General features: G+C 40.4%; 5 protein-coding genes and 1 long non-coding RNA gene across 7 annotated transcripts; 4 read left to right on the top strand and 2 right to left on the bottom strand.

Annotated features, from left to right (window-relative positions):
- Positions 1–17364: 17364 nt before the first annotated feature.
- Positions 17365–23305, top strand: tas1r3 (taste receptor, type 1, member 3). The gene is made up of 8 exons (XM_069152027.1): positions 17365–17567; positions 17699–17999; positions 19411–19767; positions 19843–20259; positions 20353–20559; positions 20675–20795; positions 21506–21876; positions 22706–23305. The coding sequence occupies exons 1-8, from the start codon at positions 17365–17367 to the stop codon at positions 23303–23305; spliced, it is 2577 nt and encodes an 858-aa protein (XP_069008128.1).
- Positions 23306–25713: 2408 nt separating this feature from the next.
- Positions 25714–31770, top strand: odad1 (outer dynein arm docking complex subunit 1). The gene is made up of 15 exons (XM_069152016.1): positions 25714–25750; positions 26282–26381; positions 26491–26587; positions 26674–26863; positions 26978–27103; positions 27260–27373; positions 27528–27595; positions 27668–27855; positions 28889–29023; positions 29380–29462; positions 29724–29892; positions 30252–30415; positions 30536–30639; positions 30745–30835; positions 30944–31770. The coding sequence occupies exons 2-15, from the start codon at positions 26315–26317 to the stop codon at positions 31046–31048; spliced, it is 1701 nt and encodes a 566-aa protein (XP_069008117.1). The 5' UTR covers positions 25714–25750; positions 26282–26314; the 3' UTR covers positions 31049–31770.
- Positions 31771–40718: 8948 nt separating this feature from the next.
- On the top strand, positions 40719–43626 carry LOC138196143 (parathymosin). Its single transcript, XM_069145922.1, has 5 exons — positions 40719–40909; positions 41697–41771; positions 42255–42315; positions 42552–42625; positions 42743–43626. Exons 1-5 carry the CDS (start codon positions 40859–40861, stop codon positions 42812–42814), a joined length of 333 nt encoding a protein of 110 aa, XP_069002023.1. The 5' UTR covers positions 40719–40858; the 3' UTR covers positions 42815–43626.
- A 2460-nt stretch (positions 43627–46086) lies between these two features.
- On the top strand, positions 46087–50636 carry LOC138196150 (uncharacterized). Its single transcript, XR_011178112.1, has 2 exons — positions 46087–46241; positions 46383–50636. It is a non-coding gene; the product is annotated as an uncharacterized lncRNA (long non-coding RNA).
- Positions 49079–50366, bottom strand: LOC138196136 (proton-associated sugar transporter A-like). Its single transcript, XM_069145910.1, has 3 exons — positions 49918–50366; positions 49692–49784; positions 49079–49546 (listed from the first exon to the last, which is right to left on the bottom strand). Exons 1-3 carry the CDS (start codon positions 50201–50203, stop codon positions 49323–49325), a joined length of 603 nt encoding a protein of 200 aa, XP_069002011.1. The 5' UTR covers positions 50204–50366; the 3' UTR covers positions 49079–49322.
- A 314-nt stretch (positions 50637–50950) lies between the features above and the next one.
- Positions 50951–57782, bottom strand: slc45a1 (solute carrier family 45 member 1). Of its 2 annotated transcripts, XM_069145896.1 has the most exons (10): positions 57601–57782; positions 56529–56969; positions 56298–56390; positions 55709–55933; positions 54648–55546; positions 54395–54548; positions 54112–54288; positions 53805–54010; positions 52954–53179; positions 50951–51702 (listed from the first exon to the last, which is right to left on the bottom strand). In XM_069145896.1, the coding sequence occupies exons 2-10, from the start codon at positions 56947–56949 to the stop codon at positions 51674–51676; spliced, it is 2430 nt and encodes an 809-aa protein (XP_069001997.1). In that variant the 5' UTR covers positions 56950–56969; positions 57601–57782; the 3' UTR covers positions 50951–51673. The 2 variants fall into 2 exon arrangements, with proteins under 2 accessions (XP_069001997.1, XP_069001988.1); XM_069145887.1 differs by having other exon boundaries at positions 50951–53179.
- Positions 57783–59232: the final 1450 nt, after the last annotated feature.

The following is a 59232-nucleotide window of genomic DNA, read 5'->3' as shown; positions in this document are numbered from 1 at the left end:
AAATGATAACTCAACAGCCAAAGTAACAAGCTGTGCCTCTGACCACTGTCTTGAATTAAGAGCAGGTACAAGCTCTAGTAAGAAACAGCCAGGCCAGATGTAAGAAATGAATGAACAAATGGGAAAAAACTGTGAAGTAGTGTTACCGATTCTGAATTTAAATTGTGCAATACACTTTTAAAGGCCTGTAAGTTAATCGTAGTATATTATCGTCCTAAAAGGATTGTGCCACGTCATTGTTTCGTGCTACAGTGTTACCAAAAGCCTGGGAAAAGTTAAACAGTTCAGAGCCAGCTCATTCCAGAGTCAAATCAGCTCCTCATTTGGAAAGAGCTCAGTGAACTATGGATCCAAGCATGTTGGCTTGTTGGAATAATGTTGTGGCAAACCCATGTGTTTACAGAGCTTCCCACTGTGGTAAACATGGCTTAAAAAAAAAAAGGTTTGACAGCTTTTAAACTCCCACCACCCACACTGTCTGTGGTTGAAAATATGTTTGAACTGGGCGCAGACCTTCTGTTCCCATTGACTCCATTTTGTGTGGCTGACTGATTTGAGTGAAGTGTTTCATACACATAAAAAACCCACACATTGTTTGTTTTACTTGTTGCCCCAGTGATAGTTGCATCTCTCAATAGTTGACCTGAATAGATCCCGTGGGGGTACAGCGGGGCACAGCTTGTTTTGCTTTGCTTCTACTAAACTTAGGAGAATACAAATGGATCAGACATATTTGTGGTTTAATATACTGCTGATATCCTGGCAAATAAACTATGCTGGATTTGTTCGCTCCTGGTAGCCTTGCAGTGTTCTTAAGATTTACTGTCAGCTGCACAATAAGCTTCAATAAGACCTTTCTCATAATTAAGGTCAGAATTAGGTCACTCCTAGTGCTGACTGTTTGACTGGTAACTACACAGTGAGGAGGAAGGCTTGAGCATCTGTATGCGGCACTGGGAGTCTGTTTCTGGAATGACAGTGATGGAGAGAGACCAAAACAGCTCATCCAGATGGAGAGGGGTTGGGGCTGAATCTTGTTTGTTTTTGGATCAACAGGCTGCTCCTTTCTCGCTCTGTTAGCTATTTCATAGGTAGAGAGATATATTACTGCTGTCAGATTGCTTTACGACTCCCTGGCACCAGACCGTCTGCCTCAGGTAGGATCTGCACCTGTGTGTGGGACAACCCTGATAGGGCACAAACACGAACAACACACAGGTTTGGAGACACCCTCCTGAAGCTTCAAAGCTGACTGTCTCCTGTGTCAGAGTCATCAGGCACTTTATGAGTAAGTGTAGTGTAGTGAATGAGATGAGCCTCGACACTTCAGTCCAACCTTTAAAGCAACTTGCTACTGTTTGGACATGATGAACATAAATAATCTTGGTGAAGTTAAGTATGAAATTACAGATATTACTATTAATGTCTAAATCTATGACTCATGACTTTTGCAAGGAATCATCTTTAAGACAAACTAATGCAAGAAATTCAAGTAAGACAAAACTTTTTAGACTTTTAAACTGGCAAAATATTAGTTTTCTTTTCGAGAAATTAAAAGGCTTCAAAGACTGTCTGTTGCAGAGGGCTCAAACATTTGTCAGATAATCGTGGGGCAACACTGAGGGTTTGTCATCCGTGACTGGTTGGACCTGATCTGTCACTTGTATCTGTGTCCTTTCGTCGAGCACAGAGGGTGGGGTTTACCCCTGCCCTGTCTGTAGAGAGGAGTAAAAAAAAAAAGAGTTGAACATTTTCTTTGTTTTTCCAAAAGTAAACTGGTTAAATATAAGAACTGAAGAAAGTGAATCAGATTTAGTGAAATGTACACACTGTGCAACTTGTAAAAGTGTATCGCGATGTGTTCTCTTACTTATTATATCAACGGGGTTTCAAGGAAGACCGATTGTTACTCTGATGCTCTGATAATACCCAGTATATAATATATAAAAACTGTGAGTTATATTTCTAGCAGCTGTGATACACTTTATCTTCACCATCTTTTATGCATGACTTGGATCTCCACTGCATGCCCTCACTGAAGGAAGAAAAAAACAGGTCAGCATATTGTGCAACCATTTGGCCCAGAGACTACCATGTGTGTCAGGTCATGTAAGTAATTGTGTGCAGAAGCACATGTAAAAATTGCATTGTGTAATCTGAGTGTGCATGCAAGTGCATGACTGATTTTGTGTCTACCTACGTGTAAGATGTTTTTAAGTAGAGATTTTGGTTGATTGAAGTGCATCTCAGAAAGATTCAAACTTGGCCTCTCTGTATGTATTTAAAGAAAAACAAAAAAACTTGAAACGTCAAACAGGAAAGTCAGGATTTATGAGAGCAGAAAAATGTGTGGCTGCAAGGTTAACCCAGTGTTGTACAGGAGAAAACATACATACTGATCTCAAACTAAGCAAATCCCTTTCATGTTGCCCAACATTTCCCAGCCCCTAACCTCTGAACATAAGTGTTTCTATCACTTGTGAGCGTATACTGCGGGCCTTGTGTGTGTGTCATATGGCTACGGTTTACAAACACAGTCTGCCTCCCGTTACCGGACACCGGAGCTATTCTGGCCTCTTCTTCCGATGCACACCATCCAAGTGTCCGGTCTCCATGTGGAAGTCTGCAAGCCAAGGTCAGCGGGTCACATTCCTCCAGCTCTTTGGCATTCTGCCCCAGGGTTCAAGTAGTGTGGAAGTGTGTGTGTCTGCGCGAGTGTGTTTTTGTGGTGTGTGTGTGTGTGTGTGTGTGTGTGTGTGTGTGTGTGTGTGTGTGTGTGTGTGTGTGTGTGTGTGTGTGTGTGTGTGTGTGTGTGTGTGTGTGCATGAGTTGTTTGTCTTTCATGCCACAAACTGCATTCTACCAGAGGAGAGGCATTGCCACAGGGTTCTGCACTGGCAATGGATAGAGGTGCACACACACATACACAGAGAGGTTGTATTTGAAATATAGAGCTTTAAAAAGAATGTGTTATACAGGAGTCTGATTAATGTTGCTGTCTCATGGTCTCCGCACACATACTATCAACAGTCCCGGTTGGCTGGGAGGTGAGCGCTATGAGAAACTGCTGTTTGCTCGAGGGTGGACACTGATCCCTTGGGATCAATTGCATATAGACATATTTTAACCCTATCTGGTTGATTTAGTCTCTGTGTACCTGACACTTGAGCACACCAGCGGAAGAGAAGGCAGTCAGTGTAGCTCTACAGTGTGAGAAATTCAACACAGTTTGCCAGGTCAAAAAAGTCCAGTTGAAATCCAACAGAGGCAGAGACTACAGGAATAAACAGGGTTTTTTTTTTTACTTAGAGTGCAGGGAAGTTAACAACTTCCGAGATGATTGGAGATTTTTTTACAAACAATTCACAAAATGGTTAATCATCCTTATCTTCAGGTCCAGATCTTTTATGATACTAAAATATGTATCAAACTATCCTGTAAAATTAGCCCTGTATTACCAGACACAGCGTGAACATATGAGTCTGACCGTGAACATATGAGTCTGACCGCACTACATTGGGAATTATTTCCATTTGTTGCATCCTAATGAGCGGCGACCTCGGGTTAATTTTGAAACAAAAGCGCAGCCTTAAACCAATCAGCATTGGCCACCATAAACTAAATGATGCACGCTGAAACTCACCACAGCTGCCAACACTGGAACTACTTCAACATCATCACACTAAGCCACCCCCACTGGTCGCTGATTGGTCCACTTTTTAGAGTGGCTGAGCAAACCCTAACATCAACAGGGTCTCCAGACAATAATTATGGCGAAGTCTGAAGCTGTGACCAATAAGGCGGGTGGAGCCAGGCCACAATGAAATGCCCCATTCAAACATACGAGCAATATCCACGGAATTGAAAGTAAAAGAACTTCTAATGCAGCAGACCGGTCTCTGTCAGGGTTATATTCTATCTATTACTTCGAGTTGAATTTTTGTTACTGATGCTCATAAGATGCAATACATTAGCATAAATACACTCATAAATACATGTAAATACTAGATTAAAGTACTTCAAAAGTGCACTTCAACAAAGTACTATTAGAGTGAGTGTATTTTATTATATACAATAACTGTTTAATAACTGTTCAAAAACTAATGAAGCACAATTACATACATTTGTCATTAAACATCTTTGAAAGCAACAGTGGATACACGCACAGTATCAGAAATAAGTTTTTCCTCTGAACTGACTTTGTTTGTTTTAATAGCCCAGTGAGAGCAGAGAGGCCCAGGAGAATCCAGGATGAAAGCTCTCTGACCTGTCCTGGTCTTGTGTTCCTCCATGTCTAGCGTCTGGAAAGGGCAGATCCATCTGACCAGCCCACAGAGGAAGACACACACATCAGACCTCTGTCTGTCTGGAGAGGGTAAGATGAGGGGCGTGGGAGTACAAGACAAAGCTTTTTCTCCTGCAGCAACTGTTATTACATGACAACACCAGTCAATCACAAACATGAAATATGTCTGATTGCCACAGACAGCCTAAATACAAACACGACTGTGAGGCTTCTTGTTGGACGACCCACTGATTTCAGTGGAACAAACACGTGCAGATTTTCAACTTGTGACCCTTAAATTTCATATTGAAATTGTGATTTTTGTGTTTAAACTTTTATCATTAAACATACTAAAATACGATCTCTGATATTTCTTAAACCTGATGAAAACAGTGCTAGCAGCCCAATGAGCCCATGACCTGAAAACAAAAGTGTAGAATGGATGAAAACTAGAGACAATCTCAGTTAGCATTCTAGCATATTGACCAGTGGTTGGTATGCAAATTTTCCAGCATATATTATTTAGCATTTTGTTGTGTTTGTTTAATAGCATTTATTTTGTATTATAACTGAGAATATTGACATGCAAATGTTTAGTGGGTAACATTTAGCATTTTGTCTTTTGAAAATCATGGCTACCATACATTAACATGAAGCATGTAGACTAATGTTTTTTGCGATGGCAGCATCGTCGGTGAAGTGCTACATTAAAATATTATATAATAAATGTAAATAAAATGCAAACATTAGCGTATTACTGTGCTCTCTGTAAGCAAAGGACAGCTGAATCTGAGAGAAATATTTTTTGTTTGAGTCATGTTGGATGAAAAGTCACTACAAGTCACAGTTACCAAAATTGTTAGAATTAATTAGAAATAAAAGTCACATGTGCTTTCATGAGTCTACTCCACTACATAGAAAGTGTTGGATTGCCAACCCACTAAAACGTGATTTGGTTCCTCTGGTTTAACTGCCTAATCTTTACATCAGGATTTGTATTATATTTGTAGGTCATCTTAAAGTAACGCCACCCATGTATTAAGTAGCCGATTTGATTTAAGAAGCTTGAGATATGTAACTATTAAGTTTGAGAATCAAGTGAAAAGATAAGCACCCTTCCATTTATAAAGGCATGAATAGCATTTTTTTTTTTAAAAAACAGCAACACTTAAATGATGTCAGTATTTCATTTACTTTCTGCTTGTTCTGAATTTATATGATAAAGTATTAAACTTCTGTAGACCAGTTCAGCTCATTGCATTGATCTTTTTAAACTGAATGCCGACTGCAATTTTTATTCTAAAATTAAAAAGCATCAACAAGGCTCATCACACCAACATTCATGTATTGTACCCAACATTACAGGCCAGTTGAGGAAACCTGATATGTTAAATAATAAAGTCAAATGTGTTGTATTTACAACAGGACAGTGAAACCTGAACCCAAACTTCCTGGAGTTCTGTTCCCTGGAATTCCAAGAGTCCTGCCGGAAATCCAACATGAGGCAACAGGCTGCCCCCCTGAAAGGGTCGCAGAGTGTGAATAAGACCACAGAGCGAACATGGCCGTGGCTGACAGACGGACTGAGTCAGCGCCGCATTCCAGTGGAGTCAACTATCCACTTTACCCTCAACACACACACACACACACATACACAGACATCAGCTCAATAGTTTTTTCTTGCTCAAACACACATACTGCACACTATGCAGGTGTACTTTACACTATTCACTTAACCCTGACAAAACATCTCTTCTTTACACAAATTTAAACCACAAATCTTAGAGTCTGTCTCACTCATAAAGGCACATACACACTCTGCCCATTGCACAGCACTCCTTTTTTTTCTGTTATTGCTATCATCTACTGTAAATGTGAACATCTGGTGTTTGAGATCTTTCAGATAGGAAGAGTAGTTCCTCCCTCCTTTGTGTTACTGTATAGTCTTCTGGTTTGTCTGCTTCGCACACAAACACGTACACACTCTCTCTCTCTCTCTCTCTCTCTCTCTCTCTCTCTGCTCAACCAACAATGTACAAGGCCACATGATAAGGCCTGGTGGTGAGAAGATGGGTAGTTCACACTGTTTTGCCTCTCTCTCCCTCACACTGTGACCAACACCAGTCACACAACAGAGACTCAGCACGGATATAGATGCATCTCTCTGTGGACCTGACTGTGCAGTAAACATTATGCAGCTGCTAATGGATGTCTGAATTTTGGTCTGCCCACTCAAGGTGTTTAAGACTGACAAAAAGCTAAGTAATGTCAGCAAATCACATGCACAAAGTTATGTATTTAAGTTTTGTTAATTATGTAACATTTAAAAAAATATTTTAAAAAAAATGTACATTAAAAATAATTACATTTACCCAAATCATGATCTGTTCTGGACCGCCAACTGTCTTGCCCTGATTCATCCACTCTCAGGCTGAAGCTGCCAGTATGTTTCTTAATAACAGCTTGTTCTCTCAGTCTGGTGTTTTTAAAAAAAAAAAAAAAACAGTAATGCTAAGGATTGCCAAAAGTATGAACATTACCTGAACATGACATCTATATGGGATTTTTGAACTTCTTGTTTCAGTTTCCTCGTTCTCTTCTCAGTGTGGAGCAGTCCTCTGCTGTTCCGTTAAGGTGTGTGATTAACTCTGAGTCAGATACAGGTGTTTTGCAATTTGAGGAAGGCCTCTGACACCACCCCCCTTATTTTTGTACTTCATCGTTGTGAGACATCTTCACACGCAAGCCTGCTGTCAGTCAGGAGGATCCGCAGTGTACAGGTTATCATTCATCACACTGGAGACAGTCGGAGGGTCTGCAGCTAGGGTGTCTGTGTTTACACGTTGACAGATTTAGACCAGGCTTAGATATGACTGGTCTCTCTCGTGAGCCGACGCAGGTCGAGTTTGCACTGCTGCGGATAACAGCCACAGATAAAAGTTTAATTAAGCACGATAACAGAGAGACAGAGAGGTAAATCAGGTTATACAGATAAGAGATACAGGTGCTGAAGATATAAAGGTCTCTGTGGAAACTAACAGAACATTCTTCCTAATTTAGGCTGAGGGAGTTTGAAGAGTTCAGGGTCCTCAGTTTAATCTAGAGCCCATCCCTGTATCACAGTACTGGGTTGTCATCACGAAGGCTATTACCACTGTATGATAATAGTGATGACTGGTATTGTCACTTGCCTGGAGTAATGCAATGTGGATTTTCCTGTAAGGTCACCAGAGTGACGCAAAACCCGTGGCTCAAGAGCACCAACTGAGTCATCTATCCAAATAAAATAGAATATACCTGGTGTGAGTACAGCGGCGTCTTTCACTTTGTATTTGAAACAGAGTTTCCGTTTTCACAGTTACAGTAAGCATGATGTAACAGCACTCTTCTCAAATATTTCAAACTGCCGAGTTTTAGGTCATGCTGTTTTTGTAATATCATGGCTGCTCGGTGGCTGATACTGCTGCAACAAGAAGGCCCTTCAAACCCAGTTTGATATTCTTGAGTGAGGTTTGCATGATCTCCTCATAGGTTTCCAATTTTACCTTCACAGGTCAGATGTGCTGATACTGATTCTTCAACAACATGATGGCCTGATAACTAAATGACAAACCTCAACAGGCTCCGGAAAACGTTTAGAGCAGTAAGCAACTCTATGCTTCGAGAGCGAAGTGTTCTGTTTGGATGGTAGAGTACTTACTGATAGATCTTTAATGAGCTGGAAGTTGAATTTTAACAGCTTTATATGCTAAGAACATCATTTTAGGGATCTGTTACAGTGTAAAAAAAAATCGGCTAAAAAGTTTGAACATACCCCTGCCATTACCTTCTTTGACCCCAAAGGTCATAGAAGGTAATTGATATGGAGTTTCAAACACATAAATGGCTCATCTGATGTGATTTATACCACCTGAACCGCAAAAAGTCTTTTTTTTTTTCTATTTCTACCTATTTCCCTTTCTCATCCTTTTCAGTCTTTCATTTCTCTCCCCTTCCTCCCACCTACGCGGCTGCCCTTAGGCTGGCCACACTAAAAATAATTGAAATAGTGATACACTGTCAAGCAGCCTCAATTAGCAGATGGAAACTGCAGAGTTGCTGCCTTCATCTGCAACTCATCAGTGATCTCAAGAGAATTTGGGCCAGCAACAGAGTGATAAAAGTAATCTCGTGGCTGCTGCTAAATTATGTGGCTTTGCTTGCTGATGAACAGGTAACTCGCAGCCGGAGTTTTATGTCATAGCATGGAAAGATGCAATTTTTCCACATCCTCTAAAGACAAAAACATAAATTACCTTTTTTAAATCAGGAGAGAAATATCAAACATATCTGAAAGTCTTGCTACCTTTTCTCAGCAACTAATGAAATCAAATGCTGAATTTGTCCATTTTAATTCCTCCAGGTGCACTGTAGGATACGGTGATGATAGTGTCTTTAATTTTCCCCGCTATAGAAGCGATGGAAAGAGAGTCGTTGACAAAGAAACTGCAACCGATAGCTCAAGCTCGGTTCCTGGAAATGACTGGGCATGTGGCTGCATGGGGCAGGTTCTAACCTGTGTGGAGGAGGATAGACACCCAGAGGGTCAGACTGTGGCAGCTGGTATGTTTCTAAAAACAGGCAAACCCCCTCTTCCCAACCATTCCTCCTCCTTCTCCTCCTCCTCCTCCTCTGTTCTTCATAGCAGATGCTGATCTCTGTCTGTCTTCAGAACGAAGCAATTATTGAGTCAGAGGGAAAGACGCACCTCCTTTTAATAAAACCACATCAAATCATCCGATGACTGACAGTCTCACTGTGTGACTCATACGGTGGACGGAAGCGCAGTGAAAAGGTTCAAACAATGACAAAGAGAAAGCTGAATTAGAAGACAGAGGAGAGACAGAGTCATGCAGTCAGGACAGGGCTTCCAGACATCCCCAGACAACCCCAAGCTTTCATTCCCCTTCACTTATCTCCTCATAAACAGCATTTTCCTCCTGCACTCGACCACTAGAGGAGAGAGAAAGGAGAGCAGCTTGAAAGACACGAAAGGCAATTATAGGAGATAATGTAACATTATCTCCTATAATTGCCTTTCGTGTCTTTCCTTTTCAAGCATTCTCTCTCCTCTCCCCCTGTCTGTCTGACTATGACTCGTATCCTCTGTCCTATATAAGCTCAGCCTCTTACATAAGTTTGCCCTGGTAAAATTCCACAGTGCTTCTCTAACTTCCAAATGTTTCAGCCCGCAGTGACAACAATTTCTTACTGTTCTGATTCAGGCGCCCACGCATAGGATGTTTTTCCAGCTGCTCACAAACAGGCTACCTCACATCAATGGAGCAGAGGCTTTACCTTTAAGAGAGTCAATCATCTGAAAACACAGTGTGTCATTGTTGTGAGTGGTCTTGCCTTCTACTCGGGAGCGTCTCCTGATGCTACTCGTGAACCAGCAGGGAAGCTTTAGCTGCCACTGATCTGAAGGAAAGTGTACTTTTTTTTTTCAGGGAATATATTAATGATGTTGGGCTAAACATCCACACAATGAACACCAGAGGCTGTATTTCTTATGGTAGAAACACTCTTTGACCTTTTTTACAATATTCAGTTAAACTTTCATTTTTTTAAGCTCATTTTTTACTGTGTAGCTGTAAAACACAAAAACTATAATATATACTATAAATACTAACTATAAATGCAACCCATATTCAATCATGTTTCTACACACCTGATGGATTTAAGATCAATATTCATTCTTTAATAGAACTGCTTTTGGTTTCTCTTAAATATGTCAATTAAGTTACTGAACTCTTCATTCTGTTTTCTAGCTATCAATTAATTCTGCCTGTCTGCCATATGTGGCCCAGCAGAGACTGGTTTTTATGTCTTTATGTGGTGATCTCTGCAGCCTAAGGCATTGTGTTTTTGGGTTGTCCATCCATATGTTCTTGTCCGTCTGTGCCATTTTCATGAACGTGATTTCTAAAGAATACCTTCGAGGGAATTTCTTCAAACTTGACAAAAACATCCACTTGGTCCCAGGGATGAAAGGTTGAAGGTCACAGTCACTATGACCCCACATTGTCCCTTTCTTGAGAACGATATCTTATGAACACCTTGAAGGAATTTCTTAAAATTTGCTACAAACATTTACTTGGACTCAAGGATGAACTGATTACATCTTGATGGCCATAAGTTAAAGGTCACTGTGACCTCACAAAAACCAAATCAAAAATCCATCCATCCATTGTAAAAGCGCTTTACCTGGCACATCAAGGGGGTGGGCTGGAGCCTATCCCAGTTAACTTTAGACAAAGGCAGGGTACACCCTGGACAGGTTGCCAGTCCAGCATAGGGCCCAAAAAGAAAAAGAGGCAGTCACTCAAGGTTAATTACCAACGGTTCTGTCTGTATTGTGTTTCATCTCAAACAAAGCCACCAAAGTTGATCGTCACTGTTCAGATCAATGCTTCATATTCCGCGGGTTGCGCCACAGCGCATGTTAGCAAGATCCCAGAAATGGGTCGGGGCTCCTCTGCGCTAAAGATAGGCCCTGACTCTATTTTTGACCGCGATCGTGACAAGCTGATATATTTGACATATTTGGAGGTGCTGGGAGGTGCTGGGGAGGATCCAGCAGTGGATCTGACTCAAACTGATTGAGAACCCACGGACACTATGCCCTGCCCACCTATAGCGGAAACCTGATTACCTACCTAATATGTAATTAATGATGGGATTATTTTCAGATGGACCACCAGAAAACTAATCAGAAGGAAAAACTTTAGCAATTGACACCATAATGTCTCATGGAAAAAAATATTTAGTATTTTGTCACTGAAGTTAAATGGGAGAGCATGGAGCCAACCCCTAGTGGCACTCAGTGGTATTGCAGTTTAAGGCACTTCCGGAAAGGCCTCATTTTTTCAGATCATGAAGCTACGTCCACTTTTATATACAGTCAATGCTTAACACTGAAAAACTTGCGATAAAGCTCCATAAAGTTGAGGGGATTTAGATTCATGCGATAGTTCTCTTTAGGTTCGTCTTTTCACATGGTCATATTGTTTTTGAATAATAAATGTTAAACATGGTTATCATAACACAAGAGCCACTTTAATATGTATAAACATGTATTCATGTATTTTCAATATTTACAAGTACTTGCCATAACTTGCCACAATTTTTTTTTTTTTTTTTTTTTTACAGCAGGAAATGGCTCACCTCAACACTTTCAGTTGGTAAAAACTGCAGGAGGAGGCTGGATGAACTCAAAGATGACAGATATCTCATCATCTCAGTTGAGGGGATTTAGATTCATGCGATAGTTCTCTTTAGGTTCATCTTTTCACATGGTCATATTGTTTTTGAATAATAAATGTTAAACATGGTTATCATAACACAAGAGCCACTTTAATATGTTTAAACATGTATTCATGTATTTTCAATATTTACAAGTACTTGCCATAACTTGCCACAATTTTTTTTTTTTTTTACAGCAGGAAATGGCTCACCTCAACACTTTCAGTTGGTAAAAACCGCAGGAGGAGGCTGGATGAACTCAAAGATGACAGATATCTCATCATCTCAGTTGAGGGGATTTAGATTCATGCGATAGTTCTCTTTAGGTTCATCTTTTCACATGGTCATATTGTTTTTGAATAATAAATGTTAAACATGGTTATCATAACACAAGAGCCACTTTAATATGTTTAAACATGTATTCATGTATTTTCAATATTTACAAGTACTTGCCATAACTTGCCACAATTTTTTTTTTTTTTTACAGCAGGAAATGGCTCACCTCAACACTTTCAGTTGGTAAAAACCGCAGGAGGAGGCTGGATGAACTCAAAGATGACAGATATCTCATCAGATGAGTCACAGATTTAAGGATGACAGATGAGACCTATCAGTTAGCTTTTCGATGTAATAAGACACCACCATAAAGGCGCACACATACAGTGACACACATACATGCACACCCACACACTTAAAGGCACACTCACTTAAATATGACTGACCTGAGATCAGAATAAATGCTCCAAGCAATTTAAATGTTAATTTGAAACCCACAGTGAGGCATTCAAAAAAATGGATCAGTCAAATACATCTCAGATAATGCAGTGCGCAACTAAAATGAAAGAAAGCACTGTAGGTACAGTGACATCTCCTGAGCTGATGGTGTGCATGTCATGTGCAAGATAACAACTGAGCACATAAAATTACATTTTGCCTCTACTTAATATCTCTATATCTGGCATTGCATGTACAACACAGGCTGCCCAAACTGTACTTCCTTTCATTTGTCCATAATGTCACCAGAAATTACACAGCTGTGTCAACAACATGCATTTGCACAAACTTATACATAACTGAATCAGTTGTTGGGTTGATGTCATTCCTCATCTCATTCCTTAATCTTTCAACTTTCTCCCTCCCACCATCTGAAGAAATCATGCAGTATTTTCAGCACTTAAAATTGGAACTCTACTTTTTGCGTGAGAACAGTGCAAGTCAGCTGTCTGCCAATCCCTTTTCATTTCATAACACAGTACACGCTTCCAGCACAAGGTACAGCACATTTCTCCTTTTCACTCAGACTAATAAAGTTGCTACTGCTTTAACCTTGCCATCGGCTGCCGAGTCAGTCAGCTACCACTGTATAGCACTGGTAGAGATAATTCCAAACACTCTTGTCCCTGATTTGAACCGTAAATGGTTTTCAGAGTCGAGCACCAGAGGCTTTTTGGTCCTGACCTGAGGGTTAGTCAATCAAGAGTGCAAACATCGTTGTTCCAGTCCTTGGGCAGTGCTAACATAGTTCTACGAGTAAGGTTGATTTTTGTGTACTTTTTGTTGAATTTAGGTTAAACCTCTGCAGAAAATGTACACAAGTTTAAATAATGGCACTGACTCTTGTGATAGGCCAAATAATTGATCTCTTTGTTTATTTACAGTATCTCTGCACATGTGGATGTATGTATACATACAAGTTGCAACACTTGTGAACAGCACACAGACACAGACACACAGGTTGAAGACAAGAAGAAGAACAAGTTTTACTGCTGGAATGGGGGAGGATGGATCTTTTTTTTTTAACTCTTCAATGCAAGGGAAAAACAGTTCCATAAGCATTTGTTTAGACTGCGATAACACATTTGGTAAACTCTTAAAACACCACATGGGATCTTGTCGTTCCCACATTTCCTACAGCATCACCGCCACGAAGCTCATCAAGCGGACAGTTTTATGTCCAGAAGCACAGTTTAGTATTCTGCTGCTTAGCTGCAAAGGCTCGCTGGCTGGCTGGTTGTCCTCACTCTCCACAGAGAGGCTGGCTAATAATTTGTCAGCCCCTGTGGGGTATGAGGCCAGCATGTCAACAACGGGCCCAGTGTTTCTCAGGCCAGCAATAGAGATTAGAGAGAGGCTGATCCGGCCACTCTGCGGGCAAAGGGGGGAGCAGTGGGAGGGAAGGAGAGAGAGGAAGCAAGGCAGAACGGGTGGTATTCCTGGGTCTCTCTGAGGGAGGGAGTGCAGCTCAGACTGTGTTTTGCAACAGTCACAGTCATTTGGGACGGACAGAAGGGGCACTAGTGGCATATTATGTTTGCCAGCCACAGTAAATTAACACTAGTACAAAGACACAAAAGCAAAGAAAAACATGGAGTATCTATTTCTTCACATCAAGATGTGCACGGTGTTCCCCTGATGCAAAGAACACTTATGTTTTCTTCATATGAGAAGTGTTATGCAACAGCGTTTCCTCCAATGGCAATCTAAAGACAAACACAGGAAAAACGGTTGCAGACTTGCAAGACAAAACACATTTCTTCAGATTCTTAGAACTTAGAAACATTAAGATCGAGGATATCATTGCACCATTTACGCAGGTTGACTCCCTTGTTATCAGTATCTACACAATGTACCTGCCCACACAGCAGCAGGGAGCTCCTCCTTCACTCCATTACCAGCAACACAATACATCTAGTTCTCAGTTGTCTCACCTCAGGCCTCCAGCTCCTCATAACATAAATATGCTGTATCTACAAGTAAAGTGCCAGATTTCAGCAGCCCCAGAGGCAAGTCAGTCTGTGCGACCCTGTAGGTGAAGCCAATAAAATACACACATCTGACATCTAGTGGCTAAGCTACAGAAATGCCCACACTCACGGTAAAGGCAAAATACAGTAAATACATGGCACATTTTCCAGAATAACCAAGCAAATTGGTTCTGGAGACAGGTTGCTGCTTGCTATTTTAATTATATATATTTTTTTAGTACTACAGTTATTAAGCACTGTACATGACTGATGATTATGCAATAATGATTCCAACGAGCGTGTCTGGGTACTGAGAGTCTGAGCATATGTGTGACGTTGACGCAAATCATTAATGAAAGTTTTCCAGAGCAATAACACACAACAGTTCAGCTGGTGAATTCATGCTTGAGAAAGGTAGCTGCTCAAACATAAACAAGATGCTAATCTGAATCCACTGTCTGCACACAAGGACAGAAACACTGAGCCTGCACTAATCGCACGTGGAAAAAGTCAGAGACATGTAAGCAAATTTATATATTATTGCAAATAAAGTAATCCAGACAATTCATAGAGACAAGAAAACTTTGAATGTTGACTGGCGGTAAAATGAGCTGTCAGTGGAACAAGCAGACAGGGTGTACTAAAGAAAAACATTGAGTTTCATCACCGGTCTTCTGACGTCAAGATGACTGACAAGATAGAATACCTCCTTTATGTCCCTGAACAAACCCTTCCTGTAACTGATATGTCCTCAAATCATGCTCGTTCACATCAAAAGATAAGATGAACAGGAGGGCAAGGATGATGGCAGTACACAAAACATACAATTACAAGAACCTGCAGCAGTACGCTCCCAAAGTTTAAGATTGTAATGCAGAACAGAAGTAAGCATTTTATATTACCTTCTATATTATTCTATCAGTAATCAAATCGCAAACTATGCTTCGACCAAACTCTTATCATTAATGTTGTTGTGAGGTGTTCATGGTAATTGCTTTGCTTTGCCCTGTTCAGTGACTATTTCTTAATCAAATGAGAAACTTGTGTTCATTTATGATACAGAAGAATACTTTTATTCAAATAAGTAGCCACTCCCTCCACTGATTCTGTTCGGGCCTTTTCATGAAAGTGAATATGCAGACATCAACAAGATTAGCATGTTCAGAATCTGCACAAACAAAGTCAAGCATGTAGTCAATTCAGTATATTTATATAGCACATAACCAACAAAGCCCAACTCTTAAGTATAATGACTCTGCTTTGCTTTCTTTCCTGGTTTCACCTTCTTCCTCTTGTTCGTCAGTTAAATTGTGCTGCAAATGAATGATTTTATAATATTTGTATCATCCGAGAAATGATTTACCTCGTTTTCCATAGTTTTGCTGAGCTCTTAAAGTCATATTTTTCCAGGTCAAATTAAGCTTCTATTGTATTGCTAAAAACTGTTTTAACTAATTAAGTCTCCAATTTATCCCTTCATGCAAGTCTGCCTTGTTTATATGCCAATTCCACAGGAATGTATGAAGATTATGTTTGATATTCTTAAAAGTGGATTTACATTACAGAAAGGCAATATATCTCATGCCACTGCAGACATATTTGCCCAGTATAAATATTTTAGGACTTCTTTTTTTAGAGCTTTTGTCACTTTTTTTCAGTGCAATGAAGCAGATGTGTTGTTATGTTAACTAAGTAATTTGAAAGGGCAGTTTACTAATACAAATTTTAGCTTGAAATATGGAAGAGAAAAAATAACAGGGCATACAGTGGAAACACTTGAGAATAGTTCAAAGCCTGAAGATTTTCCAAAACAGCAGGTTTTTTGTTTTTTTTTCATTTATGCATCGTTATCCATTGAACAGACAACTGGGTAAAAAAAGCTGTGTTCTAATAAAATACATATGAGGCATAACTGTGGTTTGATTGTTTGGTCACTGTCACTCTATGAATTCCTACTGGGTTTGTCTGGGAGCTCAAGTTTTCACAGATGTTCATATCAGGAAGTTTTTACACTGTCCATTGTGAATATCAGAAAACTGAAAAAATAAAAAGCTGTGTGGCTTTCTAAGTTCTGCAATCAAAGACCTTGGGAAACAGGCAACATGGACTAGCAAGAAAAGACTAAGACCAAACACCAGTTAAAGCAAGTTTAAAATTGCTATCAAAAGACTATCTAAAAGAGCATAGAGCATGTCCAATGTAGGTTTATGCAAATACCTTGGGAGGAAATATGTCAATTTGCTTTTATGGATGAACAACATTGTATGCAAATGTGCATGCAAAACAAACACTGAGGTGAATACAAGACATGATTTAAAAAAAATTAAGAATATGCAATAAAACAGAGCTTAATATATGGGATATTATTACCATAAGCCAACTGCCTTTAAGTTGAACTGTTTGTGGTTTTCATAAACTTAGTAGAAGGAAAAAAGCATGAATATTCACTAAAACAACATTTACAAGTGAGGTTTTGCTGTAATAAGAACTCGGGGTAAGTAGGCAAAGAGACATTTACTGTATGTGCTCATCTCCTGACAGATAGTTGAAATAATGAGATTCAAAGTTCAAACCACAAGCAAATGTCAGGAAAATACTCCGGAAAGATGAACACCACCTGCACCAGGACACACAGAAACCCACACACACTCACACAAGGTGCAAAGTAGTCCCTCTTTCTCACATCAACTGCCTTAAAGTTATTAAATAGGATGCCACCATCAAGAATTAAGGCTTTATCAATTCAAACAAAATCACATAAAACACTACAGTGCAAATAATACTACAAATATTATTCTCTTTTAATAGTAAGAAAACATTTTTCATCATAATAAAAGGTAAGAGGTTGTCCATTCATACCACAAATGTAAATGTTGGTCAATATTGCAAGGATCATTTCATAGGATTTCCTGTTGCTTTAGTGAACCTTCAGGTGGCCAGATAAGGGAGGGCTTTGGCCCTTGAGTTTGCATACACGTCATTTGATGATGTAGTGACACATATTCACCCTGTTCTCGTTACTCCGGCTTCAGTCTCCAGCGTATCTGCATCATGACTTCACGTTTGACTGTGCTTCTTGTGTGCAGCCTGTTTAGACTGAGCTGCAGTGTGAGTTCACCTGAATGGTTCCACAACATTTCTACCAGCATCCTCAGTTTGTCTGGGGACATTATGCTTGGAGGGCTGTTCAATCTTAACCAGCTCACCAGCAACCTCAGCCTGAGGTATGAGCCCAACAGCATCAAATGTGAAAGGTAATGGATTATGTATAATTATACTTTTTGGCAATATTTACCTTAATATCTGAGATTCTGCACCAATGTGTATGCTTAACCTGACTAACCAGCCTTCTGCTTTGTTTTTTTTTCTGCCGGGATCCATACAGATTAAATGAATATGAACTGGGTCTTGCTTTAGTGATGAAATATGCAGTGGATGAGATTAACGGAAACCAAGTTATGCTACCTGGCATAAAGTTAGGTTATGAAATCTATGACACGTGCAGACAATCTTCCATTGTCGTGAAGCCTACCATCTCCTTCCTCACTGCGAAATCAAACAGAGCGCTATCTGTGAGGTGTAATTACACCGATTATGAGACCAGCATATCAGTCGTGATTGGCCCCTACAGCTCGGAGATGGTGTCAGTCATTGGGAAACTCCTGGGATTCTTTATGATGCCGCAGGTGTGGTTACAAATACATCTAGCAATGCAGCATATCTTCTCTTGCTTAGCAGATCTGACATTATAAGGGTGCATCGAAAAGTTCAAAGACTGCTCTTTTTGCATGCAAAATGACATGCACGAAGCAGTTGGAGGCTATAACCCTCGTAAGTAAGCATTCTTAGTTTTGTTGCTTGATCAACAGCAGCACCTGAGTTTGGTAAGTTTTTGTGAGTAGTAGTTCGGGCACATCGGCGATTTCTCTATATTGAAAGTTGAGCAGAGAGCACAGATCCAGCTTTGTCTAAAATTTCTTGGGAAGAGAAGGAAGTCACAGGAAGCCAAATTTGGCTGGAAGGGCTGGTGGGGAACAACGATTGTTTCGTTGCTGGCCAGAAACTTGAGCGTTTTCAACTCAAATGCCATTGTACCACAGTTCAGGTCGGTCGCACAGAATATCTTTTCTCAGAGGCCTCAGATTATCACAGTAAACTCAGTGTTGACATTCTGACCCTGCATGGGGGAAGAATTTGCGATAGACAACCCCATGAATGTCAAAGAAAACCTGTTGCGTTTCTTTCCTGATGCATGAACAGTATGGTTCTCCTCCTGTGAAACCCAAATCTAACTCAGAACACATCGCCCGTCTCGTTGCTTCCTTGCTGTAGACTGTCTGAAGCACTTCAAGGGTCTCTGTGGCAGATTTCCTGAGTTTTAAATAAAACGATTTGCCCTCTGCTCATGTCTATGGGGAAATCGTAGACATACCTGTTTACAAAAATGTAGGTTCTGCTTTTAATCAAGCCATAAAATTTGGGAAACTTACTCACAAAGTCCATAGCTTCCCCTGCTTCATGCTTAGAATGATGTTGCACACCGTTTGTGCATAAATGGAGCAGTCTCTGAAGATTTTGATCCACACTTGATCCCTTTCTATTCAGGGGATGCTGTGGCTCAGATGGTAGAGGGGGTTGTCCCCTAATATTGTCCACATGCCTAAGTGTCCTTGAGCAAGACACTGAACCCCAAATGTCTCCCGATTGCGTACCATTGGTGTGTGAATGTGTGTGAATGTACTCCTGATGGCGAGCACCTTGCATGGCAGCTCAGTCTCATTAGTAGTTGAGACCGATAAGGTGATGAAGCGCTAATACAAGTGCAGACCATTTACCATATTTACAAAAAATAGTTATGTAAAAGTAAATCTTGAAAGTAAACATTTGTGAACAGAATATTATTGCATTCCTTCATTATTGTCAGTTGTTCAATTATTTTATCTTATTAAATTTCTCATAATTATACAGAAGACCACTTGCAATGCAACTTCTACTAAATTCATATTAGGTGTAGTGTATCAGTAATCGCTGAGGCTGAGTTGAGTCAGTGTTCTGTTTTAATTCAGATGTGACATGATGTGACTTTTCTTACTTCAGATCAGCTTTGGTGCCACCAGTGACAAATTCAGTGACAATGTTCTCTACCCATCATTCTTCCGTACGGTGCCCAGCGACAAATGGCAAGTGGATGCCATAGCACTTCTAATGAAGGAGTTTGAATGGAACTGGGTGGCGGTGGTGGGTAGTGAAGAGGAGTATGGACAACAAGGTGTGCACCAGTTCTCCAAAAGAGCAGAAAATATGTCTATATGTGTGGCCTATCAGGGCTTGATTCCAGTATACACTGACCCCGGACCAGCAATACAAACCATTATTAAGAATATCAAAGCAGCCAATGTCCGAGTGGTCGTGGTGTTTTCTCTCTCAGAGCCTGCTGAGACCTTTTTTAAAGAGGTTAGTGAATCACAGAATTAATGCAATCTGTGGGGAGATTAGTTCAGTACAGTCATCCAATATAATCTTTTCCAGGTTATCAGGCAGAATTTAACTGGTGTGTGGATTGGCAGCACAAGTTGGGCCATCAACAATCGAGTGACTTCTCTTCCCAACATCGCAACAGTCGGTACAATCATTGGATTCACTGACAACATACAGAACTTGGATCTGCTCACTGCCTATGTGCAGGAACTCTTCAGCAAACTGAGTGAGGAGAGGGCAAACACATCCCCTCAAGTACAACCGCCTGGCAATCCAAATAATCCCTGCCCGCAATGTTGGAACTTGTCACCTGCTAATTTGAGCTTGGTTGAGGACCCCGCAGTGCAGCGAACTGCTTTCAGTGTGTATGCTGCCGTCTACTGTGCAGCGCAGGCACTGCATAACCTGCTGGAGTGCAGTACAACATCCTGTAACTGGGGACCAGAAACCAAAATCTATCCCTGGAAGGTGATTTTCTTTTGTTTTGTGTCAGCTATGTAGGAGACTAAATTCAGTTTGGAATGAAGTTCATGAAATAATAAATAAAATCTTCTTCTGCAGCTATTGAAGGTTTTAAAGAATACTTCTGTTGACATAAATGGCATACATTTGGAGTTTGACAGTAATGGCGACCCAAACATAGGATACAATGTGATTAAGTGGGAATGGAAAGAACCATCAGGTGTAGATTTCACAAAGGTTGGAACCTTTTTTAGACAACTGTCTCTCAACAAGTCCCTCTTCACATGGCACACCGCAAACTCAGAGGTAATTTGAGTATTTCAATAGAGAATTGATATCAACATGCTGTATGATCAAATTCAGTCTAATCAGTATTCAGTTTGGGTTTCTGGAATAATATTTTTAACAACAACTTTTGCAGGTCCCTCAGTCCACCTGCTCAGCAGCCTGTGGGACAGGCCAGGTCCGCAGAGTCAAAGGCTTCCATTCCTGCTGTTTTGATTGTATCAACTGTTTGCCAGGGACCTACCAGGCAAAAGAAGGTAATGTGGTTGTTCACTCATCTCCCTGTGCAACCCTGTAAACCTTAACTCAATGGATAGTGCAATATTTTGAGATATATTAGCTTTCATTCCAAGATATTTTTTTTTATGTATAAGGCTACAGCCAACAGTTAATGCATTAAGACTGGAAACAGAGAGGAACAGTGAGCCTGTCTCTGTCCTAATGTGACAAAATCTACCTGCCAGGCAACCTCACCGATCGACACATTGTTCAATCTGTGAAATAAACGAAGTGTGAAAACAACCTGTAGTTGTACAATGATATTTGTGGAACTCTATTGGCAGGATGCAATAACTTCCCAGAGTCTTATAATCATCATGAGGTTGGCAGGCAATCAACAAAGACTCCAGGAAGTCACTGCATGCAACCAAGAAGTAATCCACACAAAGCCCCTGTTAAAACCTAAAGCAGTGGTTTTCTAGAGGTCCTGGTAGGCGCTGTGTTACTTTCAGAGGGAGCCAGGCCAGCTGTGTCCTGCTTCCAGTCTTTATGCTAAGATAGGATAACCAACTGGTGGCTGTAGCTCCAGATTTAATACATGGACAAGAGGATGGTATTCATCTTCTCATCTAACTCTTTGCAACACAGCAACAAATCCTACTTCCCCGATGCAACATACAGCCCCAATTTGATTTATAAATGCCATACTTGCTAATCCATATGCCCTCTTTTGCTTTCTGACTTTTAGAGGACATCCAGTGTACTGAGTGTCCTGAACGTCAGTGGTCCTCGATCCGCAGCACTAATTGCACTGATCCCACCTTTGACGTGTTGTCCCAGGATATATCTGTGGCCCTGCAAATGATACTGGTAGGGGTGCTGCTGCTGGTATGCCAGGGCTCAATGGGTGTTGTGTTCCTGATGCACCGAGGGACCCCACTAGTAACGGCCTCGGGGGGACCCCTGAGTTTTGTGGCTTTACTCAGCCTGATGGGAGCCTGTTTCAGTCTATTTCTCTTCCTGGGGGAGCCAGGGGATGTGGTGTGTCGTCTTCAGCTGCCTCTCACATCCATTTTCCAAACTGCTGCCCTCTCCATTATCATGTCTATATCACTACAGGTGAGAAATGGAAGCTAAAATACTTTCCTACAGTGTAGTAACTGCAGAAGCAGTTACGTTGGGAGAGATGGACTTTACATTTTCAGGCTAATTGAGTTGCTGTAAAACAGATGGAAAGGTTGCAATTCTCTAATTTTATGACTGTAAGTTCATCTGAATAAATTCATTTATTTTCTATTATTACTTACAGTCCACACTTTTGTGTGCATTGTGCTGCAAAAACTTGCAAACCCTTGCAGAATGGGCCAGATGATTGGCATGAGATAGGAATTCAAACTAAAAAGTTTATATCTATCTGAGTACTACTGTTTTTGAATTGAAACATTAAACATTAATTCACAGTTTAATACATTTAATTGTGTGATTTAAAGAAAGTTACCCACCAAAATTACATTAGACTGAAGTCTAAAGATGCCAGCTACTGAAACATGCTCAGCATTAGAAGGAGTTTAACTCATTCGTCTTCATTTGTCTGCTACCTTTTTTTTGTTTGTTATTTATGTGGATTAACAAACCAAGCAACCAAAATGTCATTCACCAAAAATTATTTTTACTTATAGATAATAGAAGTAGCCTAAGTCAATAGCTCAACTTAGCTTTATTTTTTAGCTAAAGCTAGCTGTGACTATGTTCGAAGTAAGTTGTCACTTGATATTCTCTGAGTTTAGCAGGGTTGTTTTTAGAGAAACTGTAGAATAATAATTTGATATAATAAACAAAGATATCCAAAAGCCACATACAAGTTATTACTCAATTTAGACCAAATATGTTTCAGACAAAATAAAAAGAGCTCATTGTAATCAGGCTGCAAACTCTTTTGTTCAAACAGATTTTCTACGTGACAGAGTTCCCAGAGATGGCTGCCACTCAACTGCATGTATTAAGAGGCCCTGGAAGCTGTCTGTTTATGCTGGTCTGCTGTGCTGTGCAAGCTGGTCTCTGTGGCTGGTTTGTTCAAAATGGACCCTCGCTGTCTGAATATAAGGCAAATATGAAAATAAACTTTTTGAGGGCATTCCTGGCATGTCCAGTGATACCTTTGGAGGGATTTTCCTTAATGCAAGGTCTCAATGGTGCAATGGCCCTTGTATCATTCATGTGCACCTTCATGGCCGTGAAGCCTCTCCATCAGTATAACCTTGCCAGGGACATCACCTTTTCTACCTTGATCTACTGTGTGATTTGGGTGATCTTTATTCCAATCTTCATCGGCTTGAACACCAAGAATAGATCCATTGTCTACATTTTTTTCACCCTGGCAAGCAACTTGGGACTGGTGACAGCCTACTACCTTCCAAAATGCTACTTCCTGATAAGGAGACCTGACTTCAATACACCAGAGCACTTCTGTACCTTCTTAGAGGGCGTCCCACCAACACCAGCTCAGGAAGAGCCACAGTCACAGTCACAGTCACAGTCAGAGCAATAAACAGGGACTCCTACAATGTAACTTTGTGGACACAGTGTAATGATCATAAAGTAAAAAAATGCACCCATGTGCATCTTTGCATAATAACAAGGAATGTTTGTGTGTAATAGTCTACAATATACTGTAAAATTGTCTTTCTTGTATTAGTTGTATTAGTATTGTTAACTACATTAACTAATTGACAAATGATGCAATTAAAAATACTGTAAGATTTATTTATTTTTTTCTTGTATTTGCTCCTAGCGTCTGTGGAAGCAAGTCACAGATTTTTTTATTTATCTTTAGAAATTCCATTAGTGGGGGAAAGAAATACTGTAAAATAAGGATATTAAAAGCAATATTAAAGCATAGAACTTCAAAAATTTCAAGCAAAGGAAAGTTTACCGCAAAAAAAGGATGCTTAAAGTATGACATATAAAGATACTCTTTATACAAGTAAAATGGACCATGTAACATAATTGTTGATTATTGATCATTATGATGTCTAAATATGTAAACAGATTTTTTTTTTAATTTTTTTTTTTGCTCTAAGTGAAGCTATATACTGAGGAGCAGTGGTGGAGGAAGTACTCCGATTTTTGACTCGAGTATAAATTGTGTAGAAATACTAAAACATACAAGACATACATTCAATATGCTACTTCAGTTAAGGTGCATAGGCATCATAACACCCTCAAAGTAACCAAAAACAAACTTACTGGTCATACATAAGGGTCTCCTTCACAATAATGTATGCATATTTGTGTCACAAGCCCCCACCATTAAGTCACCTGACTGCTTTCCAGGTGGAGGAGAAATCAAACACACCTGAAAGGAACATCCCATCTCAGCTGCAATCAATCAATCAATCAATCAATCCATCAATCAATCAAGCAATCAAGCCAACAATCAATCTACTGAAGAGGCTATATATTCTGCCCTCTTGCCTTTTTTTTGTTTTTTTTCATTCTTTCTGACTCCTGCATTATGTGCGTTGCATTGGATATTAATTCACTATCTGATTAAATTCAGTTATTGCATAGTTTATAATGACATGTTTGATTCTGTTTTTAGTGCTTAAATGAAATATTTTTTTCTTCCACAGACACCAAAAACCCTAAAGCATTGTGTCCCTTGAGTTTGATTCCTTGTTTTCCCCTGGATCTCTCACAACCCTCCCAGAAGTGTTAAAACTTGTATTTACTCTGGTTGCATCACTTAGCTGGTAAAGATGGGGCTAATTTCAACTGCTGGTGTAGGAGTCAAATGCGTTGCTAGAACAACCAGAATTTAATTGTTATTCACTGTGTGTACACTTGGTGCCGCTGTACTAATATCTAAACCTCAGGTATAGGAAGACCACAAATGTCATGTTTTTGACCCGGAAAGACAAGGTTTTTGACACTGTGGGTTGGTATGTGTGTTATAATTGTTTTGATTTTTTTTTGCTGGAAACTGGACACTGGACATGTAAGCACTGTGGCAACTATGAAAAGGTGATTGAAACTTTGTAATGTGTAGAAACAGCCTCCAGACTCTTCACTAAACACAACGCAGCACTAACAAACACGCGCTTTAACAAGGTCCAGGTCACTGTGGATAGACATTTCAGGATCTTGAAGTAATGATTCCTACAGCTGGTTGCCTAATCTCACCACAATATAGGGTACAACAGGTATGTTTATTTTGGTATTATTAATACCAAGCCACTAGCTGTCAAAAGAATGTAGATATGAACTACTATGCTTACAATGTAGGCTATCACCTACAGTTGCTTATGTGAAAAATACCTTTGAGTTAAATTAAATTAGTTAATTAATAGCTATAGTAGCGTATATGTGTAAATGTAAATCGTAAATTGTGTTCCTCCCATTGTGATTGCCTGCTTCACCTTGATTTGTTCCACCTTTATTCATCTCCTCCACAGTGTCTTTAATTTGTTTGTTCTTCCTTATGAGTTCCCATTGAGTTGCCTACTTTCTTATGATTGCCTTCTTTTTTGTTTTTAAATTTATTTATTTAGGCTTTTAGGCGGCCACTTGAGTTTTCATTTGTTACTTAGAGTCTGTTATGCCTGGCTCGTCTTCTGTTTCCACCTGTTATATTATGCCTTCGGGTCCTCCTCCTTGTTAAACCTATGAAGGGGATTCGCTACTTTTTCAACATTTTCCCATTTAAAGTGGTACCTATCGAACTCAGAATAGTTGGTATAAGAAAGTTTAAATAACATTCATTGAATTAAATTATTTCCACATTGATTTTATTTTTGTCCATAATTTGCTTGCATTATTACGTCCTATTTGATATTGGATACAATGGAGTCCCGCAGCCTGCTGCCTGAAAGGCCACGCGCAGGGACTACTTGTCCCCTTACTTAGCAACGGTTACTAACAACTCAGGAGGCTGCTGGCTGCTCTCTGTCCTGAAAGAGGTTATTGTTTTTTTACTCTTCAAACTTAACAGCTGGTGAGATCATTTCCTTGTTCTAAATGGAAAAAGACTATTTTTGACATACCCTTCATAGGTTAGCTAACCAATAACCAAACTAAATATTTCAAGTTTTTCATAACAGATGTCATGAAATATGGGTGAATTTGTGTTTTAGCATATGGTAATGCTGGTAGGATTTTTTTTATTTTTTGTATTTGTGACATGATCTTAAAGCTAGATTTATAATATCAAAGTTTGAGTAATAACATACACAGGTTTAAAAACAAATGGGGGCATACTTTGCTGTTTTATAGGATGTATTATAAAACAAATGCAACAATCTCAAATCAAAACTGTATTTTTGTATATTTTTCAAGTAAATTTTAAGGATGAAAAGACAAATCTATGTAGCTTTTTGTCACGTGAACCAATGTAATTTTAAATTGTTTGGTTGAATTTTGGGTTTTCACTCTAGTTTCAAAAATGTAATATGAAACTAGCTGTTTTAATTAACTTAATGGTCAGCGGAATGATATTTGATAAAAGTCCACTATTTTCTGTACACAGAAACACTTTGATCCTGTGAAACCCGTTGTAACCATGCCTCAAGGAAGAACGTCCACGAGTGCACGCACAGACAATAGTGAGATAGACATTGATGGTACTGGTAGGTAATGTTTCTCTGTTAACTATTTGATGTCGATGCTCTCTCAGTACAGTTATTTTGCCAGTTACATGATTGAAACAGCTATAACATACATATATTGTTTAAGCAGAATCTGAGATGGCCAAACTTCAGAGACAGTTCAGGATCATGGAAGGAGATCAGCAGGCCTACAAAATCCAGGCCCGGGAGCAGATCCGCAAACAACAGTGAAAAAGCGCTGCACCTATAACACATTCAACAGTGTGTGTGTTCAATTAATCTGATTAACTCTGTGTGTGTGATGTGGATGAAGGGAGGAGATAGAGAAGCTGCTGAAAGAGCAGGAGGAGCTCCATCGAAACCTCAGTGCATGTAAGAGCTTGTCCCGCCAGCTTCAGGACAGTGAGGACACTCAGAGTCTTCAGGTTCTACTCGAGCAGAGAGACATACTGGAGGAGGAGCTGCAAAGTGAGAAGCAATGTCAACGAGAGCTACAGAATAAGGTTCAATAAGTCCTTTTAAGCCTATATAATACATTCTCGTTTCATTTCACATTTAAAGTTGGTCACACAAACCATTTTCTATGTTTTTATGTTACGCATCTGTGATGTGGGCAGATCTCCAGCATGGAAGCAAAGCTGGCAGAGCTGAGAAAAGGATTTGTCAGTATTAATGACACACAAAAGTCTGAGGTGTGGCAGACTCAGAAGGCAATACGCACTTTGGAATACAAACTGGACAAAGTGAGTCATGAAAGTCATTACAACAAAATACCCAGACAACAGAGGATCTCTAAATATTTTGTTACTGTCATATTGTTTGTCAATCAATAGTACATTATTTTAAAAGTACCTGTCTTCTCTTTATATTACATTTTATTATCATTGTTTCATGTTTAGGCCTCGACTCGCTTCAACGAGCAGTTGACTAAAAACAGCCACCTGAGAGAGGAGTTACAGACTCTTCAAATTGAGCGTGTTTGTTTTCAGCAACTACACAACAGGCTGAACAAGGTCAGAGGTCACATCATAGATGATTAAGAGACAAAGTTTAGCTTTTCTGATTCGCTTTCTTATTATGTAGCCCGCCTGTTATTTATTCAGATTTTACACTTGAATAGCACTTGTCATTTAAAAAGAAGTGTCTGCACCAACACCTGTGTTGCAGGAACTACAGGAAGGCCGTAAGAAGATAGGGGAAGTTATCAGCATTTCCACTGCTGCTTACGATGCAAGGTGAGGTTTGAAAGAGTTGTGTAACGTGGAACATGTGTGATATGCATCTTATATTTGTAATCTGTTCATTAGGGTGGAGGCTCAGTCTAAGATGATGATGATGAGGGAGAAGGCAGTGAAGGACCTGGCCCAGTACAACGCGGAGATGAAGGAACTGGAAAGGGTTATTGCACATGAGTGTATCCTCAAAGAGTTCATGAACACTAAGTGCAACGAGAGGAGCGGGCAGGACAACGTCCACGAGATGGAACCCAGACAACGTAAGAGGCAGCCATTGTATAGGAGCTGATATTACTGTTTTGGAGTATGAATAATCACATAATGACAAAGATGTTTTCAGTACTATCAGTGATGATGATTTAATCATTATTTACATGTTATGCTTTACAAGTGCTCAGGCGCTGACTCCAACAGCACTGAACATGTGTGTCTCTTGAGCACTTCCTATCCAGTCTACATGTAGCTCATATGTCTCAAGAAAATGAATTGGACAAAGTTTGGCATCCTGCCGTTTTGAGTTAAGGGGGTATTTCCTTCTTCCTAACTGGACACCGAGCAAAAACAAAAGTACAGATGTCATTCCATTGTGAATATTTAGAAAAACATCTTCTGAATATATTGTCCTTGGTGAACTGTATATTGGCAAACATACAATTCTCGCAGTGTCTGTTCTAGGATTAGGTTTACCCTTAGAAAAACTCGGATGAACACTAATTACACCAACTGGTATATATTCTTCAATTTCTGCCTTACAGCACATTAATGACCTGATAATTAAAAAGTGCACAATGCTGCAGCAACTAAAGGCAAAAAGATAGTCAAATCATAGCTGACCTAACACAGCACAACTTCACAACTGACCAGGCCAGCTAACAATTATTTAGGATTTTACAGAAGAAAACAGTCAGACAGAAGCTTAAGGCAATGTTGTATAACTACTAATTAAATCAATAAAACCATCACAGAAAATTGTTAACATTGTCATTGGCTTAGAAACCAACCTAAGTGTGAAAGTACAGTCAGTGCTGCCAGTGTGTCCTTCAACGCTGTAATAGAAACTACAAATTTGCAGTACTGCAAAAGGAAAAATCTACGTAAAAAGACTCTTATACAGATTTGTTGTTATGGATTTAAGTTTGTGAGCAGTCAGACTAAAAAGGAACATGCAAATGACACACATGAAAACGATAACAGCAGTTGGAGCAGCAGCTTTCAATGACCTGACGATGGAGGTGACTGTTATACAGTTTTGTTCATACTGACACGATTGTGATGGGTTTTGTTTCTGCCCAGTGTCCGAGCTGAAGGAGCAGAAGAAGCTGGATTCAGGAGAAGCGTCGCTGGACGCTCTAGAAGAGGTGTTTGAGAGGATTCAGACTGTGACAGGGGATCACAACCTGGACCTGCTGGTCACCAGGTTCATCCAGGGTAATTCCTCCCAACACAACCTGACTTCTTTTATCTGGAACTTTTTTTTCATTTCTCAGTTTATGACAGGATTGGTTTTAGTATGTGTTAACACAATAACTCTTATTTATATATATTTTTTTATTTTATTTTTAGACAATTACAGCCATTTCTTTTATTTGATATGTTCAAAAAACTCATAGCAGTCATTTTACTTTTGTTTATATTTGTCTACATTAAGAAGCACTAAAACTGAATACATTCAGGGTTCTATTATGATAATAATGAGGAGAATCAGTTCCAGTTAAGAAGATAAGGTGTTGAAGATTTAAATATATCTCACTGCTTCTTTTTTTTTTTGCTGTTTCATTCTGTAGCTGAAGACCGGAACTTTGCACTCTTTAATTTTGTTAATGAGCAAAACAATGAGGCTGAGGCACTAAGGGATCAAATTACCCAGGTGAGTTTGTTTTTACTTCACTTTAACTTTTTTTTTTTTTTTTATCATACTCCTACCCAGTGTAATCATCTGATTGCCTTGGTCACACTAGTCACAATTCACTAACAGGCCAGGCTTCCTTTAATGAATTAAATTAAAGGAAAGAAGGCATTTTGGGAGCAGTTGGCAGAGGGAAAGCAAAGTGAGGAGAAGGATTGTCAGTTTATGTCCTTTTTTGTATGTTTATCTGTTTATTTATTATCTTTATGTGTAATTCTGTAGATCCAAGAAGAGATGGAGCAGTTTCGACTTAAAGGTGTGCAACTGGAGCAAGATCATCGCTCTTTGCTGAGAGACATTGAAGAGCAGCAAAAGGAAACTGAATCTCAAGGAGAGGATTATGAAAACCAAGCCAACATCATAAACAAAATCCTGGATGAGATTAAAAAAGGTTTAGCAATTATTTATTTTAAAGATCTACAATTTCCAATTACTGTTCAATCAAGTGTGCGATTAGTATAGTTCAAAAAAAATAATTCCGTTACATTGATAGCATAACCTGTAGTCTTTCAGCACAGAAGGTAAAAATGTGAAGTCTACAGGCTGGGTTGAATTGTATACATATTCAACCCATATGAAGAATGAGCAGTAGTATATAATGAAGGCATATTTACATGGGTATAATTTGAAATACATTAGTAACAAGAAAGACATTTTTTTTTCGAAGAGAAGAAAATGACAGATCCGCAAACAACAGTTTGAAAACACGGACAATAGGTAATCCGACTCTTGGTTTTCTTCATTTCACAGGAGTAAACAGTATCTTCTCTATAACGGAGTGTGACCGGTCAGTGATAGAGGACATGCTGGGCTCCTCTACAGGGATCACCGAGAACAACATAATGTCCTACCTGGGTCTGGTGGAACAGAAGACCAATGAGCTGCTCACTATACAGGCTTTCCTCAATTCTAAAGTAATCTATCAACTTGTGATTCATCGGACTTTTGCTTTCCAAATATTCCTGATATGTGTTTTCTTCCATTTGTGCCCTTTAGTAGGCTATTATGTGTTTATATACTTTTAACTCTTACAGGATCTGGAAAGGGACTACAATCCAAAAGACTTGGCCAAATTCCTTTTGGGTCAGAATCCGGAGCTACTTCAGCAGAATATCAATATCCAACCTGCAGTCAACAGGTCAGGTTTTTATCTGTCAATTCTGAAATCTACTTGTTTGTAATAAAAGCTGTGCATGCCTTTAAGCGCACAAGGTTGATGTCTGTGTTGGGTTGGACTCATCAGTTTGGAGTATGATGCTGAGGAGTCTCCAGTTACGGATGAGGAACAACGGCCACTTTCACAGGGGGAACTTCGCAAAAGAATCATGAAGGGGGTCAGTGCAATAAACAGATTCAGTTCTCCCCTAAAGTGATTTTTCATTGTTTATGTGCTGATCATTTTTTTCTATTTTGTTGATCTGACTCTCTGGATATGATTGTAGGTCCTGCAGAAAGAGAGTTCTGCACAACAGGCAGCAACAAAAGCCTCAAAGATCAGCCAGCAGTTCAATGGCAGACGGCGCTCCCTGGAAGACGCACTAATCTGACACATTGACCTGATCAGTGTTTTTAATATGCACATATTAAAAATGGGACCCTCGTTATGTACTGTAATAAAGATCAGTGGAGGCCATGACCGCTGATGGAATCAACTCGACTGTTGCAGCTTGCATATGTAAGCATTTAAAGCTTAATTATGTTATACATATGTCACCTTTTATGAAGAATCATTGGCATGGCCTGGTGTGATTTGTTTAGTTGGGACTAATTAGGTTTGGAGCTATTAAGACTCTGGTAACCAGCTGTCCTTTTGATGTGTGACCTGCCATCTGGCTTTGAATACCGTCTGGTCCCAGTACAATTCTCCCTCACTGGCAGAGCTTCAGTACATGGTGCTCGCTGCTATGCTCAAATATAAAGGTTGGGGGCAGCAGAACCTTTTGTAATTTTAATTGGCATGCTGAGACATTGATTTTTTTCCCAAAAAGGAAGTGAGGAGCTTTTAGGGTTTCAGTGTGCACACTGGTTTTTTTTTTAACATGTTTCTGTTTGTGGAATAATAATGATTATTTACAGAGGTATTTTGGTGAATCGCACTCAGTTATCCAGACTTCTTTCATAAAATCACTGTCATTATTTAAAGTTCCCCTCCACTAAATTAGGTTTTGGTCAGTTGTATTTCTCTCGGATGCTTCAATGTGCAGAAAAATGTGTGATTAGACACTAGAAGGCAATTTTTCAAATTCATGCTGCTGAAGGCGTAAAGTTTTTCTGCACACACCTAAAATCTTAGAATTTTAGGTGACATCAAAACTGGTGATTACAACTAGCAGCTTACACAAGTGTGATGTGGAAAATTGAGGACTGAACTTGCAGTGAGGTCAGAGACATCTTGTCTCCGGTCGTAAAACTTTTGAAATGAAAATTGTTTATATTTTTATGTGTAGAGGTCATTTGATGAAAAAAAAAAAAAAAAAAAAAAGACATTCTAACCAGGTTATTGAATATGTTTTTGCGGGGGTGGGGTGGGGGGAATATATCGCATGCAAATTATCATTAAAGTTATTTGTTCATGTACCTCACAACCAGTTAACTTGAGTTCTTGTTTCTGCAGTCTGCTACCCATTTGTATAGATAGTACAAAAAATTAAATCAGGATGGGGAACTTATTTTAAGAAACATATTTTTACCAACAGCTCAGTGGAACAATTAACAAAGCTTCTTACTATATTTAGGTTTCAAAGGTCACAGTGATGTCATCATACTTGTTTTTTTGTTATTATAGGCTAGACAAAGGGAAGGGGGTAATTTGACAGAAGTGTACCCTTTCTAAACAAGTAAGAGACACATTTAGGTCAATATGTTGATCATCTTGAGTTCAGTGGTTTTAATTAGCTTGTCTGTTAAAGGTTGCTTTTTTACAGTGAGGTTTTGACAGCAGCAATTTTCAGAAGTGAAACTGCTACTCTGTAAACATTTATGACTGATCCACCAGTGACTTGGTTTGCTCAAGATTATCCCCCTGTGTGGCTATGAAAACAGATTATCAGAGATAAAAGGGCGCTGTGGCAAAGCAGAAGGGTGGTGCTGGTGGGAGATGAGATGGAGGAGAGGCTGCTTTCTTTGAAATTCAACTCTCACTTAGCCCCCACCACTCCCAACAAATTCTCTGTGCACACGGCTCTCTGCATTGCCATAGAAACCTTCCTTTTAGTCACAACAGAAACCTCATTTCCTGCTCCTGACATAAAGTCCTCATTGCCTGTTGAGACCGCCTGCATCAGCCATTTCCAAAGCCAACCTCCTTCTGCAGGCTGGATCTACCAGCAGCAGCCAGCCCCTCTTTTTTACCCCTCCTCTCCTTATGAGCACATTTTCCTCCCTTTTCTCCTCCTTTAGCTTAACAGTCTTCCAGTATTGTAGTGCACCGTCTTTGCACTTCATCTCTCTTGTCATTTTAGTCCTTCATTTCATCCGCCCATGTGCACCACTGCAGGCTGGTGACATTGTTTAATTTAAAGTTCAACTCATCCTAATTAAATACAGACATTTCCTAGAAACACACACTCAACCATGCAAACAAGAACATGCATAAACAGGTAGTTCTTCTCCAAACTCCTGGTAACTCCAAGTTTGTCTGCGGCCCATTCATCTGTGCCTCTTCCAACAGTTATCAACTACATCCTGTCCTGCCACTCATTGTGTTTCTCTCAGCTCCACCCAGTCTGTTTCATGTTTGTTTTTGTTTTTTTAAAGCAACTACCAGTTTACTATTGGTACTTTACTCTTTGTACTTCTTATCAACTTTTTATCTCGCTAGATGCAATGTTTTGTGCAAAATACTTTTTACTTCCTGTCCCCAGTCTTGCTCTGCTTGGGGAACAAACTATGTCAACAGTAAACTGCCTTGTTCCCTTTATCTCTGACATGACTGTTATCTGGACACAGAAAATACCCCTGTCCCGTGTCTCCTCTCTGTCCTCCGTCTCTCTTGTTTGTTTATTTGGGAACTTTGCCAGGTATTTCCCCAGTCTGTCTGCCTGCACCCACAAGGCTCCCTCCTCCCTCCCCCCCCCCTTTGAAAAACGCCCCACCTCCCCCAACACTCACACCCTCCCTCCCTCCCGCCCATGAGTGTTGCTGGGCAACCACCCGCCACGAGCGCTGGAGAATATCCCAGCCAATCAAATTACCGAACATATTTTCGGACAGTGTAGAGGAGGCAAAGCGGATAACACAATGAAATGCAGTCCTCCATTCAGGTTCTCACTTTGTAAATGATTGCAGTCGTTTCATTTTGCTGCACATAAACGCTTAAGAGGTGAGCCTTTGATCATTTGCAGTGCCATTGCACCCCCCCCCCCCCCCCCCCAGCGTGTGGTAGCAGTCCACCACTGGGTGGCAGCATGACAAGGTTTCTCTGATAACACACACACACACACACACACACACACACACACACACACACACACACACACAGGCTGCAAGAATTTTTTTTTTTTTTTTTTTTTTTTTTTTTTTTTTTTTTTTACTGCTGTTGCTAAGCAATCCTGACTCTCATGTCTCACCTGTGAAACATTTGTGATTTTTACAGATGTCCCTGACACCATTTTGTCTTTGTTATCACCATTTTGAAATGTACCCTACTGCACGTGAAAAGGGAAACTACATGTCTGCTACACTGTGAAAACTTACTTGCATCCAACATATTCACGGATATGCCATAATAAGTCAGATCAATGCTGACAAAACCTGTCATTCTGCTGGTGAAATGAATACCCGCCAAAGTTGAGATCCAGGTTTGGGTTAAATATTAGCCTTCAACAGTTTCAGTTGACTTCATCTCATCATGCAGGAGGCAGGAAATGTGCTCTTGAGTGATTAGGCCTGCAGCTCTAGTCTTCCACTTTACCAGTAGTGGAGGGAGCAGTGTTCACTCTGAGCTGCTATGTTGTGCAGCTTCTTGTATTCCCTTTGCACAAACCTCTGAGATGTTACACTTCACTGACTGTTTTGATGTTTTAGAAATTATCCAGCTTTATTTTTTTTTTCTTCATCACTGATTTGTTTTGTTTTTTACACTCTCCAGGTCCCCCCCCCCCCCCCCCCCCCCCCCCTCCATAGTCCCCCGTGTTCGGTGAGTCCCTGATCTCAGCTTTGGTTGCTGTGCAGATGGCTCTTTGTTGGTGCTTCACAATGGGTCTAAGGTCAGTGTGCCTCATGCCATCAACACACTCAAACTTCTTTACTCCAGCTGTCCCGTGGCTTTATTTACTGTTTTTTTTTTTTTTTTTTTTTTTAAGTTTGTATCAAACATCATCACTGCTCATGTGTCAATAGTTATACTATGGTTTGGAAATAAGAGGAAGTCATAAAACCACAGATGTAGCGTGGAGATAGCCTGGATCCCCTCCGCTCTAAACACGTTAACAGTCATATTGTTTTCCACGTTTAAGCCACACCAAAGCCCTCTGTATAATCACCAAAGTGCTTGTCATATTTTTTTAATCTTGAATGTGTCAGTTGAGGTTTGGATCACGTGATAACTCTGAAACAAACCAGACCCTAGAATATCTGATCAGCCAGAGAAATAGAAATGCAAATCTACCATCTGCTCTGTGATCCCAAATCAACCCTTGTTCATAATTCAAGAGCTAATGTAATAGTTGAACAAGCTTAACCCTTAATATTTATTTAAAAGGGAAAAAGATAGTTTGTATTTTCAAAATAGTAAACAAAGAAACAGCGGGGCATGCTCACAGAAAGATTAGTGTAATATGACCCCTTTTAAAAAAAAAAAAAAAAAAATTTTTATTGCTAATATGGCACAAAAAAGGAAGACGAAGCACTCTAATCTTCAGTAAGAGAAGCAAAACTATCATGATATCATGCAGAAATGTATAGTCCAATGATTGTGCAGGAAATGTAAGAAGAGGTTGTGTTTTGTCTTGGTGAGAGATAGTCATGCTTTTCATTTTACAAAGTGAAAACTGCTGGGCACCACATGGTTGAGCAACATGGCCATGAGGTCTTCAGGCCAGTATGTAGCAGGAGAGAGCAGGTAGAGAGGAAGGCGGGAAACTAGAAGGAGGAGGGGCGTTTCTTGCAGAGCAGTAGGAATTACTGGAAATTTCCACTTTTCTCTGGCAAGACAGTTGCAGGGGTGGAGCTAAGAGGTGAAATTTAAAAAAAAAAAAAAGGTAGCAGAGCCCAAGTTAAAATCAAGTGGTGTAGTAGTTTGGAGGAAACCTCTTTTTGATAGGTATTAAATCTAAAACAAAAACAAAAACAAAACATCTTTAAACAGATCTTGAGATTATTTGTAGTCTTACAGTGTTCTAATTTATTTCAACATGAACTACACCACCATTGGTGTTTTATGTTTCTAATACCATAACAGACTATATATTAATGTCGTACATCCACTTCATCACTGACAGCTGTGTTCCAACTATTTATTAATGTGCTTGTTCAAGCTATACTGTTATGTAAGAAGATGTACCAACATGTCCTGCTGCTTCACTGAAATGCGAATTTGTTGGAAATGTCTTTTGTGTTAAATTAGTGATCATTAATTTGAAAAGAAAGCAGCTTGAACATCATAGCAAACACAGATAGAGCACAGACAGTTAAACCTTACACTGATAAACTACTTATCTGTCCGGCATGGAATGAACAGTGTCACGGCCTCTGTCATGATAATACACAATACATTTACATGTAATATCTACCCATTTATTCATCTACTTATTGATTCTCTAGCAGTTTTTAGGAGTCACTGTCCCTGTGTCATCATGGCCATTAGACTACCCTAGGTGTGCTTTTTCCCCATCAGCTTCTTCCAGCACCTCCACCAACCATTCCCATGCCACCTGAGAAATATAATCCCTGTGGCATATTCTGGGTCTGTTTTTTTTCCCAATCAGCTGTACACCACATGCGATCCAAAGGGAACCTGTGCAGAGACTTGGTTTTATATCATTTCAGCTGCTTTTATTTACTAAATATTTATCATATTTAATTGTTTAGCTCTCTCTTCAGCACAATCACCCAGTACATTTACAGTTGATGCATTTTTCAGTCATTTATCTCAAAGACTTTTCTACCTTCATTCATTAATAATGAGACCCTGAAATATCTGAACTACTCCACAGCATAAGAGAGCAATTAGCCTCAGTTTAGGAGAAGGTAATGCTCCTTGCATTTACATCACACCTTTATACCAGATATCAAGGTCAGTAGCAGTCATGCTTATAGTCTAAGTGATAACAGAACAATACTACACCTTTATATACTGCCCATTATTATGACAAACAGAGACGAGACATTCATTCATCCTCATTTATTTTGAACTGGAAAATAGTTGACAGATACTGCTTCACATCCAACTGTACAGAGACCGAAAGCCTCGCAGCATTGGGAGACACTCGTACTGACATTTTCTAAATCCTCAAAGCACCTCCAGACTAATCCTTGCAACACTGAGGAGACATGTCAAACCACAACAGCTTCAATAACACCCAGAGTCACTGGATTTCAGGATCACTTGGCATCATGCCACTGATGAGCTTTGGCCTGCATTATGTGTGTTTCTGAATCACATACAGCTTTTCATTTTATTGTTTTATACTGCAAACAATCTGATGTCTTTTTTTTAATTTTTTTTTTATTTATTAACCTCTGATTTTAATGGTGTTAGATGCAACATTGGGCATCAATGTACTGCTATTGTTTGTACAATTAATGAATTACATTTTTGAATGTTTTACTTGTGAACAAGTCATAATGTAGACTGTTTATACTATGACAATTATTTAATTGATAGGAGTGCAGTCTATTTTTTCCTCCAAGTTAATGAAGTAAAATGAAGATCCTTCAAGACTAAAGAATATTTTACGTATGAAACAATATTAATAGAAATTCAATTTTGTTTTATTATCTATAGATATGTTGAAATTAATTCTTACTATGTTAGATACAGATTACAGTACTACGACTGTGAGTCATAGATATTTTAGAAAATCGTCTAAAGTTTTGATGGGAAAATATGAAAATATATCGTGACCTTGCAACAGCACCATTAGTGTATATGTTGCCAGTATTGTCAATAATGACTGTCTTTAATTGCGTTAATTGATCTGTAAGCACTCTTTCCCCTTCACTGTGTATTTGAGTCAAGAGTCCCAGTGAGAAGTCAACTTTATGTTGTCCCTGTACACTGCAGGACCTGCCTGAAAACCAGAAGAAGGCAGCCCGACCATGCAGGACACATGCTGTTCAAAACAAAAGAGCTCAGTTTGCCACCACCAATTCCTCCAATTATGGGACCCTTCCCCCGACTAATCCTGACCTGTGCTCTTTGATGGGCCCCAATTTGCTCTTCCCTCCAGCGTTGACATTCCACAAGTCAGGTCAGTCGTTTGTCTTCAAGAAATAAAGCTGAAATGAACATTATGTACTTTGCATCTTTTAGATTTTTTTTTTTTTTTTTAGACTCCAGCAGGTAACAGCTTAACACTCAAAGAAATGCTTCCTCGTGCATAGGGGAACTGCAGCAAAATATTTCATTTCTTTTCAAACATGAGTCACTGTGAACACAGCAAAGCTTTTCTTTTATACAGTATAACTTTCTGTGGACTCAATTTTCATTACCAGAAAAAGTTTTCCTGTTCCTACATCTGGAAAGTGTGGTAGACACAGTTTTTTTGTTTCACTGCCCTATTTGCTGCTACAGTTTCGTTGCTTCTTTTACCTGAAGAATGAACAGGCTGCCCATAGATGGATTTTTTTTTTTTTTTTTTTTCCTTTGTAGCAGATTAGTGGCACATGGAAACATGTTGGGTTAGGCAAATAAGGAAAAAAAAAAAGACAGGAAATGATCTCACAAACACTCCCCCCTCTCTCTGATTGCTCCCATTTTCCAGTTACAGAAAAAGAGTGAGTAATGCCTTCTGCTGCTTTTTAGCCTGCTTTACTGTTCCCGCTATGGATTTACAGTAGGTTATGCACACATTGAGGCCATTACATTGAGATGCCTGCTTCATTGCTCTGGATTCTTATAGTCTTAATTTCCGTTAATGAAAGGACAGATCACAATAACATGATGAATGTCCTTCATTGGTGTTTTCTAATAAAAACCACATAACACTAATGCTTTGAGGAGGCAGTCGTCTAATGTTTTGTTTATTGTTTATAAGTACATTTTAGTTTTTTACAGTATAAATCAACTGTATTTTAAAACATCCATATACCAGGTAGAACAACAGACTCAACATGAGTGATAAACCCTTGAATGAAAAAGAAAATAAATCTCTAAGTAACCAGTTTGTAGACTGACACACAACCCTTTGATCTCTGTATGTAATTACACTCTTCATAATTATATTGCAGCTGAATGTGAGGTGAATGACAACATAGGCCCTGGAGGCTTCTTCAGCAGAACTGAGACACTAACTGAGACGATAACCGAGGCTGCATAGGATTATGGTTTTTGGAGGCCCTAAAATTAGAGGGTGAAGAAATACTTATGTCGAGATGTCCTGCTTGGGTGAGTCCGGACAAGTATTAGATACAAATATTTATAAGAATTTCTAGAAATATTTGAAATCCTGACAAAAATGATGGCGAGTGTGGAGTGCATGCAAATATGTTTTTGCATGGAGTTAAACTAGTGAAAATAACACTGTTGCTTTGACAGCTATCATATATATATATATATATATATACAAATAAATACAACATGAAAATAAATGATAGACTAGCTGTGTGTGGGCGGAAACAATGAAAGACGTGGTTAACGTTGTTCAAGGTGAAATTAAAAAAAAATTAAACTTGGGTAATCTAAATGTAGGTCAGAGTGTAATAGCACAAAATGTGGATATTTTACCTGAAATAAAAAGATGCAGCTTTGTTTGTAACTGACAGTGAGGCACTGAGCAGATGCTGCCTTAAATCACAAAGTTCAGAGACCATAAAGTTTAAATGTTGCCACTTCCTTTGGTTTAACAGTTGGATGAGTGACTGCAGTGACGAAGCTCACCTCAATGAACTTCTGAGGAAGAGGAAAAAATAGCAGACCAGTGGTTTCTTAACTAGCAGGGACAAATGTGCCCTAAGAAATGTGACATTAAAATCAGGTTTTAGCAATTTATCAATGCCAATTAGAGACAATACTACAGTAATATTTCAGAAGCTTTTATGAGGTTGGGCAAATCACCTCAGATATATTTAGTTCAGCTCCTCTCTTTCCCAGGAAATATGAAATCTGCATTAACTCTGACAGTGTAATGAATATCACTTAACAGTGATGTAAAGATTTTCACACTCACTGTACCACATATCACACACCATTAATGTCTCTGATTGACACACAAAACACAAAGCTTATTAATTATATCCCCCTTTTAAAAAAAAAAATCAGGTATAGACTAAAACCGATTTCACTTTGTCACTTTGAATAATAGAAATGCAGTTATCTAAGGATAAATTACAATTATCTGGTCATAAATATTGACAACAAATAATAGAGTCACTGTAATATATATTAAAAAAAAAAAGATTCATTAAACCTTGAATTTGTAAAGTGGGTGCCTATTAGGTTGTGCAGGCATGATGTTGCTCTTTGGATTAATTAAGACGTGTATTTAATGGACAAGTTGCACTGTTTTCCGTGACACTGATCGGGTCTTGTAAAAATGAAAATGCAAGGACACTTGAGCAGGAACCCACTTCGTTAAAAGTGTTAAATATAGAAAGGAGGTGTGGCCGCCTGCTTTTCACATCGTCACATTATTCCTTTTTGCATGTAATTTGACACCCCATCTCTGCAGAGAAAGAGCGCTCAGACAAAAGATGCTTCCTTAGACATATGTGTGGTGTAAACTTTGAACAGTTCACTTCCTTAAAACGTTAATCAGTCGTCAGCAGAATCTGATTATCATATAAACTTTAACATTAGGCTACTTACACCCATTGTTCATTTTCAGTTAGAATAACAAACGCAAAGTGATGGATAGTAGAAGAAAAAAAAAAGAACTGTGGTATCAGTGCAGCGCTTTAAAAAAAATGGACCAATCAACAACGAGGTAGCCGAGAGGCGGGACGATTTGTCGAGATTGACAGAATATTCTTCCAATCGCATACCCCGGCGTCCGGGATTGTCCAATTAGGTGCGGGCTCGAGCTGTTGTATCCAACGAGAGTGGATTTTCAACGAGCTCGAGAGAAAAGCGGAGACAGGCAGACATCATTTCGCTCTCAGCGTCTCTGGACTAACCGCTCGGAGGTGAAGAGACAACGTATATAAATCTTTTTTCTGAACAGGAACATAATTTTCAAAATTATTTCACAACATTAAGAATGGCCGACACAGCTGTTGAAAAACCCGCATCTGCAGAGGTTACAGCCAAGGTGAGTTTCATTCAGCTCTTTTTTTTTTTTTCTCTCTCTTTTTTTTTTCTTCTTCCGTTGAACCGTCGTGATAAAAAGATTTTGGGAACTTTTCTAAGTTGTTTCTGAATTTCTTTTTAACGGTTGGTTTAGCTTGCCGGAGTAAAACACTTGTATTCGACGGTTGCAGCCACCGTTACTCTTCACGTTACTTCGCGTAAGTTCAAACGGTAACTAACCGGAGGAAATGTGTTATCACCCAAAATGACTTTTTGTCCTAAAAAAAATGTCACTTGCCGACAAGTCATATACACCACCACCACCACCCCCTCTCTCTCCACCTCTCCCCCCCCCCCCCCGCAAAAAAAGCGAGGTAATTGTAATTGTTTGCCTCAACAGTTTTATAGTTATGACAGGAAACTGAAGCGTTTGCGATGTGGTTTTCTTTAAAAAATGTGCTGTTGAGCAGACAAAGCGGCACAAACGGTACAGCTGGTGAAGCGGAGCTGCTGCTGCTGTGGGCGGGAAGCCACCGCACGTTAACACTGCGCTATGTGCAAAGCACGGCATTAAAAACAAAATAATAATAATAATAAAAAAAAAAACCGGTCAACGTTAACCGTTTAAAATATTCCTTTCCAGAGACGTCATTGAATTACAAACGTTGTTGCAAATGTTTTTTTTTAAATTAAAAAAAAAAAAAAAAAAAAACCCAGTCGTGAGAACGTGCGGGGCACTTGAATTTTTTTTTTTTTTTTTTTTTTTAACTCTTTGAACTCCGCATTAATTAAAGGCTTTTATTTTGTAGGAGCTGAAAGAGAAGAAAGAAGTTGAAGTGGAGGAGGAGAAGACCGACAACGAGGAGGCACCGGCTAATGGCACAGTGAGTGGGAGACGAGAACCAGCCTCATGGCCTTTTGTCTTAGCGCCCTCATCATGCAGGTGTCGCTTCCACCTCCTCCCCCCCCCCTCTCTCCCCCTCTCTCTCCTGTTCAGCTACTCTCCAACACTGTGCTTTGTTTGGGTTGTGAAATGGCACAGATGTTAGCTAGCAAACGTTTGGACGTCTCCATTGGTTTCTCTTAGTCTGTGATTTCCCAGAGCTTGGTAAGCTAATCCTCTGGGGGAGGTAATACGAGCTCCATACACATGTCTTTTTTTTTTTTTTTTTCTTCTTTTTTTTTAAGTGTCCCCGGAGGAGTCTGTACATGTAACTCTCTGGGAGGATAATTTGAAATATGCTTGGGATTTTTTTTTTTTTTTCCTCTCTTAAAGAAAAATATAGTCAATAATCATGTAGTATCTGGCACATGATTAAAGCCCAGACATGACATGCCTAACTAGATTGACATTTCCTTCTTTGCAGAATGGTGCTGATCACACTGACAAAGTGGAAGAAACTAAAGAGGAACACAAGAATGGAGATGGTACGCTGAAATGAAAATGCATTTGTGTTTTGCTGAAATAGACTTGAAAAGCAACATTTTTTTTTTTTAATGTCTACAGAGTGGTTGCTTTGTTTCCTCGGATTTGTCTCATGATTGTTCCCTTGTTTGGCCTTGCATTTGAAAATCTGTTGTGCTGTTGTCCCCAGTAGAGGTAAAAATGAACTTAAACACTGAAAGTGAAAGCTGTAATTTCTGAATTGACAAACTGTTCACAGAGAAGGCAGAGAAGGCGCCCCCTGCTGAGGAGACTGATGCACAGCCTGTGAAGCGTGCAGCAGAAGAAGAGGAGGTGGGTTGCCATCCGGCTCAAGTGTACAATTTTCATCACTTGCATTTAATGCTTGTTGACTAATCTGGTGATATCTGGTCTTTGCCAATGCATCACATGTTTCCCTTTTGTTATTAGGAAAAGGCAGAGACAAAGAAACAGAAGACGGAGGAAAATGGAGATTCTAAAGAGGCAGAAGTGGAGGCTTAGGTTTGTGGCCTGCCACTTGTTTGGAGCACTGTCTAAACAGCCTGGTCAACATCGTGTTGTAGAGCTTGTGCTTTCTGTACCTTTGAGAGATTTCTTTTTGTTTGCTCCCATGTTATCACATTGCACTGGAGTCTTGAAACATAGTGGCCCTGCATCCTTTTTTTTAATGAAATGTTATTTATTGGTCTCTAAAATGAGCTTTTTTTCTACTTGTACAAATTGGGCCACACCATGAGATCAGTTTTTTCATTTCCTGAGGTTCTATATCAGTATGTTAGAAGCACAATCTCTTATTTCAGTGCTGACCAGATGATTCATTACATACAGGCAGCTGCTCACCTCCAAAGTTCATGTTGACCTCTCAGATACATTTAAAGGACCAAAGATAAGTTTTAAGCAGGGGATAATGGACACTTGTTAGCATTATTAGTTAATGTGTATTTTTTTTGTGTTGAGCTGCTACTTCATCCTTGGCTGCCCTGTTAACATATGGTGCAAATGAATAAAGGGGCTCTCTCTTGCACCTCCATGATACAAATTGTTTGACCTTGTTCTGTGGAGGCATGCTTTTGCAATGTTAATTAACCCCCTCTTAAATCTTAAAGCTTTGGTCATTTGTTCGGTATGCATTCCACGCAAGTTTGTACCATTTATACTTTTGTTTTTCTTACATTTTCAATGAGTTTTATGTTATGGTTGGGTAGCCCAGTTTTGTGTACAAGACTGCCTTTTTCAGGACCAGAATGACATTCGGTTACTTCAGCCACTGCTTTGTATATTCTGATTATCAAATAAATTGTCTTTTTACTTAAGTATGTCAGTTCTGTGTGTGTGTTACCTGTTACTAGCTCATCAGTGCTTCTTTTTTTTTTTTTTAAACCATGGTTTTATATGCGGATGATGTCACTTGACCCAATTTTGCCTAACATGGAAAATGGCTGGCTAAGATGCAGGAAGGAGCAGGAATAATATCACTCACTAAGTAATGGAAAAGGGTGCACAGAATCAATGGATCGCTGTCTTGTGTATCCTGGCTCCCCCTTGTGGTGTAGTTTAATACTTCCAAGTCAACAGAGGACAACTGAGCTACAGCGGTAAAATGTCAAAAACCCACACAGGAGTCAAACATGTCAAAATGATTCTTTTAGTTTGAACTGAACCCTGAATAAAAGTAGCTTTTACAGTAACACTGCTAATATTGAGCAACAGGTGATACCATATAACACAAAAATGGGTTTTTATTTCTTCTCAAGCAAGCTGCAACAGCATGATCTGAACAGTTACTGTTTCCTGGGAAACATCAGCGTGGTGTGCATCCAGTCAGTCCAGGAGGCTTCAACAGGCAATTATTGACATTCTGCCGAGGTACCAGGAGATCAGGGTGCTCAGTCACTGAAACCATCACAATAAAAGGCTTTATATACTAAAGTTCACCTCTTGTTTAAGCCCTGAAGTCAGGCTTGGTGCCTGTGTTGAGGCTGAACTGACAAAACATACTGTTTGCCATGACACGGCAGATGTTAAAAAAATAATTATGCGTATCATTTTGATGACGAAGATGGCTTCTTTCGGATGAAAAAGGGATGAAGTCTTAATTCTTCCAGTGAGGAACTTGGCCAACAAGTGTGATGTCATCACTATACTGAGTTGATGAGCCGAGCACGGTGGAGCAGAAGCCGACTACCTTAAGCATGCGCTTTTATGATGACAGTAAGCACTTGCTGCTGGCTCAGTGAACGCCCAGTCATTTTTTTTATGTTAATGTTGTCCACCTTCAGGGTTAGCCACAGTTCACATTAGTCTTCTCTCTGTTTGCTCTTCTTCTGTTTTGTTCAGTTTCTGACCGAATGCCCCAGTTTCAACTTCTCCCCTTCCTTTCATATAATGTGTGGTTTTTGTGATGACTGTCCAGAGACTGTTGTGCATTTATTTTTGGCAATGCCCATTTCTGGCAAAAAAAACAAACCCTATGTACCTTCTCTACTGAAAATATTGATGAAAGATTTAGCTACCTTATATCGGAAGAATGTATTGTTTGGTCTCCTAAATGAAAAGAAAAACACGCATGTGTGCACGATAAATCTTTATCATTATAATGGCCAAATCCCACATCCATAAAAAATTCCCCAAAATTTAGCCGCTCAGGAATCATCATCAGCATCAGGCTGTCAATGTTGATGATGGCTTCATTGAGTCTGGCCTTCAGAGAAGGCAACACATGGTAGTGGTCCGGGAAGAAAGATGGATGAAATAGTCATGAGCAACATTTCGTTCACCGTCACAGCCGTTTGCTGCATAAACAGAAGAATATACTATCAGCTGACGAGTATTTTTTTAATCGCATTACCACTCAATCCCACCGTCGCACCATGCGATTAAAAATGTGTTTTTGTTTTAGAAAGAAGAACAGAGAGGGGGGGGGGGGGGGGGGGGGAAGGGAAAAGAGAGGGAAAGATGGAGAATTAAAGACAGGGGAAAAAGGGTGAGGATCATGATGCTTACTGCTGTTTGGGACATAGCTGGTACAAATATTCACAGTTTTAGGCAAAGGTTCAGTGTCCTGGGAACACGAAGAACAAGCCCTCTAACAGCCTCTGTTCAGCCTTCCTCGAGGCTTGTGTTGTCCTTGTTGTTGCCTTTTGCTAAAGTTTGTGAAAAAAATACTTAAAACAAAACAAAAAAAAACTTAAAACAGGTTTGGGAATCTTAGTGCATTACACAATACATCACGGATTCCCCTTAAAAAAAAAAAAAAAAAAAAAAAAAAAAAAATTCAGAAAGAACAACAAGAACATTTTCAGCAAAGTGTGACATTGGCTCCATCTATAATCCTCACAATCCTCACAGTCCTGTCAAAAGTCCTCCGTACTTGGAAGTGGTCACTGTGGAGCAAAACGTCCCCTTGTCACTGGAGAGTTGTTTGTCACTCTGCAGAAAATACAGCAGATTTTCTAACTTCAGCTATTTATGTGTGACTCTTGTTGGCCAATTGGTTCGCTGTAAACACAACGTTGATCCTGGCCAAATACAACCACCAACAACGTGTTTCGGTCGTACCTGTGAAAGGTTACACCCCCGAGATCGAGTTTGAAAAGTGCGGCGATTTGAACGATCCCAAGCAAAAACAAGCGGTACGCGACTCTGGCATCCGCACTTCAGTTGTGTCTGAGAGATGCGGCGAATTGCCCGGACCAATATGGCGGCCACGTTGACGTACGATCCAGAGGCCAACGCGGCGTCTGCGTACAGATATCTATGGCGCTCATGCTCCACCCGGTCGCAATTCTCAAAGGGCAGAAAAAGAAGAAGAAGAAGAAGAAGAAGAAGAAGAGTGATTTAAAACGAAGCCGCCGACAGCGCCTCGTTAGATTTGCAGTTCTTAGAGAGGGAGAAGAAGCCGCAAGGACGGATGAGAGCGCATTTAGGTGTAAGTACTTTTTTTTTTTTTTAATTAGGAACTCGTGCAATTGATACATTGATATATTATTTCTGCTCGAAGCTAAGTGATTAAATGAGTGAAAATCATTTATTTGAAAGGAAATGACCGTAATCTTGTTGTCAATGTCAGGGTCTGATAAACACACAGAAAGGCTCATACAGTGAAGGACATTGAGGGAGAACCTCTTCACGGGGAAGAGGAATGCTGCTCTGAAAGGTTTTGAGTGAGTAAAGATGGCAAACTGAACTGTATTTAGTTTGAACTTGACATGTTGCATAATGCATTTTGTCTTTGTACTTGCGTGTCGCCTATTGTACATTGTCACTCATGATATTTCTGTTTCTGTTCTACCCAGGGACTAGGAACATAAATTAGTGTTCTTGCGATAATCTGGTATGTTGTATTTTATACTGATATCGTGAACGTCCTCTGTCCCTAAACAAATACAGTGAGAGTCTATCGCCCCAAATGTGATAACGGGAACATTATTCATTGCTGGGACTGTTACCTAATTGTTTGATGACTGGAACCCCAATAAGAAAGAGAAGGAGGGATGGGGACCAGATTTTTTATTTTTATTTTTTAAAGAAATGAGGAGAAGGGAAGAGAAAAGAGAAGCTGACCTGCAAGCAAAAGAAGAGCAAAGGTTGGAGGAGAGAGAGGAGGAGGCAAGAGCAAGGGAGGAGAGGAGAGGGAGAGGAAAGGCGGGAGGAGCAGTTTTTGTCTCTATTGGAAGCCGTAGTTAAAAAGTAAATTTGTTCTGTTTGGGTTTTTTGCGGGCATTTTTATTTTTTATTTTACATCCTTAGATTAGATAGAACCCTCTTCGGTAGACCAAATGCTGCCCGGCTGACCCTAAGGCTCCTGTGCACCGTGGTCTTGGGGATATCAAAACCGACCCCTCTGTAGGAATCTGCATAGGCAAGCCAGTACAGAAATACTAAGACCTGTAGTTCTTTCTCCCAATCATGCTCATCCTGAAACGTTAGAGCACCTGTAAGTGTTCTTTTTGACCCGTTTGACAGGCGAAGGTCAGGGCAGAGGTCAGACATGCCATCAAAATAAAAGTTACGCATAGGCACGTTCCTGTTCCTGTAGGTTGGACATGTTATGAGAACTTAAAAATGATCAAATGTTAACCAAAAAAACGATGATCACAAAAAGTCTTTTGAATTCCTGCATATTCCTATTCTGTCTCATAGCTGTTTTATATGAACTGTTTATTATTTCTTAAATATTGTTATTAAACTGTTAGGATGTTGCTAAAACAGTTACATGGTTTATTTACAATCTGAGACACAAAGCCACCACTGCAATGAGCTGAAGAAATGTTGTATTTTTTTTATTTGATAGGAACTAATCACATACAGTTCCAAAACAGCATGAAACTGATGTGCTGCACAGAGTTTATAGCTGTTGCTAATTTTTAACTCTTGACAATAGTTGGGCTTTTACACATGCCGTATAATTAAAGCAAATGGTCTTAGCGCTTAATCACCTTATCGTGCGGTGTTAATCATCTTTTGTTTTCCATTCACACTAATGAGGCTGATCTGCCACGCAAGGTGCTCACCATCAGGAGTAAAAAAAATGGTACGCCATCGGGAGCAACTTGGGGTTCAGTGTGTTGCCCAAGGACACTTAGGGATGTGGACAGGAGGAGCCGGGGATTGACCCGCCAATCTTCAGACTAGGGAGCAACCCTCTCTACCATCTGACCCACAGCTGATAGCTTCACTATCCTAAAATCACACTACTGGAATGGAGATGCAAATGAAGAGTAGCACTCGTTCCAAATCGCATCCGTTTTCTTTTCACTTCAATTTTTGCGCAATGGATCGTGACAGATATGATGAAAAAAAGTGCATTTCTATGACAAACTAATATGTCCCAATTGTATACATTCTACATGCAACAGTACATACTTTTTAAGGGTACGTGCGGTAAGTATTAAAAGTAAAAAGAAATAGTATGCGATTCGGAACGCAGTGTGTGTGTGTGTGTGTGTTTGTGTGTGTGTGTGTGTGTGTGTGTGTGTGTATACATATCCTTAGTCATGGCTCAATGCTGATTAAATACTTAGTTAGCATTGTACTCGTACTTGGGACTTGATTAAGTCACCCACCAGCACCAAACTGTGGGGATAGCACGCTGATTAAGTCTCATAATGACCGGCTTGTGTGGAAAGTGTTGTTTGTATTTGCTGTTAAAATGTGGACAATGTGAAGCCCTTCAAGACTGTGATTGAGCTCAGTTCAGCTTCACATGAATATTTAGTATGTGTTTGCTGAATTATGCCGAAAGAGCTCTTGAATTAGCAGCGAGTGAACGGTCACTGGCAGCACATTCATTTAGTCAGAAAATCCTGCCTAAGGTGTGATGCCACTGTAGTATGCTAACTCAGAGAAACAGGCAGGTAGACATTTCCTTGGCCGTATGACCAAAACAGAACATTAACACAAGGTTTTGAGAGATTACATTGCAGCTCATGCAAGACGTTAGGCAACTGATAAAAGGAAGAAAAAGAGGGAAAAGCTGTGGTTAGCCTGCATGTAGTGATCGACATTTCTATCCTAAACACCAACAAACAAGCAAGAAAAAAGGATGCAAGATTTTACAGCGAAGAATCAGACGCGAGATCTACACTCGAGAGAAGTCACTCAGTCTCTCTCGATCACACACACATGCATTCAAAGAGGTCACACATTCGTTTGCAAAAGTTAGGAAAAAAATGCATGGGCACACACACTGTATGAACACACTGGTCATGTATACACATATTAGAGCAGTGGCCTCTGTCTGTCTGTCTGTTTGTCTGTCTGTCTATCTCTGAGGAGAGCAGTGCTGATTAGTGTAAAACAATATATGAAATTGTGCTGTACAGTACAGTGTGCGGCAGGATGTACAGTGTGTTTGTCACTATCAGTGCTGTGAAGGTCAACACACTCAGACACCAAGCGACAGTGTGAGAGAGTGCGTTGAGTGTACGTGTGTGAGGTACAGTAAATTAAGAGGCTTTTCTAAATGTGCACCAACAGTGGCTGGGTCTCTTTTTCAGTGGGCTCACCCTCAGGGGGGGGCAGCTGGTACACCACACAGAGAGAGGAGTACAGGCAGCCCACGAATGACATCAGGCTTGCAAAGTGTATCACTCCCTGGGCCCCACCCACCAGTGAGGTCAGAGGTCCCATCGCCACAGAGACCAGGATCTGAGCCAGAAAATACTGGCAGCTTAGGAGAGAGATGTCCACCCCCATCCCTCGTCTGGTCCCTTCCTCCGATGAGCCACAAAACTGAAAGACAGACGCAGAAAGTTTAGTCTTGTGATCAATCAAATCAGGTACACCACTGCAAACTACAATATCTTTAAAGAAAGGGCCCCAAGTTGACGTAAGTGCAACACAAAATCATCACTGTTCTTTATTCATGTTGTCTTACCTATAGCCAAGGCAAAAATAAAGGGTCTCTTTCGGCCAAACCGAGATGTACAACGATCACTCCACGCTCCTAGGAGAGGCTGAACAAGGAATCCTGCAAGTCAAAGACAGAGGACAGAGTTAGAGTCCACAGACCCATGACTGCGCATGAAAATTGCTACTCAAAATCCCATTATGGTGCAACACATGTCTGTGTGCACCAGGTGCTGCTTTTGCTGCACACTTACCAAGAATGGGGCTAATAAACCACACCAAGCTGTAGAACTGGTCAGGTAGGCCCATCTGTAAGAGCACAGGAGTCACATAAGCTGTTTCCATGGCATAGCTAAATTCAATACCAAACAGGATGCATCCGTTGAAGAGCAGCTCGTGGAAGGTCCGTCTCGGGGGAAGCTCAGTGAGGTCTGGCTGGTCCAGGGAGCAGGGTGTGTTGGGAGGAGGAGGTGGTGAAGGTCGCATCAGCTGACCAGATGATTCATTACATACAGGCAGCTGCTCACTTCCAAGGCTCATGTTGACCTCAGATACATTTAAAGGACCAAAGATAAGTTTTAAGCAGGGAATAATGGACACCTTTTGGCATTATTAAAGTGTAATTTTTTGTGTCAAGCTGCTTCTTAATCCTTGGCTCCAGTTTTAACATGACAAATGATGCAAATGAATAAATGGGATCTGTCTTGACCTTGTTCAGTAGAGCCAGTATTATGCAATGTTACTTAACCCCTCTTAAATCTTAAAGCTTTGGTCATTTGTTCTGTATGCTTTTCAAACAAGTTTGTACCATTTATACTTTTGTTTTTCTTACATTTTCAATGAGTTTTATGTCATGGTTGGGTAGCCCAGTTTTGTGTACAAGACTGCCTTTTTCAGGACCAGAATGACATTCGGTTACTTCAGCCACTGCTTTGTATATTCTGATTATCAAATAAATTGTCTTTTTACTTAAGTATGTCGGTTCTGTGTGTGTGTTACCTGTTACTAGCTCATCAGTGCTTCTTTTTTTTTTAAACCATGGTTTTATATGCGGATGATGTCACTTGACCCAATTTTGCCTAACATGGAAAATGGCTGGCTAAGATGCAGGAAGGAGCAGGAATAATATCACTCACTAAGTAATGGAAAAGGGTGCACAGAATCAATGGATCGCTGTCTTGTGTATCCTGGCTCCCCCTTGTGGTGTAGTTTAATACTTCCAAGTCAACAGAGGACAACTGAGCTACAGCGGTAAAATGTCAAAAACCCACACAGGAGTCAAACATGTCAAAATGATTCTTTTAGTTTGAACTGAACCCTGAATAAAAGTAGCTTTTACAGTAACACTGCTAATATTGAGCAACAGGTGATACCATATAACACAAAAATGGGTTTTATTTCTTCTCAAGCAAGCTGCAACAGCATGATCTGAACAGTTACTGTTTCCTGGGAAACATCAGCGTGGTGTGCATCCAGTCAGTCCAGGAGGCTTCAACAGGCAATTATTGACATTCTGCCGAGGCACCAGGAGATCAGGGTGCTCAGTCACTGAAACCATCACAATAAAAGGCTTTATATACTAAAGTTCACCTCTTGTTTAAGCCCTGAAGTCAGGCTTGGTGCCTGTGTTGAGGCTGAACTGACAAAACATACTGTTTGCCATGACACGGCAGATGTAAAAAATAAATTATATGTACCATTTTGATGATGAAGATGGCTTCTTTCGGATGAAAAAGGGATGAAGTCTTAATTCTTCCAGTGAGGAACTTGGCCAACAAGTGTGATGTCATCACTATACTGAGTTGATGAGCCGAGCACGGTGGAGCAGAAGCTGACTACCTTAAGCATGCGCTTTTATGATGACAGTAAGCACTTGCTGCTGGCTCAGTGAACGTCCAGTCATTTTTTTTATGTTAATGTTGTCCACCTTCAGGGTTAGCCACAGTTCACATTAGTCTTCTCTCTGTTTGCTCTTCTTCTGTTTTGTTCGGTTTCCGACTGAATGCTGATTCACACCCCAGTTTCAACTTCTCCTCTTCCTGATAATGACAAGAATCACTGTCATTATTACAATGGCATGGCCAGCTGTAGGGTGAAAGCTCACAGGGCTGTCCATGGCTTAGAGAGGGCCCAGACAGAATTTGCCATCAGTACACATTTCTCTGTGTTTTTGAAAGGTTGTGTACGCGTGTGCGTGTGCGCGTGCGCATGTGCGTGTGTGTGCGTGTGTGTATACATATCCTTAGTCATAGCTCAATGCTGATTAAATACTTAGTTAGCATTGTACTCGTACTTGGGACTTGATTAAGTCACCCACCAGCACCAAACTGTGGGGATAGCACACTGATTAAGTCTCATAATGACCAGCTTGTGTGGAAAGTGTTGTTTGTATTTGCTGTTAAAATGTGGACAATGTGAAGCCCTTCAAGACTGTGATTGAGCTCAGTTCAGCTTCACATGAATATTTAGTATGTGTTTGCTGAATTATGCCGAAAGAGCTCTTGAATTAGCAGCGAGTGAACGGTCACTGGCAGCACATTCATTTAGTCAGAAAATCCTGCCTAAGGTGTGATGCGCTAACTCAGAGAAACAGGCAGGTAGACATTTCCTTGGCCGTATGACCAAAACAGAACATTAACACAAGGTTTTGAGAGATTACATTGCAGCTCATGCAAGACGTTAGGCAACTGATAAAAGGAAGAAAAAGAGGGAAAAGCTGTGGTTAGCCTGCATGTAGTGATCGACATTTCTATCCTAAACACCAACAAACAAGCAAGAAAAAAGAATGCAAGATTTTACAGCGAAGAATCAGATGCGAGATCTACACTCAAGAGAAGTCACTCAGTCTCTCTCGATCACACACACATGCATTCAAAGAGGTCACACATTCGTTTGCAAAAGTTGGGAAAAAAAAATGCATGGGCACACACACTGTATGAACACACTGGTCATGTATACACATATTAGAGCAGTGGCCAATGTCTGTCTGTCTGTCTGTCTGTCTGTCTGTCTGTCTGTCTGTCTGTCTGTCTGTCTGTCTGTCTGGCTAGCTCTGACGAGAGCAGTGCTGATTAGTGTAAAACAATATATGAAATTGTGCTGTACAGTACAGTGTGCGGCAGGATGTACAGTGTGTTTGTCACTATCAGTGCTGTGAAGGTCAACACACTCAGACACCAAGCGACAGTGTGAGAGAGTGCGTTGAGTGTACGTATGTGAGGTACAGTAAATTAAGAGGCTTTTCTAAATGTGCACCAACAGTGGCTGGGTCTCGCTTTCGGTGGGCTCACCCTCAGGGGGGGGCAGCTGGTACACCACGCAGAGAGAGGAGTACAGGCAGCCTACGAATGACATCAGGCTTGCAAAGTACATCACTCCCTGGGCCCCACCCACCAGTGAGGTCAGAGGTCCCATCGCCACAGAGACCAGGATCTGAGCCAGAAAATACTGGCAGCTTAGGAGAGAGATGTCCACCCCCATCCCTCGTCTGGTCCCTTCCTCCGATGAGCCACAAAACTGAAAGACAGACGCAGAAAGTTTAGTCTTGTGATCAATCAAATCAGGTACACCACTGCAAACTACAATATCTTTAAAGAAAGGGTTTGACATTTTGGGAAATTAATTTATTTTCTTTCTCCCCGTGTCTCTACACTACACATGAAGCTACAGCCATCGGCTGCTTAGCTTTGTATTGCATTAAGACTGAACACAGGAAAACAGCAAGTGTGGCCCCATCCAAAGGTAACACAATCTGGCCAGAAGCAACTCCCGACCACAAAAAATAGGCTACAAAATGACTTCCTGTAAAACTTCTGTGTCATTGTTACATTCCAGTTTTCATATGGTTTAAAAAAATTTTTTTTTATTGAATTTGACAAGTAGTGAACTTGAAAGCTGGCAGAATTGATTACTCTCATTATTCCAGTTCTCGTACAAAGCTAAGTTAACCGGCTGCTGGATGTGGCTTTATATATATATCGTCCAGTCATGCCAGCGGTAATTATCTTCTCTAACTCACGGCAACAACAGAAATAAACTTGTTTCCCAAAATGTCGAAAACCTACTTGTAGTTGATACTTGAAAAAAAAAAAAAATCCAAAACTACTAATGAGGTAACTCTGGCACAAATCTAGATACTGACCTGAGGGCTCTGGTAGTATTCACACAGCAGAGAGTAAGGCAGCGTACATAAAGAGGAGAAGAGTACCCCGTAGGTGACACAGAGAGAAAGCACCACGTAGAGGTTGGTGGATAGTGTTGCAAGGCCAGTGCCCAAACCAAATGCCAGGTAGGCAAAGAAATATAGTGTGCGAAGAGAGAAACGCTCCTCTAGTTTCTCCAATATGGCTGCAAGTTTTTAGAAGATAAACAGAGAACAAATGTAAGACGAATTAGTACACAAATCATACCAGAGTTAGAATTTACTCTAACATGATGTGAGTTCTTACCTGAGTAGAAAGCAGCACTGAATGCATAGATGCACATGCCCCAGCAGCCCATGCTAACGCCAGCATTGTAGCGTTGGTAAGCTTCAGAGTCGTGGGGTGCTTTGGGGTCTCCTTCAAACACAACCTCCCCCATGAAGTCAGTGTAGAAGAGCAGCATCCCTTCGAAGGACAGCCATCCTGCAGCACAGTGAGAAAAAAAAAGAAGAAGACATTTTTAATGAAATTAAAAACACTGATTTTAAGGGGTTGCAGGAAAATATTTCAATTAATTAAGTTTTCTCACCCAAAAAATGATTTGTGCATAAACTCCGCAGAGAGGGAGGCATCCTGTAGATGGCTATACACAGCAGCTTCATGGACATTTGGGATTCTCCTGTTTCCACATTCTCACTTAGATCACTCTCATAGCGCACCCCATTCAGCAAAATGTTTGCAACCTTCATCAGAGAAAAAAGACAGATACTGTTTTAAAATGCTGTGGTGGCTAATTCCTAAACAGCTTATGTCATTTAAAAAAAAAAAAAAAAGTATCTGACCTGCTGGCTGAAAGTCACTGTTCTCCTGCGTCCATTCTCCAGCCCAACAATCTGGGTTGCCATGGGCTCCTCTATCAGTGCAAGACTCTGAGGTCGCTTCAGGATGCCGGCTGAAGAGTCCCAATGTGACCCTGCACCAGGCGGCGCCGCGGCTGTGACCTGAGATGCTCCATGAGATTGTGAATCTCCCTCAGGTTGAGACGCCTCTTCACTCAGAGCATCCCCAGCAGGTTGAGACACTACATCGGCCTGGGTCTGTCCTGGAGGATTGCTCCCTGGTCCCTGTGTGAACTCATCCAGAGGAGGGGAGTCCCCAGGAGGCAGGGGCACACTGCTCAAGATGGGAGCCGGGGCCTGTGGTGTCTGTTGACCTGTGTAGCAGTCTATGAGCACACTGTCTATGTAGGAGGTTCCTAATGAGGAGGCAAACTCATTGATGCCGGTGAGCGAGCTGTCCCTACTTATAAAGCTGCCATATTTTGGAGTGAGGGGGCTTAGCGGGGATATTGGGCTAGTGAGGCCAGCACAAAGACGTGCACTGGCACTGCAAGAATGGGCCAAGGGGTCAGGATTACATGGATGAGACTTTGAATAATTGTAGCTGTAAAGACCATCCTCGTCTTCCTCATCCAGTCCCAGAGCCGCTCCAGGGGGAACAGGAGGAGAAGGAGGAAGAGGGAGGCTGGGGCTTTTCAGATGTTTTTTGGTCGAGCTTTTGTTTGGCTGGCTCTTTGGTAACGGTCGCTCAGGGATACTCATGAGAGTCATGGCTGTGGCGATCACCAAAGTGATACTCGTAAACATGTAAATGACCCGCAGCTGACCTCCCATTGACCTTCCAAACTGTGTCTGGTCCCAGTTGATGCCACCCACAATGTAGCCAAATCCACCTCCTAGTCCTGTGCAGAAAAGACACAACAGTGACAGAAAGACAACAGTTTATTTAACTTTTCCAATAGCTGACTTTTTAGTATAACTTAATTCTTAATTCTGCCCGGCTGTCCTCAAATTATCTTATCAAAAGTTTTAACTTCCATCTTTTATGCCTACTGTTTTCCTACCTGCCAGTAATGCGTGGATGTTCAGCCCTCGATCCTGATCCTCTGGGCTGCACACATCCATCATGTAGGCATGGCTCGGGTTGTCTGCTGAATCAGCGCTGAAGTCCATCAGAACCACACCACACACTGTCAGGATAATTCCCCACTTGTGATTTGATGCTGTGTCAGCCAGGGCCCCTCCAATGTCCCGTCCATTTAGCACTAGGGTTAGACCAAACAGTGCCCCTATAAAGGAGAAAATCAGAGGAGATGTGAGTACAAAAGTTAATACTGCCAAGTGGGAGAAACCATGCATGTGTACATGTAAAGGGCAAGGGATACTGCACTGCTACACTTTGTAGCTCTGATTGTTAAGTTTAAGAAAACTACTCAAGTGGCATCATCTACGAAACAGAAATGACCTAAAACTGTAGTCATGGAGATTGTCATGTGTGAGCATCTTCCGGAAAGGAATTGTGTTGTGATTGATTTACAGCATAGGAAGTGCAAAATCTTATGTGTTAGTGTTTTTGATTCGTGTCCTCTGATTGATTTTGTATTGCTCAGTGCAATACAAAATCATCACTGTTCTTTATTCATGTTGTCTTACCTATAGCCAAGGCAAAAATAAAGGGTCTCCTTCGGCCAAACCGAGATGTACAACGATCACTCCACGCTCCTAGGAGAGGCTGAACAAGGAATCCTGCAAGTCAAAGACAGAGGACAGAGTTAGAGTCCACAGACCCATGACTGCGCATGAAAATTGCTACTCAAAATCCCATTATGGTGCAACACATGTCTGTGTGCACCAGGTGGCCAGCTGCTTTTGCTGCACACTTACCAAGAATGGGGCTAATAAACCACACCAAGCTGTAGAACTGGTCAGGTAGGCCCATCTGTAAGAGCACAGGAGTCACATAAGCTGTTTCCATGGCATAGCTAAATTCAATACCAAACAGGATGCATCCGTTGAAGAGCAGCTCGTGGAAGGTCCGTCTCGGGGGAAGCTCAGTGAGGTCCAGCTGGTCAAGGGGGCAGGGTGTGTTGGGAGGAGGAGGTGGTGAAGGTCGTATCAGCTTCCTACGCTTTGGTTGTCTCTGGAAGTTGTTGGCTCGGTGACTGAGGTGCCGAGTGGTGGACGTTGGGAAGCTGGCAGTTTTAGGGAGTGAGCTTCTCCAGAGACCTTCCTGAGCTGTGGATAACCTCCCTCCTGGACTAGCCAAGAGGGGGTCACTGGGAGTACCCATGCCTGGAGATGTCATCTCTTTCAAGCCAGCGTACACTGCAGCAAATGAAATTGAGATAAACAATGGCAAGTTAAAACTCACACATCATTGAAACTTTTGTTTCGACTGGACTGTTCAGATTAGAGGTTATTCAAGATCAGCACAGTCTATCATATAAGCATGTGAGTAACTGTTCATGGTGGTGTGCTACCAAGAGAGAACACTGCAGTCATGAGCACACAGCAACGATGTGCACGACGCACTGCAACCAGTGCGCATGCTGTGCGCAAAGCCCATGTGCTCGGCGTGGCTGACTACAGCAGTGTACTATGCGGCACCGCTCTCATGACGCCTGTTTCCATTTTAATGTTGTATGTAGGTAGCTCGAATCGGACACAATGGACCCGTTGTGGGCTATAATAATGGCTTTCAGGACAACTACAAGGATATCGTACCATTATCACTCACACTAAAATGAAATATTTGATAAATATAAATCATATGAGGCAACGTAGCCACGGAACGATTGCTTATTATTTTTTCGGCGAATGCTTCTTGCTATTTTCCTCGACTTGACATTAGGTTTTAAAGGTGGACACCAGACAATCGACTCAACAGTGGAAGAAGATGAAAAAAAAAAAAAAAAAAAAAAGGCGTGCAAATTGAGACGTGAAAGATGATAATTACCTTATCGGGGCTGTTCGTCATTTATTGCGGCATACAATGTAGGTAAACAGAGCAACCATTATGATGTATAAAAAACGAAGTGTGAATTACAGGAGTCATGATTGTTTTTTTGTTTTCCTTTGATGCAGTCATCCCCCTGCTCTCTCCTCCGTCCCTTCTCCTGCCCCCTCCTCTCCGCTCCCCCTTCGCCTCTTCTTCCCAGTCTCTCCCGTGACGTCACGCCCCTCCCTGTAACATCAGGACCGAGGACACATCTGTCTATCTCCATACTGTATACAGTATCCTGTACTCCAGAATACATGTTTACTGTACCTAAGTACTATTTTGTAGTACTTATTCTTGAATAGAATCAATAGTCTACTATTTACAGGCTAATTCTGCTCCACAAGCCTACATTTCACAGTGAAACATTTTGGCTCTGTTACACTTATTTGAGAGCTTAAACTAATAATTACTTCACAAATGTACATTAGGCCTGTAAATACAAATCATAATTAACAAATACATTTGGGTATATTATTATTCATGAAACTATCCAGCAATGTTTAAACTAGTTAAAATTAAACACAAACCTTTACCAACTGCAAAACGTTAAAACAATAATTATATTCCACCCATTTCATGCCCATGGTGGGTTTAAATAAATTGAATTTCCCTTTTTTTGTGTGTTCTATTTAAATTCTGCATGATTTTTCTCACATAATTTAGGACAGTGGTTACTGACTTGCTGTTAAATAATTCCTCTATGTTCAATTGTGGCAACTTTTTTGTGCAAGAAAGTACAACTTCAGCATAAATTCCTGGAATGACACAAAGCAAATAAACAGCACTTCATAGCAGACATTTGGACTTTTCATTGTAGGAAAAGCACAGGTGTATTAACTTAGTATCACAAAGGGGATGACCTCTTAGTTTCCTGTCACGGCTTGCTTGGAAACTTAATGGAACTGAGCCCCCATTAATACCCCTGAGCTTTCCCTATAATGACAAGTCAAATTGTCTGCCATGAAAAAGGCTCTTTTCCTGCCTGTGATGTTTGTGTAGATCTTTGCTGAGTAGTAAAAGCAGGTGTGCACTTTTGGACCATGATTAACAGCGAGAGCACTGTGCTGAAGGAGAAGTCAAAGACCTTTGTTTCATTTCCATCAAATGTCCAGTTAGAGCTGTGACAGTGAGCCAGCACCATGAAATAGTTTATTTAAAAAGTTCAGTCTTTTTAATACTGTTATACTTGCTCTTTTTCTGCTGTGACATGTCAAAATGTTTGTTGCTCTGCAGTATATGCACTCATGCCCCTGTGTGTCTGGACATTGGGAAGTGGTGATTGTCAGCATAACAGAGGGATCTTAATACTTTTTAACCAATGCATATGGGAGGCTTCACATGAGGCTGAAACGTAAAATACAACTCTCTGGTCAGTAGGTAGTTGATTGCTGTGAGGCTGCTCGCTTTAACGCATCTTACAGTTTCCTGTTGCAACTAGCATCTGCTGCCCTTGAAACGGCAAAGTAAATAGGACCGGCCCCTATAGAAATCCTGAAGGGGTTTTAGGGCCATAGCATGCATAGCATGCTCATTATGTCTAACTGAGTTGCAGTAAAATAATCTGGCCTGCAGGTGTCTACTTTAATG

This window comes from Embiotoca jacksoni, unplaced genomic scaffold (genome assembly GCF_022577435.1).
Source record: "Embiotoca jacksoni isolate LCO1_2020_lvr unplaced genomic scaffold, fEmbJac1.0.p SCAF_1, whole genome shotgun sequence".
Classification (NCBI taxonomy): Eukaryota; Metazoa; Chordata; class Actinopteri; family Embiotocidae; genus Embiotoca; species Embiotoca jacksoni.
Note: the sequence above shows the minus strand (reverse complement) of the source record. Positions and strands in the feature narration are given on the sequence as shown.

Bases quoted from the DNA above. Each gene is read 5' to 3' on its own strand.
- tas1r3 (XM_069152027.1), top strand. From the start codon at position 17,365: ATGACTTCACGTTTGACTGTGCTTCTTGTGTGCAGCCTGTTTAGACTG. The intron at 18,000-19,410 runs GTGTGGTTACAA...TTCTTACTTCAG, and splicing joins GATTCTTTATGATGCCGCAG to ATCAGCTTTGGTGCCACCAG. The intron at 20,260-20,352 runs GTGATTTTCTTT...CTTCTTCTGCAG, and splicing joins CCAAAATCTATCCCTGGAAG to CTATTGAAGGTTTTAAAGAA.
- odad1 (XM_069152016.1), top strand. From the start codon at position 26,315: ATGCCTCAAGGAAGAACGTCCACGAGTGCACGCACAGACAATAGTGAG. The intron at 29,024-29,379 runs GTAATTCCTCCC...TTCATTCTGTAG, and splicing joins GGTCACCAGGTTCATCCAGG to CTGAAGACCGGAACTTTGCA. The intron at 29,893-30,251 runs GTTTAGCAATTA...TTCATTTCACAG, and splicing joins CCTGGATGAGATTAAAAAAG to GAGTAAACAGTATCTTCTCT.
- LOC138196143 (XM_069145922.1), top strand. From the start codon at position 40,859: ATGGCCGACACAGCTGTTGAAAAACCCGCATCTGCAGAGGTTACAGCC. The intron at 41,772-42,254 runs GTGAGTGGGAGA...CCTTCTTTGCAG, and splicing joins AGGCACCGGCTAATGGCACA to AATGGTGCTGATCACACTGA. The intron at 42,316-42,551 runs GTACGCTGAAAT...AACTGTTCACAG, and splicing joins GGAACACAAGAATGGAGATG to AGAAGGCAGAGAAGGCGCCC.
- LOC138196136 (XM_069145910.1), bottom strand. From the start codon at position 50,203: ATGAGCCTTGGAAGTGAGCAGCTGCCTGTATGTAATGAATCATCTGGT. The intron at 49,785-49,917 runs GTAAGTGTGCAG...TTTGACTTGCAG, and splicing joins GTTTATTAGCCCCATTCTTG to GATTCCTTGTTCAGCCTCTC. The intron at 49,547-49,691 runs GTAAGACAACAT...TCTGTCTTTCAG, and splicing joins TATTTTTGCCTTGGCTATAG to TTTTGTGGCTCATCGGAGGA.
- slc45a1 (XM_069145887.1), bottom strand. From the start codon at position 56,949: ATGACATCTCCAGGCATGGGTACTCCCAGTGACCCCCTCTTGGCTAGT. The intron at 54,289-54,394 runs GTGAGAAAACTT...ACTGTGCTGCAG, and splicing joins ATGCACAAATCATTTTTTGG to GATGGCTGTCCTTCGAAGGG. The intron at 53,180-53,804 runs GTCAGTATCTAG...TCTGTCTTTCAG, and splicing joins AATACTACCAGAGCCCTCAG to TTTTGTGGCTCATCGGAGGA.